Source organism: Prionailurus bengalensis, chromosome C2 (genome assembly GCF_016509475.1).
Source record: "Prionailurus bengalensis isolate Pbe53 chromosome C2, Fcat_Pben_1.1_paternal_pri, whole genome shotgun sequence".
In the NCBI taxonomy this organism is placed as follows: domain Eukaryota; kingdom Metazoa; phylum Chordata; class Mammalia; order Carnivora; family Felidae; genus Prionailurus; species Prionailurus bengalensis.
Window position 1 is genome coordinate 56,935,692 of NC_057350.1, and position 72,089 is coordinate 57,007,780.

Below are 72,089 nucleotides of genomic sequence, written 5' to 3' on the forward strand. Positions count from 1 at the left end.
GAGTCAGGATGGCATAAAGGTTTTGGAGTGATGAACTGGAAGAGTGAAGTAGCTGTTTGCTGAAATGGGGAAGACCAAAAGAGGAGAAAGTTTGGCTTAAAATCAAGAATTTAGTTTGGACACGTCAAGTTAAAATGGCCCTTAGACATATGCATCAGTTCATTGCTTCTCAGCTGCAAAAATGCTTTGTGGTAAACAATAGAATTCCTTTAAGCATTTCTTTTTTAAAGTGAGAACAGTGTTAAGCTTTTTAAATAAAGAGGGAAGGAGGGACATTGAAGGAGGAAGAGTCTTTTTTTCTTGCCATTGCTGGTCGAGACTGGGCATTGGCAATGTGGATGTGAGGATATCCAGTGGAGCTCTTTCAGCACTGGAACCAGGACTGGCCCGTCTATGACATTGCATTTTAAACCTGCTGGTAACTATTTTGCAGCCTTCTTTTCTGTGGAAACCAGAGTCCTCATACCTTGAGGGCCGTCTTCTTCTGCTCATGCCCTGACTCCCTCTGCAGGTCAGTGGCTGCTGATTACCTGTTCCTACTTGCACTCCAAATAGTAGCTAGCCTATTGCTTTTCCAGCAACTCCAGACTAGTTCTGGTCTTCTCTTATTGTTTGGTAGCCTGAACCACGTCTTTTCCAACAAGGTCTGAGCCCCTTCCAAGTTTGCCTTTCACTGGGTACACATCACCCTGGGATGCCAGAGATATCCCAGTGTTAAGATACCATATGTGTTACAGTTGCTCTTTTAAAATAGCTCATGATTCTTTATTTGAAACTTCCCTCTTCTATCACCTGGTTGGACACAGATTGCTATAACGTCCAATTGGAGATGTGTGTAAGCCATTGGTTGTATAAATTTGGAGCTCAGAGGAGAGGTCCAAGATGAGGATACACATTTGGTAACATAAATATATATTTATGGTATAATGGTATATATGGTGTAATTGTGGAAGTCATGAGACTTTCTCAAAGTCATGAGTCACATCTCAAAGGAAATGAACTTAGAGAAGAAAGATACAAGACTGAAACTTAGCCCAAAATTTAGAAGAAGAAATAAAGAGGAAGTAGGAGACCTCAGTGTGTTTTCTTAGTAAAGGAGACTGAGAAAGAGTTCTGAGAGACAGAGTGAGCTTTTCAAGGAGGAGAATGTAATCATCTGTGTTCATTGAAGCCAGTTGGTCAGTTAGAAAAATGGTGGTGAATTGGCCATTGGATCAGGCATTATGAAGGTCTTTGGTGAGAACAGCAGTTTTAGTAGAATGGAAGGACTTAAATTCTGATTGGAGAAGATTCATGGAGAATGGGACAATGAAATCATATAGACAGCGAGTATAGAAGCTCTTTTAAAGAGTTTGTCTATGAAACAAAAAAGAAATATAGATTAATGTAGAGGGGAGACTTATGGGGTCAAGGGAAAGAGGGTCTCATTCTTTTAAGTGATGAAAGAAAAAAAAGCAACATTTTTTATGCTAATGGGAAAGTTCTGTAGGAAGAAAAAAAAATGATGGTGGAAGAGAGAGGGAGAAAAATCCCTGGATTCCTGGAGCAATGTCTGAAACGAGGAGGGAGGTGGAATCTAGGGTTGAAGTGATAGTCCCACCTATAGTCACAGGAGAGAAGACAAAGTACCTGGGCACAAATGCTTTTGCGTAAGTGGTGAGAGCATGCAGAAGTATTCAGTTGATTAAATCTATTTTGTCAGTGAAAAAAGAAATAAGGTCATCAGCCCAGATTAAATATGGGGCAGGGATTGCTATAGGCTTGAGAAGAGAGAATGTAGGACATAATGTATACCTGAGTGGAAAAAATGCATTAACTAAAGAAACATACAACTCTCAGGTAAATTGAAAAATTAGCAGTCATGGAGAAGTTGGAGGGAAGGTGGTAGAATAGGAAGAACCAGGAATCTATCTCCCTGCATAGACTATTGCTCTGGAGAAAAATCTATTTGATGTAATCATTTTGGAACTCTGGAGTCTACTGAAATCTTGCAACTCCCAGGTGATGGCATAGACAGTAAGTTGTGGTTAACTTAAATTCAGCTCTTAATTCAGTAGTGGTTACCCATCCCTCATCTTCAGACCCATGGCAGGCGGCTATGTACACATTCCTGAAGCAACTTGCATGCTGCTTGCAGGAGCCATTGTGGACAATAAGGATTCTGACCACCAAGATATCAAGGATTTGGTCTCTGACTGCTAATTGCTGCTTTTGACTTCAGAGGTGCAGACACAGAGGCAGGTATCCATTGGTGCACACCTCTCCTTCCATTGTTGTCAGTACTACTTCTGACAGCTGACATGACTTCCAGGGGATTTAAGAGACTTCCCTGCTTCACTTTTCTCTTTTTACCCTTTTGGGAGCCATATATTTAAGGACTATGGTATCAGCTCAAAAGCAAGCACATATATATACAGGAATTTTGAAAGTCGCCATGTCTGCCAGGAAAAGCACAGAGTCAGAAAAGACCTGAGAAGATCTCTGGTACAAAGACCATGTAACAATCAAACCAAACCAAACCAGCAAACCCAGGAGAAGAAGGAGAATCTGACCTCCAGAGTTAGTCACATTGTAAGATTCAAATATCCAGTTTTCAACTAAAAAACCACAGGGCATTCAAATAAGTAGGAAAGTACGGCAAATTTAAAAGAGGAAAGTAAATCAGCAGAAAATCCTTGCGGAAGAGTAGATGGAAGACTCACTAGGCAAATAACTGTCGTAAAAATGCTCAAAGAGTTAAAATAATGTTGTGGTGATGGTGTACAACACTGTGAATGTACTTAATGTTACTGACCTATACACTGAAAAATGGTAAATTTCAATTAGTAATAATGATAAATTTTATGTTATATATATTTTAGCACAATTTTAAAAGTCAGCGATTTGAAATACAGATCATAGGCATGAAATTAAGGTGAGAACCTTCATTATGGTTTTGTGTCTTTTCTGTAATCCAGTTTAGTTGTGTGGATGCAGGTGCAGAGCCAGTGAAGATGTGAGTTTCCCAAGGTAATAAGACAATAAGGTGACATGAGGAATGGATCAAGGAGTTAGGAGTATACGAAGGATGATTTTAATGACTGTTTGTGGAATGTAGGCTGATGGCTAAAATTCTAGCCATTAAGATCAAGCTGGTAACGGAAGGAAATAGGAGACAACAAAATAGCTCCTTCCCTTTGGACAGACTTCCTGGAAGAACCAGATGCTTACCATTTAGTGAGCAGACATAGTCATGTGCTATACATAGGTGTTAAGGGATTCTAGAAAATCTGTTCTTTAATTCTGAGGAACAATGTGCCATGCTAAAAACATACTATTTGTTAGGGAAGAAAGGAAGAATGCATGTAGAAAGCAACTACCCTTTTCTATCACCATATGAAATAATGTCCTGTGTAATGAGTCTCTTTGGGAAAAGACTACAGAGGAAGTTGTTGTAGCCTGGGGAAAGGCAATATTCTCCTTTAATCAAAGCTAGGCACAAGGCCATTTTGGCAAAAAAATGTGGGTGAGACAACAGTATTTTTTTTCTCAACCATTCATCTTCTTTCTTGGGGATGCTTTCCTTTCAGGTCATAAGAATTTTCATGTATTTTCCATCCCTTTACTTATAGAAGATTTTTTCAGGAAAGGACTTGATAAGACCAACTTCATTATGGTTTAAATGATTGATAAAGTTTAGAGTTACTCATCTGAACAGTGTAAACATTTTTAAAGGAGATGAAACCTTAAGCTAACAGTTAATGACATCTCATTGGAGATGGTTCCTAGCTTAGGAAGCAGAAATAATTTAAGGGATATGGGGAACTTTCTGTAGCTTCTGTAATAATACCATCTTGGCAATCCCTGTCTGAATGTTCCTGAGGATTTCACTGGCCAGAGCTACATCATTCAGTCTTTCAAACTGTCAATCTGGCAACAGTTATTAAATTCAGTTTGAGACCAAATAAAAAGGAGCATTTTGCAATTGGATTGAATGAAGGTTAATAGCATAAAAGATTCAGAAATCACGATCAGATAGCTGTGGGATTCCGACTTCTCACAACTCAATCAGTGAATGCTAAGAAGTTGAGTTAACCTCATGGCATGCAACAGAATTGGCCCAGGACATGGTTTTGCTTGTGACAGGAGCACATTTCCTTTTATGCTCATTGAATAGCCAAATAGAATTGACTGATGGTTTGCCACATGCCACCAAGAGATATCTTAGCGCATCTGATAGACTACAGAATAGGAATGCTGCTTAACATGAATTTTATTGCATCTCAGCACCTGCTCCAGCCAACAGTCATTACTATCTAGGAGAGGCTGTGCTCAGATGATCATTATTCCTGTATCTTTGCATTTGTATTCTGCTGACTACTGTGCAAGCTAAAATTGACAAATGGAGGGACTTATTGTGAATGGCAGAAACCTGTGGCTGCATGTCCTTTGCAAGCCTGGAATATTAGGAAAGGTTGAGGAGGGGGTTGTTTATGTAATTGGAATCACCATCTAGATATTCCAGCCTTTCTGTCTCTCTCTCATTCAGCCTCCTCCTTTCCCATCCTCCCTACCCCATCTCTATCACTCTTGTCCATTAATTTTTGTGAGGATTTTTATTTTAATATGAGATAGGGAAAATATCATGTAATAACCAGGATGGAAATTTTCAGGCCAAAAATCCAAATATCTGATCAATCAGATAAATGTTAGAAATGTAGAATCCCATGTGTTATAGTTAGGGATAATATTCACTCAGGATGGTCAGACCAGTCATTGACATATTGAAATACCTCCTTACCAAATGTTGTGTATCTATTGACCCATGCTCCCTGAATATATTCTTGCCACAAAGTCCCTTGGCTGGGACCTTTAAGGGTCCTAAAACCCTCAAAATTACCTCAATATCTAGAAAGTAAGAGTTAGATCTTGGAATGGCTGGGGGCCAGAGGAAGCAGCTCCTTATCTAATCTGATTGTTCTAAGCCTCATCCCATCACTTGTTAACTGCTAGAGTTTCTAACTCCTAGAATGTCCTTCAAAGACAAACTGAAAAGGTTGCTGTAGGGTAGGAAAGATAAAATGAGCTGCTCCTATGTAATGTATTGACCGTTTGTTCTTAGGTACAAAACTGGACACTTAGCCCTCTTCGGCCTTTGGTGAGAAGCTAAATCAATATTCTTTTGCTTATCAAACTGTTTTTAGGCAGCGGATAGTGACTCTATTGGAGTAGATGAGAAAAAGCCAAAGGGCATGCTCAATCCACTAGTCAAGGACCCCTGCAGATTCAACTCATCATGTGTGGCCTGTGGTAACCCTTGCAGTCTTTGTTCATTAACCTGTAAAAGGGATTTACTACTGCATGTCATCATTTGTAGGTGTCCTTTTATTGAGAAGGTCCCTGAAGATCCCAGAGGGATTCAAATTTTACCTTTTGGATATTTCTTCCCTCCAGAATCCAATAGGCATAAAAATGTTTCATATCTTTAGCAGGATTCATGTCTTTTCAATCATGGTTAACAATGGTATTCTTGACAGAAACTGCATCCTCTGCCACTTTATTATGTGCATTTCTTTGAACCATTTGTACGCTGTGTGTGATTGGATCTGTACAGATTAAAATAGCACCGAGAGAGCCAATTTAAGGCTTGGGATGAGTGAGCCCAAGCATTAGAGACATTCTGGCACACATACACATCGTAAATCCTATTGTTAAGTTTGCAGTGGGTGTGATGGAATGTGCAGCTCAGGCACTTTACCCTCGTTAGTGCAAAAGTAAATTGTAAGGGCTCTCACAGAGCTCCAAGGGGAATAAAGGAGGAGAGGGAATGGAAAAGATTTTCTGAAATCTGATAGCTATCTCTCTTGGTATCCCCAAGATGCAATACACCAGTAAAAAAGGCTAACGTCTTTGCTGATTATAGCCTTGTATACTAATTAAATACATGGTATTGTGTAGTAAAAGAAAATCCAAATGGCTTTCAGCACATCCAAAATGGAATAAGAACTAGAAACAAACCTTGTCTAAACAGTTCATTGATGAGATATGGTAATTGATTGGAAATTGCTATAAAGATAGGCTCATGATGACATGTTTTGGAATTAAATATCTATTTTCCCTCCAAATTCATATTGTTAAATAATAAACATATTAACCTTATATGCTTATCTGTTAGTGCAATGGTTCTTAACTTTGCAGGGACATTAGAATCTTCTGAGGAGGTTGAAAAAATACTGATATCTTGGTCCTACCCATAGAGATTCTGATTTATTTGGTCTGGGCATCAGAAGTTTGTAAGTCTCTTTGGTGAATTAAAAAAAATCCAGATTTACTGAGGTATATTGGCAAATAAAATTGAAATGTATTTAAACTACAACACAATGATTTGATATATGTATATGTTGTGAAAGGATTCACCCAATCAAAATTAATTAATACATCCATTACCTCATATAGTTACTTTTTTTTTTTTTTTGGAAGGGGGTAACACTTAAGATGTAATTCTCTTAGCAAATTCCAATTCTGCAACACAGTATTATCAACTGTAGTCACCATGATATACATTAGGTTTTCAGAACTAACTCATCTCATGACTGGCAACTTATAACCTTTTACCAGTTTCTCTCTGCTTCACCCAACCCCCAGCCCCTGGCAACCACCATCCTATTCTCTGTTTCTATGAGCTCAAATTTTATTTTTAGATTCCACGTATAAGTGATACCATGTTGTATTTGTCTTTCTCTGTCTGGCTTATTTCACTTAGCATAGTGCCCTCCACATTCATCCATGCTGTGAAGTCCAGATCAAGAACTGTTTTGAAACATTTGGTTTAGAGTAAGGTACCTTACTGAGACAGATGCTTTCAGTGAGACATCGTTCATTTATAGCTGTATATTTTTAATATATATATATTCAAACTATAAGTGACTCAGGAAATAATTTTTAAAACTCTCAAAGCTTAGAAACATTTCAATTAATAGATTGAATTTTTCATGCAATATATCTAGAAATATTGTTTCGTAGCTTAGTTTAAAATTATAGTGCATAAACTTTATAGGAATTCAGAATTGTATTTGGATTTTATACTATCTTTAAGAAAGCAAAACTTCTGAGTACACACAGTTAATAGTTTTAATGGAAAATGTTTTTCTTCAGGCACTTAGCAAGATTAAAGGTATTTCTATATAACAAAGTAGTATTTGTTTCTCATTGGAAGAGAGAGACAATAATCTCTAGATAGAAGATAATAGCAGCTGCATGCTGATGAAGGTTTGACTGATTTGATTGCAGTTAATTAAGAACCTGGGAGTTTCTGAGAATCAAACCTGCTTTATATCAAAGGTGATGGGGATCATTTTGACACTTCAAACAGTCTCTGAGTTGAGTGAAGTCTGTTGGATTTTTGAGGTCAGAGAAAGGCTTTGATGCAATTATTTGTCATTGCTTGGCTACTAGCATGAAGAATAAATTCAATTCATTAGTAACTTAAAACACTATTAGTGAGGCCTATTTAAGGCATCCATTAAAAGCATTATGGGACATTTTTTTTCTTCTTCCAGAAACAAATCACCTTTCTTGCCTATCTTTGTTAAATAAGACTAGGAACAAAAATGTAAATATTTAAACTGATTTTTCATTCTTTAATAAGACAGTAAGGTTCCAAGGTTACACATTCCTAGGTGGCCCTCATCTGCCAGGGATCTACTTCCATTACAGCATTTCTGAGGAAAAAGGTTATTAAGAGAAAACTGTGTACCAGTTTATACTGGGGAATAGCCTGATGGTTGCTGGACAACACTGTCTTCATGTTCCCAGTAGGGTTTTTTAGAACTCAAAATAGCATTTTTTTAAAATTTGTTTGTTTTTGTTTTGTTTTTTATTCATGAGTTTCCCCTATGTTTTTCTTTTTAAAATTGAATTATAATTGACAAACAGTATCATATCAGTTTCAGGCCGACACAGTAGTGATTTGATATTTTTATGCATTTAGAGATGATCACCATAATAGGTCTAGTTACCATATGTCACCATGTAAAGTTGTTACAATATTATTGACTATATTGCCTATGCTGTATATTATATCTCTATGGCTTACTTATTTTATACCTGAAGGTTTGTATCTTGCTTAATCTCCTTTACCTATTTCTCCTGTCCCCTTATTTGCTTACTATCTGGCAACCACCAGTTTGTTCTCTGTGTCTAAGAGTCTGTTTTATTTTGTTTTGTTAATTCATTTTGTGTTTTTAGATTCCACATATAAGTTAAATCATATTTATATTTGTCTTCTTGACTTCTTTCACTTAGCATAATACACTCTAGTTCCCTCCGTGTTGTTGCAAATGGCAAGATTTCATACTTTTTATGGGTTGAGTATTATTCCATGTTATGTATATATGTGTGTAACGATAATAGCAGCTGAATGCTGATGAAAGTTTGACTGATTTGATTGCAGTTAATTAAGAACCTGGGAGTTTCTGAGAATCAAACCTTTACATCAGAGGTGATGTGGATCTCTCTCTCTCTCTCTCTCTCTCTCTCTCTCTCACACACACACACACACACACACACACACATCAATTTACCTTCTTTATACATTCATCTATTGATGGACACTTAGGTTTCCTCAATATTTTGGCTATTGTAAATAGTGCTGCAGTAAACATAGTGGTACATATATCTTTCTGAATTAGTGTTTTTTTCTTCATATGACTACTCAGAAATGGAATTGCTAGAATGTATGGTAGTTCTGTTTTTAACTTGAGGAACCCCCATTCAGTTTTCCATAGTGGCAGCACAAATTTACATTCCACTAACATTGCATGAGGGTTGCCTTTTCCTCACATTCTCACCAACATTTATTTCTTGTCTTTTTGATGCCTCCCATTCTGATAAATGTGAGGTGGTATCTCTTCGTGGTATTGATTTACATTCCCTGATGATGAGTGATGTTGAGCATCTTTCATGTTCCTGTAGGCCACCTGTGTATCTTCTTTGGAAAAATATTTATTCAGTTCCTCTGCCCATTTTTTAATCAGGTTGTTTTTTGATATTAAGTTGTACAAGTTCTTTATATATGTTTGCATATTGACCCCTTATTGGATGTATGATTTGCAGCTATCTTCTCCCATTCAGTAGATTGCTTTTGTTGTTGTTGTTGATGGTTTCCTTCACTGTAGAAAAGCTTTTTAACTTGATGTAGTCCCGTTTGTTTATTTCTGCTTTTGTTGTCCTTGCCTGAGGAGACCTCTCCAGAAAAATTATTGCCAAGACCTATGTCAGAGAGCTTACTGTCTATGTTTTCTTCTAGGAGTTCTATGTTTTCAGGTCTTATATTTCAGTATTTTAATCCATTTTGAGTTTATTTTTGTATATAGTGGAAAAAATTAGACCAGTTTCATTCTTTTGCATGTGGTTTATCCAGTTTTCTCAGCACCGTTTTTGAAGAGACTGTCTTTTCCCTACTGTATATTGTTGCCTCCTTTGACAAAGGTTAATTGACCATGTAAGTGTGGGTTTATTTCTGGGCTCTGTCTTCTGTTCCATTGATCTATGTGTGTGTTTTTGTTTTGGCACCAAACTGTTTTGATTATTATAGCTTAGTAGTATAGTTTGAAATCAGTGAAAACTAGCACAGTTGTTGAATGCAGTTTCCTAATACAAGAGATTTTTGATTTATGAATAGTTGTGAAACAAATCCTCTTCATTTTACATGAATCTCAATAAAAGCTATTGCTAGGCATTGTTTATAGAGCTGGTGTTATTGTCCCCAAAGTAATTCTTTAAGTGCAAAGTGAATCCCTAAGGATTTTTCTTTCTTTCTCATAATAAATTCTATATTTTATTTACTCAGATTATGTGATGCTTTATTTTGTGCATTAACCTGATTGTGCTAATGGATGCCCAGATATCTGGTAAAACATTACTTTTGGTGTGTCTCTCAGCATGTTTTTGGAAGAGATTAGCATTTGGATTGGTAGACTAAGTAAAGAAGATTGCCTGCACCAATGCAAGTAGGCATCATCTAATCCATTGAGGGCCTGAATAGGGAATTAAAAAGATGGAAGAAGGGTGAATTTTCCCTGTTTGCTTGAGATGGAATACCCATCTTCTCCTGCCCACAGATATCAGTGCCCTTGATTCTCAGACTTTTGGACTAGGATTGGGATTTAAAACATTTGTAGTCTTTGGTTCTCAGGTCTTCAAACAGGCTGAATTATACCACTGGTTTCTTGGTTCTCCAATTGCATATGGTAGATTGTGCAACTTCCTGGTCTCCATAATTTGCTTCTTATAATGAATTTCCTTATGCTTATATCTATATATATTCTATTCTCTTTCTCTGGAAAACCCTGACTAATATAGCTTATCCATCAAAGAAATGAGGAACCTTAAAAATCATCCTGTACCAAAACTGAAACAGGAAGAAGTAGAAAATTTGAAAAGATCCATAACCAGTAAGGAAATCAAATTAGTAATCAAAAAACTTCCAAAAAACAAGATTCCAGGGACAGATGACTTTCCAGGGGAGTTCTACTAAACATTTAAGAAAGAGTCAACATTTATTCTCTTGAAGCTGTTCCAAAAAATGGGAATGGAAGGAAAACTTCGAAACTATTTCTCTGAGGCCAGCATTACCTTGATTCCAAAACCAGACACCCCACTAAAAAGGAGAACTATAGACCAATTTCCCTGATAAACATGGGTGCAAAATCCTCAACAAGATATTAGCCAACCAAATCCAAGAATACATTAAAAAAATTATTCACCACGACTAAGTGGGATTTATACCTGGGATGCAGGGCTGGTTCAATATCCACAATTAACATGATTCATCATATCAATAAAAGAAAGGGCAAGCACCATATGATCCTCTCAATAGATGCAGAGAAAGCATTTGACAAAATACAGCATCCATTCTTGATAAAAACCCTCAAGAAAGTAGGGATAGAAGGTGCATACCTCGAGCTCATAAAAGTCATATATGAACGACTCAATGCTAATATCATTCAATGGGGAAAAACTGAGAGCTTTCCCCCTAAGATCAGGAACAAGACAAGGATGTCCACTCTCACCACTGTTATTCAACATAGTATTGCAAGTCTTAGCCTCTGCAGTCAGGCAACACAAGGAAAGAAAAGGCATCCAAATCAGCCAGGAGGTCAAACTTTCACTCTTTGCAGATGACATGATACTCTATATGGAAAACCCAAAATATTCCACCAAAAAACTGCTAGAACTGATTTATGAATTCAGCAAAGTTGCAAGATATGAAATCAATACAAGGAAATCTGTTGCATTCCTACACACCAACAATGAAGCAACAGAAAGAGAAATCAAGGAATCGATCCCATTTACAACTGCACCAAAAACCATAAGATACCTAGGAATAAATCTAACCACAGAGGTGAAAAATCTATACACTGAAAACTATACACAGCTTATGAAAGAAATTGAAGAAGACACCCCCCAAAATGGAAAAAGATTCTATGCTTCTGGATAGGAAGAACAAATATTGTTAAAATGTCGATACTACCCAAAGCAATTTACATATTCAATACAATCCCTATCAAAATCACACCAACATTCTTCACAGAGCTAGACCAAATAATTCTAAAACTTGTGTGGAACTGGAAAAGATCCTGAATAGCCAAAGCAATCTTGAAAAAGAAAACCAAAGTAGGAGGCATCACGATCCCAGACTTCAAGCTATACTACAAAGCTGTAATCATCAAAACAGTATGGTACTGGCACAAGAACACTCAGATCAATGGAACAGAATAGTGAACCCAGAAATGGACCCACAAATGCATGGCCAACTAATCTTTGAGAAGGCAGGAAAGAATACCCAATGGCGCAAACACAGAGTCTTCAGCAAGTGGTGCTGGGAAAACTGGACAGCGACATGCAGAAAAATGAACCTAGACCACTTACTTACACCATACACAAAAATAAACTCAAAATGGATGAAAGACCTAAATGTAAGACAGGAAGCCATCAAAATCCTTAAGGAGAAACCAGGCAAAAACCTCTTTGACCTTGGCCACAACAATTTCTTACTCAACACGTCTCCAGAGGCAAGGGAAACAAAAGCAAAAATGAACTACTGGGACCTTATCAAAATAAAAAGCTTCTGCACAGTGAAGGAAACAATCAGCAAAACTAAAAGGCAACCGACAGAATAGGAGAAGATATTTGCAAACGACATAACAGATAAAGGGTTAGTATCCAAAATCTATAAATAACTTACCAAACTCAACACCCAAAAAACAAATAATCTAGTGAAGAAATGGGCAAAAGTCATGAATAGACACTTCTCCAAAGAAGACATCCAGATGGCCAATCGACCCATGAAAAAATGCTCAACATCACTCATCATCAGGCAAATACAAATCAAAACCACAATGAGATACCACCTCACACCTGTCAGAATGGCTAACATTAACAACTCAGGCAACAACAGATGTTGGTGAGGATGTGGAGAAAGAGGATCTCTTTTGCACTGCTGATGGGAATGCAAACTGGTACAGCCACTCTGGAAAACAGTATGGAGGTTCCTCAAATAATTAAAAATAGAACTACCCTACAAGCCAGCAATTGTGCTACTAGGCATTTATCCAAAGGATACAGGTATGCTTTTTTGAAGGGACACATGCACCCCCATGTTTATAGCAGCACTATCAACAATAGCCAAAGTATGGGAAGAGCTCAAATGTCCATTGACTGATGAATGGATAAAGAAGACGTGGTATATAAACATACAATGGAATGTTACTCAGCAATCAGAAAGAATGAAATCTTGCTATTTGCAACAGTATGGATGGAACTAGAGGGTATTATGCAAAGCGAAATTAGGCTGTCAGAAAGACAGATCTCATATGATTTCATTCATATGAATTTAAGATACAAAACAGATGAATATAAGGGAAGGGAAACAAAAATAATATAAAAACAGGGAGGGGGACAAAACAGAAGAGGTCTTAAATATGGAGACCAAACAGAGGGTTACTGGAGGGGTTGTGGGAGGGGGGGATGGGCTAAATGGGTAATGAACATTAAGGAATCTACTCCTGAAATCGTTGTTGCACTATATGCTAACTAATTTGGATGTAAACTAAAAAAAAATAATAATAATAATTAAAAAAATCATCCTGAATTTTCTCTTGTTTCTAGGCTAATAGCATGTAAAGCTTGTACATTGTAGGTACTCAACAGAGGAATTGTTGAATGGAGAGAAAGAGCAGTAAGCCATGACTTTGAGAAATAGAGGGGAAAATGGTGATTATCCACAAGGGGCCTTCACAAATCTACTACCATTTCTTTTTCTTCTAGTGAGATACTAAGCCTTCACTGTTCTTAATCAGACCATTCCTAAGACACAACATGTGCTACTTCTCTGTTTCCCTGTATTTGTTAAGTAACTGTACTCAACACTGATTTCTTTTGTTCTTTCATGTATTCCGATATGAGGATTTTGAATTCCCTTCCCTCCTTATCATCGTAAAATTTTAAAAGTTGGCTTGGGGAGTCATGAGATAAGGATTTAAAGAATGCAGCACAGGACATATCACCTGGCAAATGCTTAGTAAACAGGTATTATTATTGTTATATATAATATCATAGTGACCACATCTTATCTATTTCTTACTTTAAATCCAAGTAAACTGCAGTCCTGTGAGTTAAGAAATTTGCCTAAGATAAAATTAAGAGCTATACCAGACGTGAAATCCGACACAGGTTCTTCTGAAATTTAATCTAATGCATTTAAAGCATATGGTATGAACTTTTTGCTTAACTACATGCTAACTTATGACAGAGGCAGTGTCATGATTCTTACCAAATCTTGTTTCATTTTCCTCTTCCTGGGAATATAAGACTATATTTTTCAGTCATCCTATGTTGGGAGCATGGATTAACCTCTGGACAGTGGGATATGGTTAGAATTGATTTAAGCTGGTTTCAGGACTTGAGCTTAAAATACCTTGTATGGTCTCATCCCTCAGCTTCCTTTTCTCTCCTGTGGTGACCTTGTGTTCCAGATGCATAGCTACATAATGGCAGGAACACACATTCCCTCAGTCATAACTTGAAGCAGAGCCTTTGAGGAGAACAATCTAGCTTTCACTGGTAATAAGAAAAAATAAAGTTTGTTGTGTTAAGCCACTAAGATTTCAGTATATATATATATATATATATATATATATATATATATATATATTTGTTACCACAGCATAGCCTGTTCTATCTATATAGCTTGTGACAAGCTGTGGACTTTAATCCAAATGTATTTTTATCTACTATGCAAATCTCATTTGTCCCTTCTCTTTTCAATGGTTAAACAACCCATGACTACTTTTAAGGAACACTGATTAATTTTCCCCATTAAAAAAAAAAATTTCTGTCTTCATTTAACTTCATTATAGGTAAATTCTGACCCTTGGCAAATTTCTGATGGGTTCTTTGCCTCAATTTCCTCAATATGAAATAGAAATAATGTTTCTCTATTTATTACTCAAAGCTGTCAAAAAGATGAATGAGTTGATAATTATTAGAAAAGTAGTATGTAAACATAGAGCATTACATTATTATTAGGTTATTCTCATAAGAGCAGCAAAAAGTGTTTCTGTGCTGTAGATCTGGGAAATGTTATGAAGAAAAGATTTATGATTTGTTCGGCGATTTTTTTTTTTTTGGTAGAATTGGAATAATTCCTTTAGGTTACATAGATAATCTACTTATCTTAAAACTTGAAGGCATCTTAACATGTCCACATGAATATTTAAAATATTTAAATGCTTTAGGGCACTGATATTAAGAATGTTATATGAGATAAAGTGATTGATATAAAGAAAAGCATGGGTGGTTTTTCATGCAGTTCATATTGCAGTACAAGAGTGCAGTTGATTCTAGCCTAGACATGAATAAAAAATAGTTACATACCTAGAGGCTTAGTGAACCTTGTAAAAAATATAATATGAATAATGGTTGATCCTGCAAGGAGACCAGACCTTAAAAATTTAATTCTTGATAAGGAATATGTCATATTTTAAAGGAGAGTTACTATTTAACCATAATTAGTCTTTAAACTGAGGTGATTTGGTAAAATATTCTTTGTACTCTTCTTGAACCATAAATTAATTATTCAAGCTATATTTATTTTTAACTTTGAGACAATTGTAATGTGTCCTCATATAGATTTAATCTGTAATACATTTAACCATATCAGACAGGGGTTAAAAATAGAGTCATAGGATTAATCACAAAATAATAGGGCCCTTGCTTCATACACCCACCTGATTTGTAGATAAGTTGACTTCCCTAAAATTCCTTTCAAATGATTTTGATAATCCTTAGATAATGTTCAATATATGCTCCATTGACCCCTGCACTTGGCAACCGATGACATTAGACTTTTCTCCTCTTCATCATTGGCTCACTGGGTGATATGTTCTGTTGTGGTACACAAAGCAGGAGCCAGGCTACTAATGAGCCTCCAGGTGCCACCTGGTTCTGTCACTGATGTCTGTAGACATGCTATAAGGTTGCTGATGTATGATGCTTAGGCCACTGACGTTTGCACAGTGCTCTTTGTATCCAGTGAGACCTTGGCATGAAGAGGCTTCTCCAGCCAATACTGTTGAAACTATCATGGTGGCAAGAGTTCTATTACTGTTGGTGACAGCCAGGATCTCCACTTAGGCTGATGATGGCTAATATTGAGGGTGACACTTTCATAACAGAGATGTGGTGAAATATCTCGTTCAAGTTTTTCCCTTTTTTGCTGTAGCTCCTTTTACTAACAATTTAGGTATGAGTCCTTATAACAAGGCCTGGGCAAAGAGCAGACCAAATCATGGTCTGTGACCATAATCCATCTTTCAGTCTGATTCTTGCCCTTTGTCCCGTGACAGACCTCAATTCTGTCTTCCTTTTGGGAATTCATAATTATCATTCAACCTTCTATATCTTTGGAATCCTGAAAATGATGTGGATATATAATGATGACTGGACAAACAGGAAAATGAATAATGACTAAACCTCATCCTGACCCTCTGTAAAACTATGTGAAAATATATAAATTAGCTAGAATCTCAAGTGGGGCTTCCTGCTTTCTACTCTGTACATGTCTCTTGGATACACTTTCTTATATAATTAGATTGGGGGCTATTAGAAGAATGTGGGAGTCAGGGAACATTTATTTGTGTGTATGTCTTAAAGATGGGTGATATATGAATGTTAATTGGAATTACTCAGTAAACCAGTCAAGGCTGAAGGTACAGGAGGAGACTTGGAGAGCCATTGCAGTAAACTGCCAGATACAGGGGAGGCCTCCACAAGAGCACTAGGCATAACCAGCCTTTGATAGCAGGATGAACTCTTGTACTCTCTTTCTTACATTAGGTGATCACACAGCTAGAGCTTTGCATGTAATTTTTCTATTCCATATTTGCCAAGCTCATTTCTATATCCTCCAGATGCTAGGCAGTAACACCTCTCCCTCCCCCATTTGGTATAGATGCTCCTCATTTGTGTTCACCAGCATTCAAAGGATATTTTTAACATGGAGCTTTCGTATTTTATTATAATCAGTAATGATTTGTGTCCTTCTCAGCTGCTCCTACTAGGTTGTAAACTCCTTAAGGACTTTTTCTAATTTGTTTTGTTTTTTATTGTGGTGAAATATACACAACATAAATTTAACATTTTAACCATTTTTAAGTGTTCATTTATGTGGTGTTAAGTGCATTCACGTTGTTGTGCAACCATCACCACAATCCATCTCCAGAACTTTTTTTTTCTTTGCCAACTGGAAATCTGTGTCCATTAAATCTTAACCCTCCATTTTCCCATTTTCCCGTCCCCTGGCCCCTGGCAAACACCATTTAGTTTGTTTTTATAGTTTCAGGGATGAACAAAGTACCTATCATATAATAGGTGGGCAATAAGTGTTTATTTGATAAATGAGTAAAGGTACCCATTAATGTTTTTTTAGTTTTTCAGTGGATTATGGGCCAGTGCCTTTAAATTTGGAATGAATATCTCATCTGTACATTAGTCAAATGAAATTTAATATATCAAAATTTATTCTAATCACATTATGCCCTTATTTGATGAAAGAATATCATGATTAAAGAAAGGACTGAATAAAAGTGGATGACAGTCAAACTCAAAAGATGGATACGTGCAAAACAAAACATTCAGATCATTAAAAAACATAAACACAAAGGAATTCAATTATTGGTAACCTTTACAAAGTAAGTATAAGAACAAAAATAATCACTAGTTTCAGAAAAATGCCAAATAAATGACAGTGTCAGCTATCATAATTATGGAATTAGGGCAAAAGAAAAAGATTACACAAGTTCAGCTTTTGTTGTTGTTATGGTGACACTGTTATTCCATGATTGGGTTGCAGATGTTGTTTAGAAATGGCGGTTAAAAAAAAAAAAAGAGGTTGAACCCAATCAAATTATTTGGTTTTAATGAACAATTAGATTGTTGTTTGGAAAAGTAAACAGAATTACTTCACAACTCTATAGTGCTTTCTTTAATTCGTAGTTTGACAAACATAACAGAGCTTGAAAGCAACTACCTATGGAATATTTTGAACACAGTGGTGCTCTTGATGGCATCATATTTACTGGAATTAAAAATAAATAAAAAACATGAGCTGAGTGTCATAAGTGTAGTTGTAATAATAATGAATGACCACAGGAAGAACAACACATTCATGTTAGCTTTGGTAGAGGCTGGGTTCCCCTGTTCCCCTATGTTTGAGGTTAATAGATGCAGATTGACATTAAGGATGTAGTGTCAACTCAGCTTTCTTCAGAATACAGGTTAATCTCTCCAGTCATGCAGAGAAAAAATAATCTAAACCAAAGCGTCAGTTTCCAGGTATAAAAGTCAAATCACATGAAACTGACGCATGTTTCCAGTGATAAAATGAGAAGAGCTGGTCGAAGGTTGGAGTGTTAGTGGGGAAAGAGAACATTTACAACAAAGTTATGTAACTATGGTTTCAATTGGATTCCTTCCAGTTTCACAGAAGTGTTTTTATAATGTGAAATAATGCCTTAAAATTTAGAAGCCATGTAGCCTTTAATTTGGGAAATGATTTAGACCATTTAATAGTACTAAAAAATAATGTTGAAGTAACAGGTAGTGTTGAGATGCTGGGTTTTAAATGGCGGGGTGGATTTTAGTTTTGTTGCTTACCAACTGTAATGCTTACTCTAAGATCTTTAACTTTTCTGAATTTTAGTGTCCTTTTCTGTAAAATGAGGAGACTGAGCTCGATAACTGAATTAACCACAAAGGTCTATGGAATTTATAAACAGAGCAGACATTAAATTGTTACTTCTTCCTTACATCAGTTTCATCAAAGTTGGGAAGTGGCATCAGATGTACGATATTGAATCTACTGCATTGCCTCTGAATTTCCGTGTTGTATATGTTACAAATGATTTCAGCTCTGTATATCTGGCTTATAAAGTATTATCAACTTTGATTGACACACTTAGGTTCATTAGAGAGCTCACATACTAGGACACACAGTAGAATTGGGTTCTATTTTTCTTAATTCTGAAAGACAATTTATAGTGCAAAGATTAAACACTTTTCTTCCTGAAGATAATGAGAATTGATTTCTTTACCCCCAATCAAACTTTCAAGTTCCAGGAGAGGAACTTTTAAAAAAAAAATTGGCTTTTAAATCTTGTAGTCTTTCTGAGCCCCCAAGGGTAAAAAGGTATTATGCCATTTAAATGATAGAAGACCGCATACATCTCATTTTACTCTCTTGTACAAGTAAATACTACTTCAGGGACCTTATCTTTAAAGCAAAAGATTCATCTCAATCTTTACCTTAGTGAAGTTTATAAAGATTGAATGTAGGGCTGACTTGGCATCTGAGAAACCCTGAACATTTGTACAGGAGGCCAAAGTTTTTTTTTTTTTTTTAATTAAAATGCACATTTTCTGGTTTTTAAAATTATAGTTTTAACTTGTTTTCATTATGCCACTCAAAATTCCTTAGTTTTTAGATCTCTGGTGGAGTTAAATGATAGGGAAAAAAGTCTGGAGATGAATATGTATGCATGTTGTTTTTAGAAAGTTCTAAAAGATTTCTCTTTTGCCATCCCACTGTTGAAACATGTAAAACCAAATTTAGTGTCCACTTGAATTGATTTGCTCATTTCTGATGATTAGTAGCTTTTTTTTAATGCCAGTTCTTTAGAAGTATCCTCTTCTTAAAGTTAAGCAATGCCTTCCTCTCCCCCATGCATCAGTTGATGGACATTTAGGCTCTTTCCATAATTTGGCTATTGTTGAAAGTGCTGCTATAAACAACAACAACAAAAAAGTTAGAGAGGGAGGGAGCCAAACCATAAGAGACTCTTAAAAACTGAGAATCAACTGAAGGTTGATGGGGGGTGGGAGGGAGGGGAAAGTGAGTGATGCGCATTGAGGAGGGCACCTGTTGGGATGAACACTGGGTGTTGTATGGAAACCAATTTGACAACAAATTTCATATTAAGAAAAAAACAAATGGTACGATAAGAGCTCCACCACTCCAATATATAGGACTATATATATATATATATATATATATATATATATATAAAGGTAAATAGAAAGCTATTGTTTCTTATACAAACCTAAAAAAAAAAGTTAAGCAATGCCTTTCAGTTTTGGTGAACTTTGAAATTATTGCTTAGACACCAGTTTCTTGGATGTTCTGAAATATACCATATTCCTTTAGTGACCTACTTATATAATTTTCTTTCTTTCTTTTTTTTTTTTTTTTTTTTTTTTTTAGTATAAAAGTATAATGAAGGTGGCCAGCTTCACTAAGCCACCAAAACACAATAATGGGTATGTGTAACCCTGGGTGCCTTGGACCTATGCTTCAAGGCCTTCTGATTCTAGGAAGATCTGACTACCCTCATTTATAGAAACATTTAATGCCACAAACCTGTATTCCAATTTTTGGATCATTTCAACATCAACTACAAAGACCAGCCACTGGCTATGAGATCCTATACCATTTACTACAAACCTTTAGGGCTACCTCCCCCTTTTCCCCCTCTTTCAAAGTAATTTTACCAAAAGGGAAAATTAAGGAGATATTTTGGGTGTTTCAGTAAGACTTTCACTGAAAAAAGCCCTTGATGATATCTATTGACAAAACTTAAGTAATTTGCATTTATTGTCCTTTCTTTCTAATGACTTATAACTTAGTTTTTCTAACAACATATATGGATTTTTTGCTATAGAGACATGAGATTTTCTTTCCTTACTTTTGTTTCAAAAACTTAAAAAACTAGTTCCTGCTACTTGAGACTTGTCGAGTTGTCATGACCTGAATGCATCTTCCTCAAATTTGTATGTTGAAACCCTCCTCCCACCCCCGAACCAGTGTGATGGTATTAGGAGGTGGGGCCTTTGGGAAGTAATTAATATTAGCTGAGATCCTGAGCTTGGAACCCTCATGAATGTGATTAGTATACTTAAGAGTCATAAGAGAGCTTGCTTTTACTGCTTATTAGCTCTCTGCTAAGTGAGTTGGCAATCTACAACCTGGAAGAGTGTTGAACAGACTAAGACAACACTTAAGCCATCTGGAATCTGTCCTTTTTCATCCCTTTCTCTTTTGCCCATTCTCTCTCGGACTTGCCTATAAACAGACACACATGGTTGGTACAGGTAAAGCCCTGATGCAGTAGGTCCTGCTCTCAAAGTTCTCATCTGAAAAGGCATAGATGAGTCAAGCCCTTCACCTTTGCATCTCTGTCTTCCACTCAGAAAGGAAAGTCCAGCTGGCTGTTTCAGCCCTGGGCATGCACTGTGCTCTTCAAGTCTACTTCATTGTTAACAAGGCTCTCCTCTGAACTGCACCAGGCTTTTGGGCTCTGATTTTACAATTGGCAGGATCCGCACAAGGGAGATCAGGTAATTGGTTAGCATGCCACAAATTTGGAATCGTGCATATTATTCTATATCAATAAATATTTAGTTTTTGTCTTGGTTTATCCATAGATGTTTTGGGATTGATCACTAATTCAGTATGTTTTGGAGTGTGTGTCTTGATATTGACTTAAGCTCAAAAGATAGAGGAAGTATCAATCTGCTTACTTTGTTCTCTTCTATACCAATGTTTCTAGGACCACCAGAGGTAGACATAGTCACCTGGAAATCATTGTGGAAGAGCTAAGGCATCACTACTTTTCAGGGAACATCAGTGGAGCTTGGCTAGGTATAGCAGGTAGTGGTCAAGACATGATGGACAAGGTTTATCTTGTTTGCCAACCAATCTGTCCATTATCTGTAACAAATAGGAAGCTTCCAATTAACATAAAGCCTACAGGAAAGAAGTTGAAAGCAGCTGGCTATGTTACACTAGGTAAGAGTATGGTCATCACAACAGTTGAGTGTTGTTTTAACTTTGAGGAGGTCTTCTCATCATTGCTTTTCACTTGACCCACAGTACTAAAGACACCTACATAAGGAATCACAGACACATATACAGAAAAATGCACACAGAGACATACAGGTAAATATTCATAGATAAACACAGTCATTCACATACAGAAACACACCGACAGGGTTGATTTTCTGCTGGGGACTATTGCTTATACCATCTCCAAATCACATCACCTGTTACCAACACCCACCACCAGATGCACTGTCTAGGTAAAGCCAAGCTGTCCTTTGAATCTCAGGAAATTCTGTTAACTCTCTGAGGTCTTTAATGCCTTGAGCATTGATCTCTTCTTCCTCTATACCATAAAATCTTCACTTAATGATTTTTAAAACATTTTTTCCAAAGTAATAATTTTCTCTCCACAACTAAATTGTATGCTGTGTGAAAAAAGGAAACTTTGTTTTATAGCTGTATTTCATTGACCATACGGCGCCAAAAGGCTAAGAATAAAAGATTTAATTGAGTGAGGTGACTGTGAGGGCATGGGGGATGACCCAGGAATGCCACAGGGATGCAACAGATATTCATTCACCTCTAAGTAAATTAGCACCTTCTGTGCCCTAGATTCTGTGCAAAGTTCCAGGAATATCATATATAACAGGTAAGACATGTGGGTTTTATACTCTTGGAACTTAGTCTAGTGGGAAATGAGGTAGTTATAAGCATTAAAAAAATAAAGTTGAAACTATTACTATGAAGTTTCACCAATTACTATATAACTTTTTTAGCTAGTTATTTTCCCTTTTATGAATCTCTTCTATTAATCTCTTCTTTTTTTAAAAAAAATATTTGAGTATAGTTCACATACAATGGTATATCAGTTTCAGGTGTAAAACTCTACTAATCGTTTCTTATTACAGAAAAAGTAAAGTTAGGGTGACTGTGTGGCTCAGTTGAGTGTCTGGCTCTTGATTTCGGCTCAGGTTCTGGGTTTGAGTCCCACATTGGACTCAAACTCAGTGTTGAGTCTGCTTAATATTCTTTCTCCCTTTCTCTCTCTTTCTCTTTCTTTCTGAAAAAAAGAAAAAAGAAAAAAAAGTAAAAGTAGCATTAGCATCTGCCTAAATATAACCCTTTTAAATAGCAAAATTGCTGGGTACTATGTAACGTCATATGGAGCAAAATGTCATTTATATTTAACCAAACTTTCATAAACAAGTAAGATAATATGGCTGCACTATAAACTAATCAGGGTAGAGTCTATTGTTTTCTAAATCGAGTGATATTTACATTTAACACAAATTAGCATATTAGCACACAAAACAGTTCTCCAAATGAAAGATTTGCTGCCCAGTTTAATCTGCTAAGTGGTTGTAAAACAAATGTTACCTTTAATGTTATAAATAAAAAAAATACAATCATTTGCATTAATCTACCTTATGTTTATGCAAACTGGAGATAATTGACATCTATTTAAGGGATCATAAGGATTACAGAAGATTACACTGACACTTGTAAACTGTAATTATCACCTTCCATTAATGGTAACATGAGTTTATGCAAGTATATTTCTTTGCTAATTACTTATACTTGAGATAATAATCCACAGGATAAATGGATTTTTTCCTTAAGTCCCATAGAACTCCTCAATACATACATTTTAATTTCATAGTATAAGCTCATTGTCTGGTTTGTGTACGAACCACAGCAAGAACAGATTTTTTTTTTTTTTTAATCGGACGCTGCTTCTGGAGCCAGGCAAACAAGAAGCAGAGCTGGAAATCCCAGCATCCCAGCACTTGGGGAGGTCCATCTGTCGAGTCAAAGAGATAAGATGGCCAGTTACTCTTCAGTAAAAGTCTGTGGATGCGTTAACAAGCTAGGGAGCTAATAAACGTAATGATGGGCGAGCTCATCAGGGTCAATGTTTCTTTTGTGACCCACGGTTTGATTTTAGGCATTTACTTTTCCTTCAGTACTCAAGTCGCCCATGTCTGCAATGTTGTCCATCTGAAGGAATCCATTTTTAAGTCATTTCTTCAGCAGCTGGGGTCTTATTTTTTAAAAACTTGTTTTCCTCAAGAATCTAACCATGCACTGGCCAAGATTAACTAACTAACTAACTAACTAACTATTTACAATGTGTCTTCTTTCAAGACAATTATTGTTGAAACAATGAATTCATATGGTTTCTCAGTAAAGGGAAAATCTGGGATGATCATAATGTATTATACTAAATAAATAGTAAAGAGATGAATAATGATGAATTTCTCAGAATTGGTTAAGAGGAGAAAACTGGCTGAATAAAGTCCAGTCTGCTATTTTCAAAAATTTGAAGAAGCATGCCAGGTTTTTGTAGCTAGAGAATACAATGTCATCAGGATATTAGTTAACAGTGGTTAATGTCAGGGGATGTAGATGTAGCTCTGAGAGCAGATGATGGCAGAGAGGTTCTTGCTATCTGTGTGGAGTGCTGTCATTTTCTGAGTCTGTTGTGTGCTAGGTGGGTTATTGCTAATCGTTAAAACAACCCTCATGTTGAAAGTGTTGTAGATGAAGAAATAGGCTCAGAGAATTTAAGCTTTTTGTATAAAGTCTCATATTTAGGATATAGGGAAATAAAGACTTGGCCCCAGCCAAATTGCTCTAAACCTATGAGTTCTCTTTTTACTATAATACTTAGTACCTTTTGATCAGGTCTGCTTCAGGCTCAACCAACTATTAGCCTTACTTATATGTACTGGGCATTTGTAGGTTTTTGACTTTTGTCCTTATATGTACTAGGCACTGGAGGTTTTTGATTGCATAGTAAATATTCACTCACATATTCTTAATAGCATACTGATCTCATTTTGGGGTATACTTTTATTTGTATATAATCTTAGAGAGAGAGAATCAATTCCTTTAATTCCTTGTCCTTGCATGGATGGAAGAAGAGGCCATATTAGATACCTCCTTGGGCTTAGCAAGTTGAATGCTTCTGGTAAGGACTGAATCTTGGGAGAGTGATATTAGCAATAGTTGGGGGCACATTGCCTACAGTGGGGTTCAGATCTGACTGCTCTTGCTGGTTTGCCTTTGCTGCTCTAGCCTCCAGGGACCCCTTGATTACTGACTACCATCTGAGACAAGTTTCCTAGCCTCCCTTTGATACATTGAGATCCTAGCCTTTCAGTACGGTCTCTTTATGTGTAGGCTAGCCAGAGTCAGTCTAATGTTATGACATGGGGACTTCTTTACTTCTGTGTTCAAAGCAAAAGGCAATGGGCAAATGGAAAAAAAGAAGAGACAAAACCTGAAAAATCAAGGGACCATTTCTTTAAGCAAAAGTCATATCGCTTTATCTACAATTTGTCAGTAATGATAAATGACAGGAAGAAAATAACTGAATTCAGAGACTGTATTAGCATTACTGAGTTCATCTCTAAGAGTCAGAGCCAAAAGCCACCCAAAGGCAACTATATGAATGAATAGAATAAGCACATCAACATCATTTATTTTTTTAAGTTTAAAACTCCACAAAGATTTTTTTCTAAAACTCAATTTGATATTTATTATTTGATATGCATATCCTTCCTCTCTTTTCCTATCTTTTTCTTAGGTCTTCTCCCACCCATTTGAATAGCATTATTCTTTCTTGGTAATACATTTTCTTCCCGGATAGCTTATTTTTAGTAAATAAAAATCTAGACTATTAAAATAAAAGACATATAATTGGAAATGTCTCTCAGGTACATATAATATTCTGATTAAACAGTGGATCAAAATGATGATTTTGGTTTGAGATGAATGTATTTTAACTAGGGTTCCAAAGTGTTGTCCAGGAAAAACCAGGAGACATAGATTCTTTCATGAATTTTTTCATATATTACTTTTGACCTCTGATTTTTATGTGCAAAGTGATTTTAGTACATGACTTCATTTGGGAACAGCTTCATAACTGGCAAAGGAAAGAGTTGTTGGGAATCTTCTAAAATCTCTGGGGGAAAAATTAAAATGTTTTATGCCAGAATACAACTTTGAAAGGGGGTTAAAGCCTGTTTTTTCTGGACATGAGGGGATTGTTGGACTTAACTCTTTTATTAATGAATTTAAAATTTAACTGTTTTCTTGGTGAAATTGTTCTACAGTTGTGGTGACATTTCTCCAGCTTCTTAGGCAGAGTATGCCTGCCTAAGAGTACCTTTTTCAACATTCAGCTCCAGGAATGTCTTTCTGGAAGCTGTGATTTCATGATAGCTCTAGTAGATATTAAAGGACTGGAGGGCCTTAATGAGATTTTACTCTTCTAGGGCTAATTCTCCTTGTATATCCTGTATAGCCTGTTAGTTCTATAAAGAATGACAGTACAGAAGAGGGGATGAGTGTGCAAGCCCTGGGAGTCAAATTGGCTGGGTTAAAAATCAGTTTTATTATTTAATAACCATGTGATCTTGACCATGTTGGTTGATTTATCTGTGTCTCAGTTATCTTACCTGCAAATTGGCGATCACGGTACATCTTACTCATAATGTCATTCATTCACTAGGTATTTATTGAGCACATATTATGAACTATTCAATACTGGGTACTAGGAATATAGAAATGAAAAAAATGAACAAAAATCCATTTTGTCATGGAGCTTACCTTTCCTGGATAGTAGCTAGCACTTATTCAAACCCTTACAGAGTTTCAGGCACTAATCTAAATACAACATATATATTTATTTGGTGTTGACAACCACTTTATGGGACATAGAAAATTGATATTTTTATGACTTTACTCACAGGATTATTAAGTAACTTGCTCAGATCATACAGTATTAAAAGAACAAATATAAAGAGATCAGAGAAGTACCTGTCATAAAGGAAGCACAATGTAGATAGATAGATAGATAGATAGATAGACAGACAGAGAGATGATAGATTAGAGAGGTAGGTAGATAAATAGATTAGATATTAGGTCTTATTTACTATTTATATGTATATAATTATACTTTATATAAAATATATGTATACATATATATATTGTATATGTGTATATATATTTATTCATAACAAATGTAGTAGTATTCAAATAATACAGAAATATGTGAAGTAAAAATAAGAGTCCTTGTAATAGCTTCCCAAACTGTTAATTAAGAATTTGGCTTATAATTTATTTGATGGACTTCTCTTCCTAGGGCATATGTGAAATTAAGTCTCAGAATGTAATAAGCCAAAAATTCTTACAATCAGTATTCACCTCAGATACATCAAGTGATTTCTAATATCAAAGAAAATTACCAGTATGTAAGAAATCGATTGCAGAACAGACAGTATAAGGAATGTCTAAGTAATTCCATAATTTGCATTTTTTCATTCACCTCATAAAGACAATAACATAAACTATCTCTTTTCTCTGTAGTATAAAAAAGAAAAGTCTATTTTTGCCTAATTGGATTGACTGCCAACTAATTACAAACTTTAAATATAAGTAGTTATTGAGTGTAGCAACATAACTTCAGGGCATACGCTCATTTTTATGTATGAGGAGTCACAATCATAGCTCTCCTGGAGCCAAGAGAAGAATTATTTTCTGCATCTTTTTACACATTTTAAACCAAAATTGCTTGAAAACCTAGCTCCAGTCTTTATTTCCTTTCTTTCATTCTGTTTCAGCCTAACTGAAAGGTTCTAAATCTCATTTTATAGAAACTAGTGTTTTGCTATGGTAATTACCAAGGAAATGCTCTTGGTAAAGTGATTAATAAAATTTCTCCCAGTCTTCCAAGCGCTAATGGTGTATCTCTATGTTTTAAGGAAGTAGGAACTTATTGAAGAACCATAAATGAAACGAAAATGTGGCCTTTCAAGGTGAGATAACAGTTAAGAGGTGCAATATGGGCCTACACAGAACTCCACATATACAAATGTGAACTGTTACACTGCAGATGTTACTTAGTCAAAGAAACGGTATAATCTTGAATAAAATAATTTATGTATGAAATAAGGGGTATATAAAGCAATCAGGGCAGAGAAAAAGGTTAAGAACTTCTGATAGCATTTTTCAGTCTAAAAATTGGAAAGTATAAGGCTTTGTTAACATTCATTATGTTAATAAAATTAAAAAAATACCCAAAAAAGATTGTGCAGATTTGCATTGAATGTAAGCACATGCAAAGATAAAATGGAGAAAAAGATGCTTCTTCTCTTCCAATGTCCTCTTCATCAGCCACTTTAAGAGGTAGAACAATGATTACCTAATTATATCTGTCATGAAGCTCTTTAAAAAAATGAAATTATGGTGAAGATTATTTGAAGTGTGGATTCATATCTATATCATTAGTGACAAACCTTCTAGACACACTGCCTTGAGATATTAGCAATATATATGGTGTGTATTTGGTATATAGCATTCATATACACATGGACTAAGAGTACTTGTTCACATTTTTTTCCCTGAACAATAAAGTTTAGAGAACACTGAACTTGTAAATACAATATCCACTCTGTCTCTTTATTGAAGGGTAAATTTATCGGAGGGAAGGTACCGTATACACTAGAGATTGCAAACATGGTTTCTTTGAGCCAGTTCTCATTTGCAGAGATGCTTTATGCTGCATTCACAGTTTTATTTTCTTATTTCTTACTTTTATTTTAAATTAAAAAAAAATTTTAGTTATTTAACATTATTTTAATTAACTTTTTTTATTTGAGTATATTTGACACACAACGTTACATTAGTTTCAGGTGTACAGCATAGTGAATAAGTCTATCCAGTAGTCTATGCTTGCCACAAGTGTAACTACCATTTGTCACCAAAAACTCTATTACAGTATGATTGACTATATTCCCCATGCTGTGCCTTTAATTCCCTGTCTTATTCATTCCATAACTACATTCCTGTCACTCCCACTCCCCTTCACCTGTTTTGCCTATTACCTCACCCCCATCCCTCATTTGGTTACTTTTAAAACTCAAGAGATTACACACCTTAAAAATGCAGATTTTTTTCTTATGAGCAAAGCTCTGCCAATAATGTGCATGCTTTTCTGCAGAGGAGCCATCTTCCCTCTTTAGTCAGAGAATATTCTTTCAGATTCCTTATAGTTTCCTAAGTTCCTATAGTTCCCAAGTTTCTATAGTTTTATATCTAAACCACTTCATTCATTACTTTATTCATTTGCATTTGAGTCTGTGAACTTTGCTATAAATGCTAGCAATGAAAAAGACAGCTAGCCATACCACAAAGATTTGAACTTCCTCCACACTAAAGAGAATATAGTGAGTGCTGGAAAGCAGCTGCTGACCCAGGGCTATTCCTTCATTCCTCTCCCATCTTGTGGGGCATTGTGACTAGTTCTCTTAATGGCATATGAATGAAGTGATATATGTCCCAAAGAGCTTTCTTTTTTTCACCACTGAGTGACTGACTGCAAAGGAGACCCTGGAAGAGGTAAGGAATGTTAATTAGATGGTGGGAGTCAGGTACCTGAAGTACCATGTGGAAGGCTTCTTGCAGACCAGTGACATACTTCTACTGTGATAAGCCAGTAAAATATGTGGACTTATTTGTTGTAGCATTAAGCAACATAATAACTAATACATACTAATATTCATGAAATACTTATGATGTATTCTGATTAATGTAGACAACAATGTCATGTTTAGTGATAAATGTCATAGAAAAATAAACTGAAATTAACGCTGTAGATATAGTTTGTCTATATTTAAAAAAATAGATTTGGATGAAAATGTTTGTTGTTAAATCAGTTAAATCTTTTTATGTTTATTGATTTATTTTGAGAGAGGGAGAGAGATCAAGTGTGCAGCAGAGAGACAGGGGGAGAGAGAATCCCAAGCAGACTCTGCAGGGGGCAAAGCCCAACATGGGGCTCAGTCTCATGAATGATGAGATCATGACCTGAGCCGAAATCAACAGTGAGGACACTTAACTGAATGAGCCACCCATTTGCCCTGAATCAATTACATTTTAATTGTTTTTTTTTTTTTGATAAAAACTAAATGATGTCAATGGGGTGCCCATAAATAATTAACAAAATGATATTCAATTGTAGCCCTACTTCAGAGTTACATCAGAGTAAAACGTTAAAAAACAAAGCAAAACAAGTTTGAGATCTGGTTTAAATTATGAAATTCATAAAAACTTCTAAAATTGAGTTATCAAAATCATTTAATCTCCTTCTATACTTAGATTTTTACCCTCTTTTATTTTTAGCTTCCATATATGCTGTACATTAACATATGGAGGGTAAAGAAAATGATAGTTCTTTCTAGACTAATAATTGCTAGACATGGGGCTTAAGCAGCAGATTATTGTTACATATACTTCATTCGAAAATAAACATGAGGTGATATAAAGCAAGTATCAGCCCCCCCATGTGTTGACCTGAAAGGGGAATAAATAGGTTAGAATGGAGTTGTCCAACACATGTGCTCTGTCTTGGGTTCGGAGAGATAGCCTTGAGCTTATGTAGGGGAGGTTTGTCAATGGATGGTTTTTAATCTGGCAGGACTTGTGTACTTGTGTGTGCGTGTGTGTCTGCGTGCCCTGGGCACAATTAAAGGGCTGGGTATGAGGTCCATTGATAATGACTGTAGAGGCTAGAACTGAGTTGGTCAGTCTTGAAAACTAGACAGACTAAAGAGAAAAGTCAGATGAGAAGGAGAGAAGGATTGGAATGAGCCTTAAGGAGGAATTCTGGAAGGGACTTGCTGCTGATCCACTCATTTCTGGTCTTGCAGTTTTGTTGATTAGGGGAAAGTCATTCAGAGTCTGAGGTGGCACTGTGTCTGCAGGTGGGAGTTAGAGAGCTTCCATCTGCAAGATCAGTTTCATAGAGTAACAATAGCCAAAGAATGCTGCAGCAAATCTGGCACTGCTCTACCTTTAATTTTGCTCACTGTTTATCTGAAGCACTGATTTTAGTCACTTCCTTGAAAGCACGAAGGATTTCCCAACCCCGACTAGAACAGGGTGATTGCCTGGTATAATATGCTCGAAACCTCTCAACAAGGAAAAAACACATAGGAGCTCTGCATTAATAGAAAGCCATGGGTCGACACAAATATCATTTAACCCAGTAACATACAACTTTTTCCTTTTTGTCTGAGTATAAAATTAGGGTTTAAAAAAATCGCAAAATCTGTAGCGCTTGGAGTAGTTCCGCAAATTAGAGTGGGTTTCCTGCTGGTTGAGCTGTACTTCAGCTAATTGCTGATACTCCTTTGTACTCAGAAAATTCTGTATTTCTACATACAAATCTATTTGATTGTGGAAGATGGTTTAAATGACTTTACTATTTTCTTTGCAGCATACAAATTTAATGAATCTTTAAAGTCTTAAACTTTTTTTTCAAATTTTAAAGTTTCCAAAACTTGCCTACTTTTTATTTCTTTCTTTCTTCATTTGTTCATTAATTTAACAGATATTTGTTGAGCACCTATATTACTCTAGGTATTGGAAATTCCAAGATTAGAAGATATAGTATCTAACCCCCAAGGACATACAGGATTAAATCACTTGAAATCTGTGAGTTAGGGTGTACAGTTGAAACAAATGATAACTAATTGACCTAATCAGGGTTTTATTTAGGTTTTAATCTGTAAAATATTTCTTAAAATGTTTACTTTTAAACCAGTATCCTGAATTAATTGCTTTTTGTCTTGTTGGCTAAAATAGTTATTTAAATAGATAGAATCTTGAATGCATATAGGTTGACTTCATTAGCCAGCATTCCAAACATTTGAAAATATTTTCACCGATTATTACTACTAGAGAAGTGATACTCTGTGTCAAGGTTGTCAGGAACATTGGAGTGGGAAAGATTGTTAAAGATATCTCCAAACTATGGTTTAAAAATGCTTGCTTCAGTGGTGCCTGGGTGGCTCAGTTGGTTAGGCGTCTGACTTTGGCTCAGGTTATGATCTCATGGTTTGTGAGTTAGAGCCCCATGTTGGGCTCTGTGCTGACAGCTCAGAGCCTGGATCCTGCTTTGGATTCTCTGTCTCCTTCTCTCTCTGCCTCTACCCCACTTGTTCTCTGTCTCTCTCTGTCTCTCAAAACTAAATAAATGTAAAATAATAAAATAAAATAAAATAAAATAAAATAAAATAAAATAAAATAAAATAAAAATGCTTGTTTCACAAATGTATGGCTAACTAATCTTTGACAAAGCAGGAAAGAATGTCCAATGGAATAAAGACAGTCTCATCAGCAAGTGGTGCTGGGAAAACTGGAGAGTGACAGGCAGAAGAATGACCCTGGACCATTTTCTTACACCATACACAAAATAAACTCAAAATGGATGAAAGACCTAAATGTAAGACAGGAAGCCATCTAAATCCTTGAGGAGAAAGCAGGCAAAAACTTCTTTGACCTTGGCCATAGCAACTTCTTAACATGTCTCTGGAGGCAAGGGAAACAAAAGCAAAAATGAACTACTGGGACCTCATCAAAATAAAAAGCTTCTGCACAGCAAAGGAAACAATCAGCAAAACTAAAAGGCAACCGACAGAATGGGAGAAGATATTTACAAATGACATATCAGATAAAGGGTTAGTATCCACAATCCATAAAGAACTTACCAAACTCAACACCCAAAAAACAAATAATCCAGGGAAGAAATGGGCAAAAGACATGAATAGACACTTCTCCAAAGAAGACATCCAGATGGCCAATCGACCCATGACAAAATGCTCAACATCACTCATCATCAGGCAAGTACAAATCAAAACTACAATGAGATATAACCTCACACCTGTCAGAATGGCTAACATTAACAACTCAGGCAAAAACAGATGTTGGCGAGGATGTGGAGAAAGAGGATCTCTTTTGCACTGTTGGTGGGAATGCAAACTGGTGCAGCCACTCTGGAAAACAGTATGGAGGTTCCCCAAATAATTAAAAGTAGAACTACCATATGACCCAGCAATTGCACTACTAGGTATTTATCCATGGGATACAAGTGTGCTGTTTTGAAGGGGCACATGCACCCCAATGTTTATAGCAGCATAATCAACGATAGACAAAGTATGAAAAGAGCCCAAATGTCCATCCATAGATGAATGGATAAAGAAGATGTGCATATATATATATATATATATGTACACACAATGGAGTATTACTTGGCAATCAAAAAGAATGAAATCTTGCCATTTGCAACAATGTGGATGGAACTGGAGCTTAATATGCTAAGCAAAATTAGTCAGTCAGAGAAAGACAAATATCATATGACTTCAGTCATATGAGGACTTTAAGATACAAAACAGTCATATGGGGACTTTAAGGGAAACAAAAATAATATAAAGGCAGGAAGGGGGACAAAACATAAGAGATTCTTAAAAATTGAGAACAAACAGAGGATTGCTGGAAAGTTGTGGGAAGGGAGATGGGCTAAATGGGTAAGGGGCATTAAGGAATCTACTCCTGAAATCATTGTTGCACTATATGCTAACTAACTTGGATATAAATAAGTTAATAAATAAAAATAAAGTGAGAAAAAATTTAAAAAAGATTAAAAAATGCTTATTCCAACTGGTGATTCCTTGCTAATAAGTGAGGAGTCATTGATAAAGTTAGCATCTCACATTCTATCTTGTGATTATAAAAATCATTAATTCTTTAGTCTTATGATTCCAAAATTGTCTTTAAATGATTTGAGTAACCCTGTTATATGATCACATAGGAATTTTAGTAATTTACTCAATCATGTTATCAGCATTGCCTAAAAAAATATTCTATCCCAAATCTTCTTGCTTGCTTAGAAATTTGAATACAATCTAGGAAAAGTTAATAAATGATAATTATGCCTACTAATGTACATTAGGAGTAAGGGTATAAAAGGAGAAGTTTGTATTTAATATCCATCACAGTAATATGTTTAAGCACTTTGAAGGAGAATGTATTTGTATACCTCTTAATAAATAGGTGATCATAAATTATACTTTAAAAATAGACTATATTTTCAGTAAAATAAAATTAGATTTATGTGTCCATATGAAAGTGTGTCCCATAGTAATTTATATTAAAGGAAACAGCATGTTGTTAAAGATATTAATCATTTCAAACCAAAATTTTACAGATTATTTTTGCCCTTTAATTGTATTTTATTTCTTTAATGTTATAAAAAGAAGATAAGGAAAAATAAATGATTGGCTTTACATATTTGTTCTAGTAATGCAAATTTTCCTTAAGAGAAGCTTTATAAAATTCTTTTCACAATGTGGGCAGAGAGCCAAGAGCTTAAATTAGCATACTTAATAGAAGAAAGGAATCAATAACACATTGTAGTTAAGACATAGGATCTGGAGTCCCACTGCCTAGATTCAAATCCCAGCTCTGCTACTTCCTAACTGTGGAACTTTGGGCAAGAAACTTACCTTCTCTGTGCCTCAGTTTTGTTATCTGTACCCTAGAGGAACCCACAGCTCTATTGCAAAATAAAATGAGTTTACTAGTCTTACTATTACTACTATTACCACTACACTCTTTGCCATTACTGCTCCTGCTACTGCTTTAGGATAAGCAAGAACAAGTTGAAATTTGAAATCAGCCAAGGCAGAAATTGGTCCATGGATGCCCTATTTTTTAAGGCAATAGAGTACAGAGCCGAATGCAGTTAAAGATTCAGGAATAGCAGAGATAAATTAGAGGGCTAACCATACTGAAATTTGGATGTCCTAGATTACATTTTGTCAGCCTATTCTAGACTCAGTGATGTTTTAGTTGTGATTAGAGGGTAAGTGGCTAACTATGGGACAGAGTAGAAGGACTGAGGTCACTAGGTAGCCTGCATCCAATTCTAATCAAATGAAATTCTTTACTAAAAGAATTTAGTTTCTTCATCTTTAAGATTAGGGTGTTGTAGATGAGTTTAAAAAGTGTTTGAGTTTTGATATTTAGATTTCTGCGGAAGTACATGACTTGCCCGAGTCTACTTTGTTTGTGAGTGGTAGAGTTAGAACTCAAATGCAGTGCAGAAAAAACATGTTATAATTGTATTGAAACAATATTAACCTTAATTCAGTTTAAGTTATTTAACATGGTTCATGTAGCATAAAGTTAAAATGACAAAAGTTATAGTCATGAGATGGTCAAGAGTCCAAAAGTTTGGATTCAATCCTTAGACTGCATAGTGGTTCAAAGTTGGGGCTCTGGATCCAGAAGATTTCCTTGACTTGAAAAGAAAAACAAAACAAAGCAAAAAAAAAACCCAAAAAACAAAAAATTGGAACAGTTTCTGCTAGGTTCAGTAAATAACTCTAAACAAGTAAAGAAAGACACCATTTATTGAGGTTTCTACTTCTATCTGCCTAGCCTTCTAGGGTACCAGAGACCAGAGAAAGTTTTAGCAGAACTTCACCATTAAGAATAGGGATTCATGTGGATGGAAATTAGCTTGACACATCCCAAGGGAATTTAGGCATAACAGAGGTAAGTATGGAGTCTTACAGAATTGGAGACTTCATATCAGCCATGCCAGTCTAGCTCAGACCTCAACAACTGAGAAATGATCAGGTGAAAAATACCTTTGGGTAGATTTTATTATTGTTTCCAATTTGTTGCTGCCCCTCCTTGTGATATTATTTTTATCCCTGTCTATTGACATGAACCCTGACTATTTGTCTTGCTTTGGTCAATGAAACGTGAGTTAAGTGATGTTATGTCACGGTAGAGCAGAAGATTTAAAAGCCCTCACATAGTTTCACTGCTGTTTCTTTTTTCTTTTCCAAGAGAATAGCATGTCCTTGATAGAGGTGGCTCCTATAGAATGGGACTCCAAATGGAGCAAAGCCAAAGCTGACTAGCACTATAAATAAACACGAACAAGGTTTAAACCTTTTTGTTTTAAAGTCATTGAGATTTGGGGATTGTCTATTATTACAGTGTAAACTAGTAAAAACTAGTTAGTGAAATCCTTCCTTCAGCAAAGGTACTTTTATCTGGTTACATTTGGATATATTGCTCTTGGTAAAACAGTCTTTCAGTGGGCAATGTCTGTGTCAATTTGAATTGACTCTTAAAATTTGCCTAAAATATCACTGTGTTCTGTTAACAAAAATCATTTGTCTAATAGAATCAGAAATGATACATTTTTTTTTACCATAGCCAAAAGGTTAATTATGAATAGATGTAATAGTTTGCTTGGCACAGTATGGTCTTAGTAATGGAAAAGCCTTTTGCTTTTCCTTTTCCTGAGGAAAAATGAAGCCCTCGTTTTAAAATTAAAATATTTTAAATGCAGTGGAACTCATAATGATGCTTAGGATGAATTGAGATGTCCTATTTGTTTTATTTTCAATGGTTGTTCCATCACATTTTGAGAAGTCAGACTGGCATTCTTCATGACCATTGAACGCAAAGGGAAAACATTTTCAGTATATTGAATGACAGCCGGCAATGGAGTGGCTCAGTGAAAGTATATCTAATTTACTTTCTTTCTTTTTTTAAGTTTTAAGGTTAATTTACTTTCTTTGGAAGTACAAATACTATGAACAACCACAAAGTCTACAATTATGGCTGGCTCATCTGTGACTTTGAATTATGCTTCCAACATAGTTTCTTTGAGGCTAGGGCATTATTCCAGAAAGAAAATTCCAAAGAGTTATGGATTCATTCTAAACAAGAAAAGTTACCAAAGACTTTAGACAAAAAAGAAAAATTCAGAACTGGAAAACACATATGGACAAAAAATTTGCTGTTATAGGTGCTTTTGAAGGTAATCATATACCTTCCTAGTACCCCCTGATGGTATCCATTTATACTGTTTTGGGAGGAAAACAAAAAGAAGCACTTGGCTGTTATGTCTACCGGTTCAACCTTATAGTTTTACCTCTTGGGTTTTTCAGGCCTTTTCATGGAGGCAGATGAAGACTTTTTACTAAGGAAGGAAGAGTAAAGCCAGGAACAATCTAATTTACCACTAATCCCAAGTGGTACCTCTGATCCCAAGACAACAAGGCTATATTGGTCAGGTTAGGTTAGGCTTATGTTGTAGTAAACAATTCACCAATCTCTATTTCTTATTCATACTACTAGCCTGTACAGACAGGGACTTCTGTTCCCCATAGTCACTCGGACTTAGATTGTTGAGAGCTCTACCTTAGTTTCTCAGCACAGCAAGAGAAAAATAATGCTGAAGAGTTTTCACTAAAATTTCTTAAAGCATTTCACTAAAATGCTTTAGTCCAGAATAGATGCATACCACAAACTAATGGCCAGAACTAGCCACGTGGCTTTCCCTTTCAGGGAAGCAAGGAAGTAAGATCACTCTCCCATTTACCTAGCAGGACAAGAGAACTAGTTATGAATGAACTCAACCACAGAAGTGCTTGACCACAAAAGTTAACAGAGACCAATATTAAAAAAAAACAACAAAACAAAACAAACAAACAAACAACCTACTGGGGACCTTGGAATAAAAAGACATAGTTACCAGACAAATATAAAGAAGGATTTTCCCATTATAAATAGAATTTGGGAAAATCTGTGAATTTTTCCTTTGGAGAATTGTGTTTACACCTGTGTCTCAGAAACTTGTCATCCATCCATTGTTTCAAAACTGTTTTAGCCTTGGGGAGTTGCGGCAAGATGGCGGCTTAGGAGGACGCTGGGCTCACCGCACGTCCTGCTGATCACTTAGATTCCATCTACACCTGCCTAAATAACCCAGAAAACCGCCAGAGGATTAGCAGAACAGAGTCGCCGGAGCCAAACGCAGACGAGAGGCCCACGGAAGAGGGTAGGAAGGGCGGCGAGGCGGTGCGCGCTCCACGGACTGGCGGGAGGGAGCCGGGGCGGAGGGGCGGCTCGCCGGCTAAGCAGAGCCCCCGAGTCGGGCTTGCAAAAGCGGAGGGGCCGGGCGGACTGTGTTCCCACAGCAAGCGCGACTTAGCGTCTGGGAGGTCAGAAATTAACAGCTCTGCTCGGAAAGCGGGAAGGCTGGAGGACAAAGGGAGGGAGAGCTGCTGAGCCCCCTGACAACAGAGCTCAGTTTGGTGGGGAACAAAGGCGCTCGCCAGCGCCATTTCCCCCGCCCATCCCCCAGCCGAAATCCCAAAGGGAACCGGTTCCTGCCAGGGAACTTGCTCGCTCCGCGCAAACACCCAACTCTGCGCTTAGGCGGAGCCAAACCTCCGGCAGCGGATCTGACTCCCTCCCGCTGCCACAGGGCCCCTCCTGAAGTGGATCACCTAAGGAGAAGCGATCTAAGCCTGCCCCTCCTGCCCCCGAGCACCTTGCCTACCCACCCCAGCTAATACGCCAGATCCCCAGCATCACAAGCCTGGCAGGGTGCAAGTAGCCCGGACGAGCCACACCACCCCACAGTGAATCCCGCCCCTAGGAGAGGGGAAGAGAAGGCACACACCAGTCTGACTGTGGCCCCAGCGGTGGGCTGGGGGCAGACATCAGGTCGGACTGCGGCCCCGCCCACCAACTCCAGGTATACACCACAGCACAGGGGAAGTGCCCTGCAGGTCCTCACCACGCCAGGGACTATCCAAAATGACCAAGCGGAAGAACTCCCCTCAGAAGAATCTCCAGGAAATAACAACAGCTAATGAGCTGATCAAAAAGGATTTAAATAATATAACAGAAAGTGAATTTAGAATAATAGTCATAAAACTAATCGCTGGGCTTGAAAACAGTATACAGGACAGCAGAGAATCTCTTGCTACAGAGATCAAGGGACTAAGGAACAGTCACGAGGAGCTAAAAAACGCTTTAAACGAAATGCATAACAAAATGGAAACCACCACAGCTCGGCTTGAAGAGGCAGAGGAGAGAATAGGTGAACTAGAAGATAAAGTTATGGAAAAAGAGGAAGCTGAGAAAAAGAGAGATAAAAAAAATCCAGGAGTATGAGGGGAAAATTAGAGAATTAAGTGATACACTAAAAAGAAATAATATACGCATAATTGGTATCCCAGAGGAGGAAGAGAGAGGGAAAGGTGCTGAAGGGGTACTTGAAGAAATCATAGCTGAGAACTTCCCTGAACTGGGGAAGGAAAAAGGCATTGAAATCCAAGAGGCACAGAGAACTCCCTTCAGACGTAACTTGAATCGATCTTCTGCACGACATATCATCGTGAAACTGGCAAAATACAAGGATAAAGAGAAAATTCTGAAAGCAGCAAGGGGTAAACGTGCCCTCACATATAAAGGGAGACCTATAAGACTCGTGACTGATCTCTCTTTTGAAACTTGGCAGGCCAGAAAGAATTGGCACGAGATTTTCAGGGTGCTAGACAGAAAAAATATGCAGCCAAGAATCCTTTATCCAGCAAGTCTGTCATTTAGAATAGAAGGAGAGATAAAGGTCTTCCCAAACAAACAAAAACTGAAGGAATTTGTCACCACTAAACCAGCCCTACAAGAGATCCTAAGGGGGACCCTGTGAGACAAAGTCCCAGAGACATCACTATAAGCATAAAACATACAGACATCACAATGACTCTAAACCCGTATCTTTCTATAATAACACTGAATGTAAATGGATTAAATGCGCCAACCAAAAGACATAGGGTATCAGAATGGATAAAAAAACAAGACCCATCTATTTGCTGTCTACAAGAGACTCATTTTAGACCTGAGGACACCTTTAGATTGAGAGTGAGGGGATGGAGAACTATTTATCATGCGACTGGAAGCCAAAAGAAAGCTGGAGTAGCCATACTTATATCAGACAAACTAGACTTTAAATTAAAGGCTGTAACAAGAGATGAAGAAGGACATTATATAATAGTTACAGGGTCTATCCATCAGGAAGAGCTAACAATTATCAATGTCTATGCACCGAATACCGGAGCCCCCAAATATATAAAACAATTACTCATAAACATAAGCAACCTTATTGATAAGAATGTGGTAATTGCAGGGGACTTTAATACACCACTTACAGAAATGGATAGATCATCTAGACACACGGTCAATAAAGAAACAAGGGCCCTGAATGAGACATTGGATGAGATGGACTTGACAGATATATTTAGAACTCTGCATCCCAAAGCAACAGAATATACTTTCTTCTCGAGTGCACATGGAACATTCTCCAAGATAGATCATATACTGGGTCACAAAACAGCCCTTCATAAGTTTACAAGAATTGAAATTATACCATGCTTACTTTCAGACCACAATGCCATGAAGCTTGAAATCAACCACAGGAAAAAGTCTGGAAAACCTCCAAAAGCATGGAGGTTAAAGAACACCCTACTAACGAATGAGTGGGTCAACCAGGCAATTAGAGAAGAAATTAAAAAATATATGGAAACAAACGAAAATGAAAATACAACAATCCAAACGCTTTGGGACGCAGCGAAGGCAGTCCTGAGAGGAAAATACATTGCAATCCAGGCCTATCTCAAGAAACAAGAAAAATCCCAAATACAAAATCTAACAGCACACCTAAAGGAACTAGAAGCAGAACAGCAAAGGCAGCCTAAGCCCAGCAGAAGAAGAGAAATAATAAAGATCAGAGCAGAAATAAACAATATAGAAACTAAAAAAACTGTAGAGCAGATCAACGAAACCAAGAGTTGGTTTTTTGAAAAAATAAACAAAATTGACAAACCTCTAGCCAGGCTTCTCAAAAAGAAAAGGGAGATGACCCAAATAGATAAAATCATGAATGAAAATGGAATTATTACAACCAATCCCTCAGAGATACAAACAATTATCAGGGAATACTATGAAAACTTATATGCCAACAAATTGGACAACCTGGAAGAAATGGACGAATTCCTGAACACCCACACGCTTCCAAAACTCAATCAGGAGGAAATAGAAAGCTTGAACAGACCCATAACCAGCGAAGAAATTGAATCGGTTATCAAAAATCTCCCAACAAATAAGAGTCCAGGACCAGATGGCTTCCCAGGGGAGTTCTACCAGACGTTTAAAGCAGAGATAATACCTATCCTTCTCAAGCTATTCCAAGAAATAGAAAGGGAAGGAAAACTTCCAGACTCATTCTATGAAGCCAGTATTACTTTGATTCCTAAACCAGACAGAGACCCAGTAAAAAAAGAGAACTACAGGCCAATATCCCTGATGAATATGGATGCAAAAATTCTCAATAAGATACTAGCAAATCGAATTCAACGGCATATAAAAAGAATTATTCACCATGATCAAGTGGGATTCATTCCTGGGATGCAGGGCTGGTTCAACATTCGCAAATCAATCAACGTGATACATCACATTAACAAAAAAAGAGAGAAGAACCATATGATCCTGTCAATCGATGCAGAAAAGGCCTTCGACAAAATCCAGCACCCTTTCTTAATAAAAACCCTTGAGAAAGTCGGGATAGAAGGAACATACTTAAAGATCATAAAAGCCATCTATGAAAAGCCCACAGCTAACATCATCCTCAACGGGGAAAAACTGAAAGCTTTTTCCCTGAGATCAGGAACACGACAAGGATGCCCTCTCTCACCGCTGCTGTTTAACATAGTGCTGGAAGTTCTAGCATCAGCAATCAGACAACAAAAGGAAATCAAAGGCATCAAAATTGGCAAAGATGAAGTCAAGCTTTCGCTTTTTGCAGATGACATGATCTTATACATGGAAAATCCGATAGGCTCCACCAAAAGTCTGCTAGAACTGATACAGGAATTCAGCAAAGTTGCAGGATACAAAATCAATGTACAGAAATCAGTTGCATTCTTATACACTAACAATGAAGCAACAGAAAGACAAATAAAGAAACTGATCCCATTCACAATTGCACCAAGAAGCATAAAATACCTAGGAATAAATCTAACCAAAGATGTAAAGGATCTGTATGCTGAAAACTATAGAAAGCTTCTGAAGGAAATTGAAGAAGACTTAAAGAAATGGAAAGACATTCCCTGCTCATGGATTGGAAAAATAAATATTGTCAAAATGTCAATACTACCCAAAGCTATCTACACATTCAATGCAATCCCAATCAAAATTGCACCAGCATTCTTCTCGAAACTAGAACAAGCCATCCTAAAATTCATATGGAACCACAAAAGGCCCCGAATAGCCAAAGGAATTTTGAAGAAGAAGACCAAAGCAGGAGGCATCACAATCCCAGACTTTAGCCTCTACTACAAAGCTGTCATCATCAAGACAGCATGGTATTGGCACCAAAACAGACACATAGACCAATGGAATAGAATAGAAACCCCAGAACTAGACCCACAAACGTATGGCCAACTCATCTTTGACAAAGCAGGAAAGAACATCCAATGGAAAAAAGACAGTCTCTTTAACAAATGGTGCTGGGAGAACTGGACAGCAACATGCAGAAGGTTGAAACTAGACCACTTTCTCACACCATTCACAAAAATAAACTCAAAATGGATAAAGGACCTAAATGTGAGACAGGAAACCATCAAAACCTTAGAGGAGAAAGCAGCAAAAGACCTCTCTGACCTCAGCCGTAGCAATCTCTTACTCGACACATCCCCAAAGGCAAGGGAATTAAAAGCAAAAGTGAATTACTGGGACCTTATGAAGATAAAAAGCTTCTGCACAGCAAAGGAAACAACCAACAAAACTAAAAGGCAACCAACGGAATGGGAAAAGATATTCGCAAATGACATATCGGACAAAGGGCTAGTATCCAAAATCTATAAAGAGCTCACCAAACTCCACACCCGAAAAACAAATAACCCAGTGAAGAAATGGGCAGAAAACATGAATAGACACTTCTCTAAAGAAGACATCCGGATGGCCAACAGGCACATGAAAAGATGTTCAGCGTCGCTCCTTATCAGGGAAATACAAATCAAAACCACACTCAGGTATCACCTCACGCCAGTCAGAGTGGCCAAAATGAACAAATCAGGAGACTATAGATGCTGGAGAGGATGTGGAGAAACGGGAACCCTCTTGCACTGTTGGTGGGAATGCAAATTGGTGCAGCCGCTCTGGAAAGCAGTGTGGAGGTTCCTCAGAAAATTAAAAATAGACCTACCCTATGACCCAGCAATAGCACTGCTAGGAATTTATCCAAGGGATACAGGAGCACTGATGCATAGGGCCACTTGTACCCCAATGTTCATAGCAGCACTCTCAACAATAGCCAAATTATGGAAAGAGCCTAAATGTCCATCAACTGATGAATGGATAAAGAAATTGTGGTTTATATACACAATGGAATATTACATGGCAATGAGAAAAAATGAAATATGGCCTTTTGTAGCAACGTGGATGGAACTGGAGAGTGTGATGCTAAGTGAAATAAGCCATACAGAGAAAGACAGATACCATATGGTCTCACTCTTATGTGGATCCTGAGAAACTTAACAGGAACCCATGGGGGAGGGGAAGGAAAAAAAAAAAAAAAGAGGTTAGAATGGGAGAGAGCCAAAGCATAAGAGACTGTTAAAAACTGAGAACAAACTGAGGGTTGATGGGGGGTGGGAGGGAGGAGAGGGTGGGTGATGGGTATTGAGGAGGGCACCTTTTGGGATGAGCACTGGGTGTTATATGGAAACCAATTTGTCAATAAATTTCAGAAAAAAAAATGCAAAAAAAAAAAAAAACAAAAAAAAAAAACAAAACTGTTTTGGCCTTAAAGTATTTTAAATGATGTTATTAAACTGGGAAACAATTATGTTATTTTCAAAAATAGAAGTCTGTAATTGTAGTCAAGGTTTTTAAACTGGGAGGAATTGTAATTATGATAATAAAAACAAACCATTTCTCGATATATGGATTTTGGCAGTGGCAGGGAAAGAATAGGGAGGAAGTTGGTGTCAGAGAAATGTTTACTGAAAAAAAGACAGTCACTGAGGTTGAGAGAGACCAGTTGCATCATGCTGAGTAATTTCTTTACCCATTTCTGTTGCAAAACCATACAGGAACAGAGAGAGGGCCTTCTCCTAAAATCTCAGGATCTTCTAGTTGTTCAAGAATACTAGTTGTATATGCTGTTATAAGAAAATAGTAGCAGAATGATTTGATTTAACTCATCCTTGACATTGAAAATTAGATCATGGACTTGGGCATCAGTAAATTTTAAAACCTCCTTCAGGCAAGTCTAAGGTAGAACCTTAATAGTGGAACTATTGCTGTAAGTGAAGCAGGGATCATGTCATGTTTTTTGCACCATTCTACCTGCAGAGTCTGGTATAATCCCTAATTTACTGAGTAGTCACTCAGTAAATATTTGCTGAATACATGAATGTTGATGGAATGAATATATTTGAAAAAAAAATCTGTAAAATGTAAAGCACTATGCATAACGGAGAACCCAGAAATGGACCCACAAATGTATGGCCAACTAATCTTTGACAAAGCAGGAAAGAATATCCAATGGAATAAAGACAGTCTCTTCGGCAAATGGTGTTGGGAAAACTGGGCAGTGACATGCAGAACAATGATACTGGACCACTTTCTTACACCATACACAAAAATAAACTCAAGATGGATGAAAGACCTAAACATAAGATAGGAAGCCATCAAAATCTTAAAGGAGAAAGCAGTCAAAAACCTCTTTGACCTCGGCCACAGCAATTTCTTACATCTCCAGAGGCAAGGGAAACAAAAGCAAAAATGAACTATTAGGACCTCATGAAGATAAAATTCACATGGCAGAGGAAGCAGTCAGCAAAACTAAAAGCAACCAATGGAATGGAAGAAGATATTTGGAAATGACATATCAGATAAAGGGTTAGTCAAAATCTATAAAGAACTTATCAAACTCAACACCCAAAAAGCAAATAATTCAGTGAGGAAATGGGCAAAAGACATGAATAGACACTTCTCCAAAGAAGACATCCAGATGGCTAACAGACACATGAAAAAATGCTCAACATCACTCATCATCAGGGAAATACAAATCAAAACCATAATGAGATACCACATCACACCTGTCAGAATGGCTAAAAGTAACAACTCAGGCAACAACAGATGTTGGTGAGGATGTGGAGAAAGAAGAACCCTCTTGCACTGTTGATGGGAATGCAAACTGGTACAGCCACTCTGGAAAATAGCATGGCAGTTCCTCAAAAAGTTAAAAATAGAACTACCCTATGACTCAGCAATTTCACTGCTAGGTATTTATTGAAAGGATACAAAAATGCTGATTGGAAGGGCACATCCACCCCCATGTTTATAGCAACACTATCAACAATAGCCAAATTATGGAAAGGCCCCAAATGTCCATCAACTGATGAATGGATAAATAAAATGCATAAATAAATGGATAAAGAAAATACACACACACACACACACACACACACACACACACACACACACACTACGGAATATTACTCAGCAAACAAAAAGAATGAAATTTTGCTATTTGCAACAACAAGGATGGAACTAGAAGGTATTATACTAAGTGAAATTAGTCAGAGAAAGACAAATATCATATGATTTCACTCATTTGTGGAATTTAAGATAAAGAACAGATGAACATAAGGGAAAGGAAGTAAAAATAATACAAAAACAGGGAGGGTGACAAAAAATAAGAAAATCTAAAATACTAAGAACAAACTGAGGGTTGCTGGAGGGGTTTGGGGTGGGGGGATGGGATAAATGGGCAAGGAGCATTAAAGAGGATACTTGTTGGGATGAGCACTGGGTGTTATATGCAGGGGATGAATCACTGGATTCTGTTCCTGATATCATTATTGTACCAAATGCTAACTAAATTGTATGTAAATTAAAAAAAAATTAATAAAAAGCACTATGTAGACAGAAGCTAGCAAAGACTTGAAATGAGAAGTGTAGTTTTAAAAATGAAAATTAGTTAAAGTAAAACTTAGTCAACTTCTCTTTGACATTGACTGGATACACAGGGTCTTGAGATATATATATGTATATGTATGTATATACACATATATATATCTCAAATATGTATGTATATAAATTTCTTGGGTAAACACAATTAGGTAATTAAATTAGGTAATTATCCATTTCTTTCTGATAGCCCTGATAGAGCAGGCTAGCACTCAGGTAAAGATGACCGACCATTCATTTAGATGACTGTATCTTCACAGAATGCAGTTACATCTGTCTTGAGAGAGCTATAATTGAGCGACATTTTATAAGAGTGATTAAATATAATGACCACTATGACAACATACTAGGCACTCCTTTCATTTAATTCTCATAATTTCTTGCCACTTGTCAATTTTATCTCTTTTCAAATACTCTAACAGTTTTGCTCCCTTTGTAAGAGAAAAATAGGAAAAAAATGGTGCTGTTTTGGGTGGGTTCTCTCTTCATTCAAGACTCTAAAATATCATTTATCTGATTCACAATTTCCCTCTATACTTATTTTTAAAAGATTTCCTTTTTCTTGTCTTCATTTCCATTTCCACATTCTGTCAATTCTGTTATTTCTTAAATCAGCCTAAGATCTGTGTCTCAGAGGCTTCTTTTTATGCATATATAGTCCAGGATTCCAAAGACCGTAAGACAGAGAATTTCTTAACATTGCAAAGGCCCTTCAGAGTTTAATTTTAACCTGTATTTCTTTTCTCTCACTGCACACCCTTCCAACTTCTCCCCCTCCAAGATATGTCCTTAAAATATGACATTCTGACTGTTTTTCAAATACACCATGCACTTTTATGCTGCATCAATTAGGATGTTTTCAGAAAACATATAAGTGGCTTGGATAAAAGAATATTTATTATTTCCCGTTAAAAAAAGCCTACATATTGAGAGAGTGATTGATTCTACATGTTCGTTGATTCAGTGACATAATGAAGGCATCAGAAATCTAGGTTCATTCCCTTTTCCTTTGTGCCATGTTCTGCATGTTGCTTCTGTCTTCTTCATGGTCGTAAGTTGGCTGAACCAACTCCACAAATAGCATTTTCAAACACGAGGGTCTGCAGGCAATAAAGAGGAGTTTTTCTGTCTTATGTCACTTTTTAGAGTGAGAGGGGGTTCCTGAAGTTTTCAGGCATCAACTCTTGTCCCATTGGCCAGAATTGTATCTCTTGCCCTTGCCAGTCACTTGGTGAGAGGAAAATGGTCTTAACCTAGTTGTAATTCACCCACAGTGGTTGTAGGGAAACCTTACCTCCTTGAAAGGACTCATGGAGAAGGTCAAATGAAACTGGGGTCTTGATAAGTAAGAAATTGGGAAATAGCTGTTGCATGGGAAACTAACTTCTATAAACACAACTTTGCTTTTCTATTTGCAATACTCCCTGCTTGTCCTCCTCCCTTTTTAGGTAAAAATATATCTCACCCACCAAGATTCTCTTCAAATGTCACGTCCTCTGTGAAGCTTTATTTCATCTCCCTTCCTTTACTTGCAAAACTAGTTGTTCATATTTCTATTAAAACAGCAAATTGTTTTGCATATGTTTATATACATATCTATCCCTTCTATTAGATGGAAGATTCTAGAAATTAAGGGTTTATTTGGCACTGAAATCCTAGCACTCGAATGGTTATAATCATAAACTATCAGAATATCTCAGTTAATGTGTTTTTTTATCATTTATATAATCTAACCCGTAAGTACTATTGTTCTAGGGATGACTATTCTCTTGTAATATATAGCTGGACTGGAAATAGTGGTGATATATGGCTTGACTGGAAATAATGATAATATATAGCTGGATTAGAAATAATGATTTTCCTACCTTTTGAAAACTTCTTTGGAATTAGACCATTCAGGTGCCAAGCTTACCTGGACATATGAATTCTAAATGTATGTCTGACGGTATCCTAGGCTTTTGGGATACAAAATAACATAGGAATAGACCCTGCTTTCACAAAGCTCAGAATCTTGTGGAGGAGACAGAGTTTCCAAGTAAGTAATTAAAATCTAGTATGTTATAGATTTTATAACATACTATAATGAAATAGATCGCAACTCCAAAGAGTATATTTTCTTGGATATCCTCTTGGATAATCCTTATCCACTGTAGAAGTGATATCTAACTTTGGTCTGAGAAGATATTAAGGACTGTTCCAGATGAACCAGGGAGAAAAAGAATGCCAGGATGAGGCAGAAGACTATACATAGATACAGAAACATACTAATTTGCATAATTAGAAAGTTCAAGTAGTTCTGTGATCTTGGAAGATATATTTTGAGAAAGACAATAGCAGGGAAAGAGAGTGCTTGATTATGAAGTGTGTTTTGTGTCATAGGAAGGGTCTAGAACTATTCCAAAGGCTTTTATTGGGAGTCAGTTAGCTAACTTTGCATTACTACAAGGGGAACATGCTCTTCAACTAACAAATGCACTATGAGTTCTCAATGGGTGGATGATGGTAAAGTCTTTTATTGGCAAATTAGAGAGCCTCAGCAGACTAAATTGATATAAAATGACCAACTTTCTGTTTCACTTTTAAAATAATAGGGAATCTGAAATGGATCCTCTCCCCATGAGCATTTTTCATCCTCTTATTGTCACCTGGGGGATGTTAATGCTTTTGGACTGCTGCCTGCAGCCTTGGCCTTGCCCCCTAAGTGGATATTCAGTGATGGCAGCACACCCTCATAAAGACAGACTGCTGATTACATTTCCATTAAAGTCCAGAGCCCTATCTGTCTGCTAATTTCCCTGCCAATAAGAGTTAGGTTTTTACAATGGCCAGTTTACTGTGGAAAAAGAACCATATTTCTTGTCAGAGTGCAAAGAGATAGCATAAGAAATGTAAGATTGTAGCCTTCATCACCAAATATCCTCAATAGAGTTTCTATAACAGAATAGCCTTTACATATCATTCTTCTGAAAATTTTTTCTTCATGTGCCTTTCTTTGTAGTAAGTTACATTATTGTCTACCCTTTCAGATTCTGTTTGTCTACTGCAGGCATAAAAATGAAAGAAAGTGGATGTGAAGAGCATAATTTCAATTATTCATTAATCAAACATCTATGAAACATTTATTATTCCCAGCATTGTTTTAGCTGCCATGGCTAAAACAGGATGTGGCACAGCTGTTGCCCTCAAAAAGCTGACAGTCCTGCCTACCTTGAGGGTAAAGTATTTTGATAGTAAATACAAAAATAAAACTTTTATGAAGGAAAGAAAAACTCTTATAGCACTATGATTAGCAAGAAAAACTGTAAGTACAGTTCTAGGATTCATTAGTATTGGGTTTAATTATAATAGAGTCTCTGTAAAAACAATTTTTACAACTTCATTATTTTTTTCTTTTTTTTTTTTTTTTTTGTTTACCCATTATTATGGATTGAATGTCCTCCTCAACATTCATATGTTGAAGCCCTAACTTCCAATGTGATGAATTTGGATATAGGGACTTTGGGAGATAATTAGGGTCAAATGAAGTCATGAGGGTGTGTCATGAGATGTTTTTATAAGAACAGACATCAGAGACATAACCTCTCTTCCCCTTCTGGATTTCTCACTTTCTCATTCTAATTGTACATACAGGGTAAAGGCCGTGTGAGCACATAACAAACAGGCAGCTTGCAAGCCAGGAAGAGAGCTTTGGCCAGATTCGGACCATGCTGGCACCCTGATCCCAGACTTCTACCTTCCAGGACTGTGAGGCAATAAATTTCTGTTCTTTAATTCCTCCAGTCTACAGCGCTTTGTTATGGCAGCCCCAGCTGACTAATATACCCAGTCCATCGTACTTTCCTTTTACATCTTGTTCTTTTCTTTTCTTTTTCTTTTCCTTTCTTTTTTCTTTTCTTTTCTTTTCTTTTCTTTTCTTTTCTTTTCTTTTCTTTTCTTTTCTTTTCTTTTCTTTTCTTTTTTTAATTTGAGAGAGAAAGAGAGTGCTAGTGGAGGAGAGGGTTTGAGGGAGGGAGGGAGGGAGGGAGAGAGACAGAGAGAGAGAGAGAGAGAGAGGAGAGAGAGAGGAGAGAGAGAGAATCTTAAGCAGGCTCCATGCTCAGTGCAGAGCCCAATGCAGGGCTTGATCCCACAACTCTGGGGTCTTGACCTGAGCTGAAGTCAAGAGTCTGGTGCTCAAACGACTGAGCCACTTAGGTGCCCCTCATTTTACATTTCTTATTGTTCATCATTAATCTTCAAGGCAGCTATGATTGTGCTTATTTTATAGGTATGTAAATGAGGCTAGGGGTCTTAAAATAATTTGCCTGAGTTGATAGAGCTAGTAAATGCCAAGTCAGGATTTGAGCACGTATCTGTGTTATGCCCACTACTAAATTACAGTGCCTCATGGCATAGATTCATTAATCTTTCTTCTCATATATGGTGAAGTATGCTACCCAGCTATTTATATTCTAAATTCTCAAATCTCCACTTTTTTCATCTCATAATTTTAGTAATAATAGTCAGACAAACAAATTTGTTCTTCTTTCTAAGCATTTAAAATGTTTGGCAATAGTCTATCGTTTATATAATGATTTCAGGAGACATAGAAGCTGCAGAATATTTTTTTCCCTGAGATCCAAGTATCATTTTCTTTACTAACCATTTAATTTTGCAAGGATAAGGACAAGCAATAGAACAGTTGTCTGACACAATAAGATAGCACATTCATCATATGATTACTGACATTCTTTGGTTTTATCTTTATTTATCATGGAGAGTATGTGATGATGTGAATCAGTGGCAGGTGGGACTATCAGGTACATCATTTAGGAAGTCATATGGGTGTTCTGCTATTTTTGATATGTTTGCTTTTTGTCACTTCTGGCCTAGCTTTTCACATATGGAGTACATATACATTTGGTAATGTTTTCTTTTTTCAGTATGTTTTGAACTTGTGTATTTCTTTGGGTGGTGGGAGTAATGCACATTTATTCTTGGTATCTTTTGAGGGAGGTCTGAATGTATTCATGTTACTGCCTCATTGCTCTCTCTTTTTCTTTAGAGAAAAACTCCTTCAAAGAGTGATCTGTACTCACTGATTCCAATTTCTCTTCTCCCAAACTTTCTAAAGCTAACCTAAGTCAGATTCACCCCAGACTGCTCTGATCAAGGTAACTAGTGACCTTCACATTTGCTAAATCTGTCTTAATTCTCATCATTCTTGACCCATCAGTAGTATTTGACACCATTGATCTTGTCTTGATCCCTTATTTCTTTATTTTTGATGGATTGATTTACATGTGAAATGATCACCACAATAGGTTGAACTAGCATCCATCTTCTCATATAAATACAATGAAAAGAAAAGAAAGAAGAGAAGGATAAAGGAAAAAAAAAGATTTCTCCTTGTGATGAGAATTTTACTTAGGATTTTACTTTCTTAAAAACTTTACTGTGTACCATAAAACAGTGTGAGCTATGGTGTAAATAAGTTCTACCTTATTTTTTTTTCTTATAACTGGAAGTTTGTACCTTTTGACCACCTTCCTCCAATTCCTCCTTCCTCAAACCCTCAAATCCCTGCCTGTAGTAACCACAAATCTGATCTCTTTTTCTATGAGTTTATTTTTTTGGTTGTGATGTTGTTTTGTTTTGTTAAGATTCCACATATAAGTGATATCACACAGTATTTGTCTTTCTCTGCCTGACTTACTTCATTTAGCATAACACCTTGAAAGTCCATCTATATTGTCACAAATGGTAGGATTTCATCATCTTTAATGGCTGAATAATATTCCATTATGTATGTATATATGTATGTATGAATGTATATATGTATATATACCATCACTTTATCCATTCATTCATTGATGGGCACTTAGGTTGTTTCTGTGTCTCTATTGTAAATAATGTTGCTATGAATATGGGGGTGAAGAATCATTTTAAGTTAGTGTTTTTCTTTCCTTTGGATATACTCTCAGAAGTGGAATTGTATCATATTATAATTTCATTTTTAATTTTTTTTTTAATTTTAGAAAGAGAGAGAGAGTGAAATTGGGGGAAAGGGGTGGAGAGGAGAGAGAGAGAGAGAGAGAGAGAATTTTAAGCAGGCTCCATGCTTAGCACAGAGCCTCATGTGGAGCTCAGTCCCACAACCCTGGGATCATGACCTGAGCCAAAATCAAGAGTCAGAGGCTCAACTGACCGAGCTACCCAGGCACTCCTATTTTTAATTTAAGAATCCTTCGTACTGTTTTATGTAGTGCTGTACCAATTTATAATCTCATCAACAGTGTACAAAGGTTCCTTTTTCTCCACATCTACACAAGCATTTATTATCTTGTCTTTTTTGATGATGTTCATTCTAACAGGTATGAGGTGGTATCTCACATGGTTTTAATTTGCATTTGCCTAATGACTAGTGCTTTTGAACATCTTTTTATGTACTGGTTGGCCTTTTACATATCTTCTTTGGAGAAATGTTTATTCAGGTCCTTTGCCCATTTTTATTTTTATTTTATTTTAGAGTGAGAGAGAGAGAGAGAACATGAGTGTGTGTGTTTGTGTGTGTGTGTGTGTGTGTGTGTGTGTGTGTGTGTGAGAGAGAGAGAGAGAGAGAGAGAGAGAGAGAGAGAGAGGGAGAGAGAGAGAGAGAGAGAATCTCAAGAAAGCTCCATGCTCAGTGGGAGCCCAATGCTGAGCTCAATCTTACGACCCTGGGATCATGATCTGAGCCAAAATCAAGAGTCAGATGCTCAACTGACTGAACATCCGGGCACCCCTTTGCCCATTTTTAAATTGGATTATTTGGTTGTTTTTGCAATTGAGTTGTATGAGTTCCTTCTATGTCTTGGGTATTAATTCCTTATGAGATGTAGAGTTTGCAGATTTTTTTTTTCCCATTCCATAGGTTTTCACTTTGTTGATTGTTTCTTTTGCTCCTTTTCTTTTGCTTCTTTTCTAGAAGCTTTATAGTTTGATGTAGTCCCTGTGTTTGTTTGTTTGTTTGTTTGTTTATTATTTTGTTGCCTGTGCTTTAGGTGTTATATCCAAAAATTCATTACCAAGTCCCATATCAAAGCGCTTTGTTTCTCTCTTTTTTTTTTCCTAGGAGTTTCATGGTTTCAGGTCTTACATTTAAGTCTTTATTTCATTTTGAATTAATTTTTGTTAGTTGTGTAAGATATGAGTTCAGTTTCATTCTTTTACATGTGAATATTCAAATATCCCAGAACAAGTAAAGACATTGTCTTCTTTTCACTGAGTATTTTTGGCTCATTAGTTGACTATACCTGCTTGTGTTTATTTCTGGTTGACTATTATGCTGTTGATTCTGTTCTGTTGGTCTATCTGTTTTTATGCCAGTACTATACTATTTTGATGCCTGTAGCTTTATAGTATAGCTTGAAATCAAGAAGTATGATACCTCCTGGTTTGTTCTTCTTTTTCAGGATTTCTTTGGTTGTTTGGCTTCTGGGTCTTTTGTGGTTTCATATAAATTTTAAGAGTGTTTTTTCTATTTCTGTAAAAAATGCCATTGGTATAGTTGTTGAGATTGCATTGAAACTTAGTGGCTTTGGTTGTATTAACATTCCATAATATTCTTCCAGGTCATGAACATGGGATACTTTTCCATTTATTTGTGTCTTTTTCAATTTCTTTCATCAAAGTTTTTATTGATTGATTGATTGATTGATTGATTATTTTGGCAGAGAGCAAGCATGAGCAGGGGAGGGGCAGAGAGAGAGAAAGACAGAGACAGAGAGAGAGAGAGAGGGAGAGAGAGAAGGGAGAGAGAATCCCAAGCAGGCTTCATGCTGTCAGTGTGGAGCCCGACATGGGGCATGATTTCACGGACCATGAGATCATGACTTAAGCTGAAATCAAGAGTTGGATGCTTAAGTGACTGAGTCACCCAGGCACCCCTCATCAATGTTTTTTTGTTTGTTTTCTGCAAAAGACACTTTTACCTCCTTAGTTAATTTTTAAAATATATTTCATTGTTTTTGATACTATTATCAATAAGGATTGATTTTTTTCCATTTTTAATTTTTTGTTAATGTATGCAAACAGTACTGATTTTTGTATATTAATTTGTATCCTGCAACTTTATTGAATCCATTGATTAGATATAACAATTTTTTTGTTTGAATCTTTAGGATTTTCTATGCATAGAATCCTGTTTTCTGAAAATAAAGACAATTTCACTTCTTTCTTTCCAATTCTGGTACCTTTTATTTTTAGTTCTTGCCTAATTGCCTTGGCTAGGACTTCAGTACTGTTGAATTATTGTGGTGAGAGCAGGTACCATTGTCTTATTTATGATTTTAGTGAAATAGCTTTCAACTTTTCACTGTTGAGTATGATGTTGGCTGTAAACTTGTCATATATGAGTTTTATTATGTTTATGTTTCTTCTATGCCTAATTTGTTGAGTTTTATCATGAATGAATGTTGAATTCTGCCATATGCATTTTCTGTATTTATTGAGATGATCATAGGCTTCTTTCTGTTTATTCTATTAATGTGATGTATCACCTTCATTGATTTGTATATGTTGAACTATCCTTGCATCTTAGGGATAAATTCCATTTAATCCTGATGAATGATTCTTTTAAGGCACTAGTAAATTTGGTTTGCTGAATATTTTGTTGAGAATTTTTGCATCTGTATTCATTAGGGTTATTGGCCTGTAGTTTTCTAGTTGTGTCTTTCTGGTTTTGGCATCAGGATAATGCTGGCTTTGTGAAATGATTTTGGGAGTGTTCCTTTTTCTTTGATTTTTTTTAGAAGAGTTTGAGAAGGTTTGGTGTTAATTCTTCTTTAAATATTTGGTAAAATTTCCCAGTGAAGCCATTTGGTCCAAGGCTTTTCGTTGTTGCTGTTGGAAGATTTTTGATTACTGATCCAATCTCCTTATACTTAATTGGTCTATTAATATTTTTTATTTCTTCCTGATTCAGTCTTAGTATGTTGCATGTTTTAAGCATTTTCCATTTCTTCTAGGTTGTTCAGTTGTTCAATATAGTACCCTCTTAAGATCTGGTATTGAATATTTGTCATGTCAGTTGTAAGGTCTCATTTTTCATTGATAATTTTGTTGATTTGGGTCCTTTCTCTCTCTCTCTCTCTCTTTTTTTTCTCCCCATGGTCAGTGTAGTTAAGTGTTTGCCAACTTTGTTTCTTTTCTAAGAACCAATTCTTAGTTTGGTTATTCCTTTCTCTCTTTTTTAAAATCTATTTCCTTTGTTTCTGCTTTAATCTTTATTATTTACTTTCTTCTGCTAAATTTGGGCTCAGTTTGTAGTTTTTCTAGTTTCTTAAGGCATAGAGTTAGATTTTTTTTTATTTGGAGTCTTCATTGCCTCTTACTGTAGGAATTTATTGCTATGAACTTTACTATTAGGACTTCTTTTGCTGTACCCCATAAGTGCTGGTATGTTTTGTTTTCATTTTGTCTCGAGAAACATTTTTTTAATTTTCTCTTTAATGTCTTTTAAAAAATTCTTTATATATATATATATATATATATATATATATATATATATATATATAATTTAAGTCTAACTTAGCATATAGTGTAGTAATGATTTCAGGAATAGAAATTAGTGATTCATCACTTACATATAACACCCAGTGCTCATCCCAACAAGTGTCCTCCTTAATACCCCTCACCCATTTTCTCTTTAATTTCTTTGATCCACTGCTTGTTTAGGAAAGTGTTGTTTAATTTTCATGTGTTTGTGAATTTTCCAGTTTTCCTCTTGTTACTGATTCCTAGTTTCATGCCATGGTGGTTGAAGATACTATGATTTCAGTCTTCTTCAATTTGTTAAGACTTGTTTTGTGAAATAACATATGTCTATCCTAGAAAATATTCCATATGCACTTGAGAAGAAGGTGTAATCTGCTGTTTTGGATAGAATGTTCTGTATATGTATGTTAGGTACATTTGGTCTATAGTGTTGTTCAAATATTCTATTTCCTTATTGATTCTCTGTTTGAATGACATATCCATTGTTGAGAGTGTGATACTAATGTCCACAGCTGTTATTGTACTATACATATTTCTCTTTTTTGCTTCATTTTGCATTATATATTAATGTGTGCCAATACTGGACCTATAAATATTTACATTTGTTATATCTTCTTGATGAATTGACTCCATCAGTATATAATGATCTTCTTTGCCTCTTTTTATCATTTTTAGTTGAAAGGTTATTTTGTCTGCTATAGGTATAGATACCCCTTTTTTTTAATTTAACTTAATTTTTATCTTTTATTACAATTTGTTTGAAATGTCTTTTTCCATTTCTTCACTCTCAGTCTATGTGTGTCTTGAAGGCTAAAGTGAGTCTCTTGAGGGAAGTATATTGTTGGATCTTGTTTATTATCCATTCCACCATTCTTTGGTTTTTGATTGGATAATTTAATCTGTTTGTGTTTAAAGTAATTATTGATGGGTTAAGGATTTACTATTCCCATTTTGTTAATTGTTTTCTGTTTCATAGATTTATTATTCCCTATTTTTCATCCTGCTGTGTGTGTGTGTGTGTGTGTGTGTGTTGATGTCTTTTTGTATCCATATGCTTTGATTTTTTTGTCATGTTCTTTTGTGTAATTACTACCAAATTTTCCTTTGTGGTTTTCATGAGGCTTATTACATAAAATGTTTGATAACACTCTATTTTAAGCTGATTATAATTTAACTTCAATAGAATTTGTATATTTTACACTTGCTTTTTCTCCCCCTCACAGTTCAGGTTATTACTCTTACAATTCACATTTTTTTTATATTGTGCAACTAGTAACAAATTATTGTATTATTAGGTTTTTATTTTTGCTATGTTATTTTTTATATAACTTTTAAACTGGAGATGTGAGTTACGCAGCACTAGTGCCATATCACAGAATCTAACTATGACTATATGTTTACCATTACCAGTGAGATTTGTGCTACCTTTTTGTGTTTTTATGTTAATTATCGTTCTTTTACTTCCATTGGAAGAGCTCCCTTTAGCATTTTTTATAAGGCAGGTGTGCAGGTGATGAACTTTCTCAGCTTTTGTTTGTTTGGTTAAGTCCTCATTCCTCCTTTGCTTCTGATGGACAGCTGGGAGCTACACTCAGCCTGGACAGTGAATTTGTATCTTTGCCTTTTTATATCATGGGAAACTTCCCCAACTGGTACTGGCTTTGCTGTGGGGCAGTCTGCTCTGTCTGCCTATCTCTTGGCTTCAGCACCACTGAGCTGTGCAGCATCTGGGAGTTGTCACCCACCTTTCTGCACAGGTGGGGCTAGAAGGCACTCTCCACATCAGGGGGCTGAGACTCAACACCTTGCCTGAGTGTGGGCAATCCAGGCTCTAGGGCTGGCAAAACTGAGCATTTAAGGTTCCAAATCAGGCAGATCTGCACTCCACCAGGTTCTCTAGTTGGTGTGTACCCTCTAACTTGGTTTTGCAGATGAGCAAACGTGCTAGTTGGGATTATTACTTGGCACTGCAGGTATGAATTTGGTCTCCCAAGATCTGTGTGCTGGTTCTTGCAAACACTTCCCTACTTTTCCATCACAGTGAGATTCCCAGTGACTATGCTCTGAAGATTTCCCTGAAATCCCTGTGGTGTGTGATCAGAGTAAAGGCTCTTGCCATGTGACCCTCAGTGCTGTGGTGGGGAGCTGGTTGTTCCCTCTAGGTTTTCTTTTCCCACTGGAGGTTCCAGAACCTCAGGGGAGACCCCTATGCATGGTGGTGTGCTGTTCTGGGAGAGGGTCAATGGGGTCAACGTGTAGCTGCTTCTCCTACCTTCTAATGCAGTCTGTCTTGATCTCTGAGGTGCAGGAGGTTGCTTTAGACTCACCCCCATGTTCTAGGATTCTTTCAGTGGTATCTTGTTCTTATATACATGTTAGCTTTTTTTGTGAGGGAGAGTGAAGCCAGAATGGACTGTGTCACCATCTTAGTGATATTACTGATCTCTTTAAGTCTTTAGTCAAATAAAATACCTCCTTGTCGTCTTCCCTGGAACTGTATTAAATATTAGAGCCCTTATTCCTCAAAAAATTAAAAATAGAACTACCCTATAATCCAGCAATTGCACTACTTGCTATATACCCCCAAAATATAAAAACACTAAATTGAAAAGATACATGCATCCCTGTGTTTATTGGAACACTATTTACAGTAGTCAGATTATGGAAGCAGCCTCAGTATCCACTGATAGATGAATGGATAAAAGATGTCATGTGTACACACACACACACACACACACACACACACACACACTGGAATATTATTCAGTCATAAAAAAGAATAAAATCTTGCCATTTGCAACAACATGGGTAAAGCTAGAGAGTATAATGCTAAATGAAATAAGTCAGTCAGAGAAAGACAGATACCACATGATTTCACTCATATGTGGAATTAAAAAGCAAAACAAATGAACAAAGGAAAAACAAGAGAGACAAACCAAGAAGCAGATTCTTAACTATTGAGAACAAACAGATGGTTACCAGAGGGGAGGTGGGTGAGGATGGGTGAAATAAATGAAGAGGATTAAGAGTACCCTTACCATGATGAGCACCAGGTCATGTATAGAATTGTTGAATCAATCATTATATTGTACACCTGAAACTAATGTAACACTGTATATTAACTATACTGGAATGAAAATTAAAAAGCTAAATAAAAATTATTAAAGCTCTCACACACTATTATATTTACCATAATACTTATCACTATCTAACTTATATATTTTATTTGTATGTTTTTCTGTATCCCTAATTAAACTGTAAACTCACAAAAGGCAAGGATTTTCTTTATTTACTTTTGCATCTCTAGTACCTGAGAGCAGGACCTGACATATGGCTAAATTAAGATGGCCCGTTTTTTCTCACTATGCGTCAAGTGAGGGAATTTATTTCCCAATCCATTAAATCTGTGCAGACTTTGTAACCGCTTTTAAATTATCGTGGTATTCCAGTCCAGAAGAACTCTTGGATGACTCAACTTACCTAAAGTCAGTGGAGCAGACTTGTCTGGTTGAGTCAGATCAGTCTATGAACCAAGAGAGATGACAAAATGATTGTTGCCTTTTCTACTTTTATTGAGATGAAATTGGCATAAATGATGTTTTAAACCACTGAATTTTGGGGTGCTTTTTATGCCTCATTAGCTAATAGGAACAGAATTTGTTACTAGAAGTAGGGTGATGCTTTAAGGAAAACCTGAAATATGTGATGTTGCCTCTGAATCTGGTAAGGCTGAATCTATAGTGGTCTCAAGGAGGTTGCTAGTGAAAGTTGGAAGGACAGGAAAGAAACTTTTATCAAGGCTAGAGAAAAGATGAACTGAGTTATGTAGTGGAAAAAAGTTTGGCAATAACGTTGGACCATAATTTGTGGTGACGTGGAAAATAGAAAAAATACATGTGAATTTGAGCAGTGAAATTTTCAGAGAGAATTTTCAGAAAGGGCATTGAAAGTACTATCAATGTTATTTAAACTGCAAGTGATAAGTTATCTATCTATCTATATCTATATCTATATATATAGAGAGAGGGAAACTAACGAAGAAATTGTTTAATTTTCAAATAGAATTTGAATTGACAAACATTTGTGAACCAAGTTTTGCAGGGTTCAGAAATGACACTGATTCTTATCACTAGTCTCTCATGGAAAAAGATTTACAAAGAATGAACTAGCCTCAGGGAAAATGTCAAATCCAGGATTTTGCCAGTAAAACATGATTTAAGGGTCAAGATCTCAAGGGTGCTGCTAAAAGATCCTTTGTTAAGATCTCAAAAATATTTGAGGCAGTTCTGTATAGACTCTCAGCCAGGCAAAGAAGATTCTAAGAATCATGACACTATAGCCATCTTTTCATTTAGGATATATCCAAATAAAATGTGAAGAATTCATTCACAAGTTTTATTCCTGAGTCAAGGATGGGATATACCAGACATTCACTTCAAACACCAGAGAGCTATGAGAGACAGAAAAATAGAGATAGAGAGTGGGGTGGGGAGGGGGAAGAGAAAAATCCTTCTCTTTATTGAAATTCCATTGATATATAGTAAATATCTTACTAGTTTCAGATATAGATCATAGTGATTCAGTATTTTTATACATTATGAAACGATTCCCACAAATCTAGTTACCATCTGTCACAATACAAAGTTCTTATATTATTGATTATATTCCCTATGCTGTACATTACTTTCCTGTGACTTATTTATTTTATAACTGGAAGTTTGTACTTCTTAATCCCATTCACCTATTTCACTCACCCATCTAACTGCTTCCCTGTCTAGTAACAAACAGTTTTTTTTCTGTATCTATGGGTCTGTTTCTATTTTTTTTGTTTATTTATTTGCATTGCCTTTTAGATTCCATGTAGAAGTCAAATCAGATGGTGTTTGTCTTTATCTGTCTTATTTCCCATAGCATAATATCCTCTAGGTCCCTCCATGTTGTCACAGATAGCAAGATTTTATTCTTTTTTATGGCTGAATGATATCCCATTGTGCCTGTGTGTGTGTGTGTGTGTGTGTGTGTGTGTGTGTGTGTTTAACACATCTTTGAGAAAGAAATCTTTGAAGTTAAGTACTTCCCAAAATTTAGAATATACTTTTATGCATTGGGATGTTGTTCCCTTTTCTCTCAATTTTATTTTCTACTCTGCCCTTATACTTAACCATAACTGCCTTAACTTCTTGTGGATATTTCTTGAGAATGATACTTCAAAGTAAGTTCATCTCCACATTCTTCAAAAATCAAAATGTATTTAAATAATGAAAGCAGTGGTCATTGTTTGGTTGTATATTTTAGAATAGAGGTGGGTAGGAGCACCTGGGTGGCTCAGTCAGTTAAGTGGCGGACTTTAGCTGAGGTCACGATCTCACAGTCTGTGAGTTCAAGCCTTGGCGTTGGGCTCTGTGCTGACAGCTCAGACCCTGGAGCCTGCTTCCGATTCTGTGTCTCCCTCTCTCTCTGCTCCTCCCCTGCTTGCTCTCTCTCTCTCAAAGGTAATAAACATTAAAGAAAAATTAGAATAGAGGTTGGTAAACTAGAGAAACGAGCCAACTGCCTGCCACTTGTTTTTGCCAAAGTGAAGTTGTACTGAAACACAGGCATGCCCATTGATTTATGTATTATTAATGGCTGCTGTCACACTGCCGTAGCAGAGCTGTGGAGTTTCCACAGTGACTGTATGGTCCACAAACCTAAACTATTTACTCTCTCACCTTTTTAGAAAAATTTTACTGACCCCTGTTCTGGAGCATAAATTCCTTGAGCTTAGGGACCACAGTCTGCTCCATTTTGAATGTTCATCATGGGACCATAGTCAGATTCAGTGCCAAAGACGTCTCTGAAAGATGGGATGAGTGTACAAATTAATTCTTTCTATTCTAAGAGTACACAGAAAAGTTCTGTACAGATAATCTGTATACAGAAAATATCATTCCCTCAACAAATTTTTAAGACGTGCTTCTTAGACTTTTAGAAAAGAAGAGTTTTTAGGAACCTTAATTCTGCTGTTCCAGAACACACTGGCCCTTAGTCCAAGGGAGAGAGGATGTAAGCTTAAAGAAATTTGCAAGTGTAATGATCTCCTAATGAAATGAATTATAACTTAGGCTCACATTTTTTTAATGGAATTATTACAACTTGGACTGAAAGAGACTGAGATACTCAGTATGAAAAGAGGCACAGTGTTGATTGAGAATGAATAAGTATTCACTGGGTATTTACTTTATTACGGGCAAATTGCAAGGATTTTTCACATATTCTCACTGGATTTCAGTCATGTGAAATAAATATTATCTCTAATTTGGAGGTGAGAAAACAGAGACTTAAAAATTAAATAATTTTGCAATTTTTTTTTATCATTAGCAAGTGGCAGAGTTAAGAGTTAAACCCAGGGGTGCCTGGGTGGCTCAGTCAGTTAAGCGTCCAACTTCAGCCTAGGTCACGATCTTGCCAGTCCCGAGTTTGAGTCGCATGTCCAGCTCTGTGCTGACAGCTCAGAGCCTGCAGCCTGTTTCAGATTCTGTGTCTCCCTCTCTCTCTCTGCTCCTCTCCCACTCCCACTCTGTCTCTCTCTCTCTCAAAAATAAATAAACATTAAAAAAATTTTTTAAAAATTAAACCCAAGTGTTCTGAACCAAATTCAATATATTTTTCATGATGTGCCAGCTCTTTTACATATTGAGATGAGTGAATAAAAACAAACACAGTTTTGTCTCATTGATACATAGTTTAACATAAGGTCAAGACACTCCCCAGGCAGTGGACAGTGAAGTACAAATTATATAAGGAAGATGCAGAGAAGTGTCTTGGGAAGTAGAAGAATGATAGGGATAATATGGTATCAGTATAGAAAAATTTATTTGGTGGAATCAGATCTAGAGTTGGTTGGTGGAAGACAAGAGTGCAATATGGGAAGAGAGCAATGTGAGTGAAGGAGCAGAAACAGAGTGACTTTCCGGGCTTTTGTTCTAGCTTGAGGGGAGGGATACAACAGAACTTTCAGGTCTTGATTGAAAGCTGAAGAAAGTAGAACATTGGGAATCAGAAGGGAAGCTTATTTTTTTTTGACACTGAGTAAATTCTTTATATTTTAGCATTTCTAAAAAAATCTATGAAGAAAGTGTGAAATGCAATTAAGACAACTCTTCCACATGCCACATTGAATAGGCAATCATTTTGTCCATTTTGGAAAGAGTATGCAGAATAAAAAAAGGTACACAATATTGAAAGATGATGATCTCATTGTTCAGAAGGTCTGTTTTTTCCAGTAGATTGGCTGTCTTAGTTAAAGGCTCCTCAGAATCTCTTGCAACAAGTCAATCAAATAGTAGAGAAGAGTGCATTTCAGCAACATTAAGAAAAGCTCATATCCTCATTACCCAACATAAACATGAAGAAAAAAAAAAACATAACAGCAAAAAGTTGAAGCCAAGTATAGTTAACTACAGACACTTTTATAGTCTGTAAAAGCTAAGTACAATGTGTAAGGAGGAGAGTTTCCTTGGGGAGCTAGGGAATTGACTGAGTGCTGGTACATTAATCCTACTTAGAAACACTTATTACTGTAAATAATTAAAAACTTTGATTTGGGGAGACAGTCTGTGCTAAAGGAAGTTCCAGGAAGTGAAGCCAAATAAAATAATGGTCTCTATGAAATAATCTGAGGATGGAGAAGTAGAGAAATCATTCTGGTATTATTGCTCTTGGAAAAACAATGTCCCAATCTCTCTAATGTATGCTTTCAAAAAAATGAATGAGGACATATTCTTCCACAGACACTCAATGAATTGAACAGGGTGGAACTGAACGGATACTGAATTACAACAAAGAGGTGGAGGGGAGCAAGAATGTAGTTGCAGATGTGCCTCAAGTAAAAGTGACCTTCTATAAGCACAGAAACTATAAACAACACAGAATAAAAGAAGGCTAGGATGTGTTTAATTGTGCACATCCCTAAGCACATCTACCACATCCCTCAAGCAATAATTGGGAAAAACAGTTTATAAAACTAGATGTCAACATGTATATTATTCAATTCACTGAAAATGTAAAAACAAGTTAAAGTTTATAAATAGCCCAGTTTTTTTATTGGGGGAAATGCTGAATCATGTCTTTTCCTTGAGTTTAGTCTTTTTCCTAGAGCCAAATCACTAGTGGAACAGATTTGTGTTCTGGTTGATGCATCTGGTCAAAAAAGGAATTGAGTTACAATAATAAAGGAATGTAAGAGATAAGAAAAAACTCAATATAGATTTGGGTAGCACATTTTTTTAATGCACTGAGGCCATTGGTAAACTCAGACTCTTTCTATAGGAAACTACCTCTTTTTTTTCCATCTGAAATTTTAATTGAAGTTGACATACAATGTTACATCAGTTTCAGGTACACAGAATAGTGATTCAACATCTCCATATGTTATGCTTTGCTTACTACAAGTGTAACTACCATCTGTCACCATACAACCCTATTACAATACCGTTGACTATATTCTCTATGTTGTACCTTTTATTCTCCTGATTTATTCATGCCATAACTGAATCCTGTATCTCTTCTATGCCCCTTCACCCAGTTGTCCATTCTCCCTCCCCTCTGGCTACCATCAGATTGTTCTTTGTATTTATAGGTCTGATTCTGCTTTTTGTTTATTCATTTGTTTTATATCACATATAACTGAAATCATATGGTATTTGTACTTCTCTGCCTGACTTATTTCACTTAGCATAACATCCTGTAGGTCCAATCATGTTGTTGCAAATGGCAAGATCCCATTCCTTTTTGTGCCTGAATAATAATCTCTTATAACAAAATTACCTCCTAATTGTAAGACCTTTAGCATCTGAAAAATCAAGTGTGAAAGTTAATAGTCATTGGTCCTTTATGTCACTCTGGTGGAAGGAACAATCTAACAGATTCCCTAGTACAAAGTTTTAAAAGAAAATCATATTAAAACAACAACAACAACAACAAACAAAAACATAAGGTCTGTTGTCGCCCAGTAGGCAATTCTTCACTGATTTAGGATGGGCTCAGATGACAAACAAGTTTAGGTGCTTTTTTGTCCTTTATATATGATTCTTAAAAACCTGATCTATGCTGAGTAACTGTTCATAAACCTCTAACTCATATGAGTGGTACTATAGTCTAAAATCTGAATTTAACAATTTCTAATGCTATTTCAAGAAAGGAATTGCTACTATTTGTCTATGCCTTGGATTGTATTTAGGTTTAGTAATGTCAGTGAAAATATTCACATTAATTATTCTTTTTATTTGCTCATTCTAAACTATATAAAGGATTATAGGAGATCCTAGATAAGAACATATTTATTTACAACTCATAACACATCTTGAGCAGTTGCTTTTGTTATCTGCATTTACACATGAAGAAACTGAAGTCAAGAGCTGTGTTATCTTGAACAATTTTCTTAATCGAAATATTCTTAGGTCAATAAGTAAAGTCATAATTCAAACCCAAGGTTGTATGACTTCAAATACCTCTTTCCCCTAAAAAATATCACCTCCTATGAAGACAGGAACATTGACATATTTAATGCCAGCTAGCATGAAGGTTTTTTTTTTTTTTTTTTTTTTTACAGTTGAGACTACTATGAAGTTTACTCCTTGGTTTCTTCCCTTTGCATGACATTCAGTAGGTAAGTGAGGAAGTGTAGTATTTCTTGCATTCTACTTAGTCACTGTGGCTAGGAGAGATTGCTGGTGGCACCTCAAAGTAAACTAGTGGGGTGGGCATTTCTGGGCTGATTCTGGCTCTGTGTTTGGTAAAAGATGAAAGTTTCTGGTTTTACTAAATGCCCCTCCTCTGAACCTGGCCCAGGCGATAATAATAACAATGAAAAGAAAGAATGACAAGATTTATACTTTCAGTAACGTTACTAGTGTTTTTGATCCTTGAATTTTAGATGGTTTTGCTCACTCAAAGCTAGCAGCCAACACATTAATGGTCTTCAGGCATTTTTTAAAAAAAAAAATTTAACGTTTATTTATTCTTGAGACAGAGAGAGACAGGGCATGAACGGGGGAGGGTCAGAGAGAGGGAGACACAGAATCCGAAACAGGCTCTGGGCTCTGAGCTGTCAGCACAGAGTCCGACGCGGAACTTGAACTCACGGACCACGAGATCATGACCTGAGCCAAAGTCGGCCGCTTAACCGACTGAGCCACCCAGGCACCCCCAGGCATTTTAAAGGTTATGGCTTTGTAATGCTTAAGCAAAATTACACTTTATTTTTTAACTACTTGTAATCTTAAGAGATTTCAGAGACTATGCTAATATGTTTCTTATTAAACTTTTAATTATGGAATTGATTCATTTTCTTGGTTAAATCTTTCACAGTATATAGTGGATTAAATAAAACATAAAATGTAGTTGACTTCTTTGCTCCCCAATATCCATTCCTAGCCAACTCACTCTCCAAAGGAAACCACTGTTAACTGATTTTCTTTAAATCCTCCTCAAATTTCAAGTAATATATTCATTTGATATATGATGTACAGATTTGTCAAATTAATATAGTGCCTAATGAATCTCCATCTTAAAAAATCAGAAATTGTGCAGTTTTTCTTTCAACTCTTAATTCTTCCTCAATTTTTGTTAGTTATATTACCATGTTTATGTTGTCAAACTTTATAGCATTTTATTCTGTTTTTCACATTAAGTCTTTCAACCTGTGTCTAGACTGATTCCAAAATATCAAATACTAAGAGGCAGCATTTACAATATAGTTTTCTAAATATTTTGTGCTATGTCAAAATTGTGAATGGACTCATGACCTTTGCAAATGTTGATGTCAAATGACCTCTCTTATTTCCTGTCCAGTTTTCCTGCAAGCCTTCTGGGTCATATATGGTGCATGGATGATAATTTTCTGAATTGTGGCATAGAACTAGAGTCTCAAACTAATTCTATATTATTCTCAAATTTTCTTGACAGTTTGGTGGAGAATAATATTCTAAACATTTTCCCCTAAGAATTTGAAGATGATCTTTCATGCTTTTTTTGTTAAGAAAATCTCTGTCACTCAAGTGGTTTGGACTTATTTAGTGAACACTTCCTCTCATGTAGGTAACTTTAATTTCTTTGTAGAAGTTTTCAGAATGTTCTCTTTACCCTTAGAATTTGCAATGTTGTATCTAGAAGTTGGTCTTTTTCTCACAAATCCACCAGATATTTTCAATCTGAAACTTCTTCAAATTAGGGGAATATTTTGTTGTGTTCTGATTGGTCCCTTCATTGTTTCTACTTTCTTCTTTGAAAATATTTTTAGGTGACTGTCAGACTTTCTGGATCCTTCATAATTTTTTTCCTCAGTTTCTCTGTGTCTGTTTCTAATTTATCATTTTATCATTTATCTTTAAAACCACTTGCACGATTTTTAGCCATGTTCCCTAATTACCATATACTCTGTATTTATAAAATTTCATAAGGATTGCACAATGATTTCCTGACTATTCTTTTTCTTTGTCACTTGTGATAATAATTTATTATTCAAAGTGATTAAAATTTTTCTATTGAGAGCCATTATTTTATATGTCCTCTGACCTACTGATACCCTTAAATATCTTATTAATTTTTATTATTTGTGTATATATTTATATGTATTCATAACTGAAAAAAACATGATGGAGTAAGTAGATGTTTTCTCTGACTTCATGTAAGTCTTTTCTCAACAGATTTTACTTTTCTTTTTTTAATTTTTAGTTTTTTATAATACTTTTTAAAATTTATTTATTTATTTTGAGAGAGAGTGCAAGCATGAGCAGGGGAGGAGAAGAGAGAGAGAGAGAGAGAGAGAGAGAGAGACAGAGAGAGAATCCCAAGCAGTCTCTGGAGCTGTCACCACAGAGCCCGAGGCAGGGCTCAATCTCATGAATTATGAGATCATGACCTGAGCCAAAATCAAGAGTCAGACACTTACCAAACTGAGCCACCCAGGTGCTCCAACAGATTTTTCTTTTAAATAAGAGTTGGGGAAAGGTAACCTGTGCAAGTCAGGGGAGCACATAGGCAAGCCATCTTCCCTATTGGATATATGAAGGAAATTTATTTGGTGACATTACAGATCATTGTAATTTAGGAGAAAAATGACCTATGATAATTATTCATTGGCAACCTCATTGGGACCTCATGGTAAGTGAAATTTGACCTCTGCAGGTTCTTCAACATAATCATTTTCTAGTGACTATTGCTAAACCCTTAAGTCCATGAGTCTTATCTCCAAACTTTTTTTTTTACCATGTGCATTCTTTTTATTATTTATTTATTTACTGCTTTTTTTAAAATATGAAATTTATTGGCAAATTGGTTTCCATACAACACCCAGTGCTCATCTCAACAGGTGCCCTCCTCAATGCCCATCACCCACTTTCCCCTCCCTCCCACCCCCATCAACCCTCAGTTTATTCTCAGTTTTTTTTTTAATTTTTTTTTAAGTTTATTTATTTTTGAGACAGAGAGAGACAGAGCATGAACGGGGGAGGGTGAGAGAGAGAGGGAGACACAGAATCAGAAGCAGGCTCCAGGCTCTGAGCCATCAGCCCAGAGCCCGACGCGGGGCTCGAACTCACGGACCGCGAGATCGTGACCTGAGCTGAAGTCGGACGCTCAACCGACTGAGCCACCCAGGCGCCCCTTATTCTCAGTTTTTAAGAGTCTCTTATGGTTTGCCTCCTTCCCTCTCTGTAACTTTTTTTCCTCTTACCCTCCCCCATGGTCTTCTGTTAAGTTTCTCAGGATCCTGGTAAGAGTAAAAACATATGGTATCTGTCTTTCTCTGTCTGATTTATTTCATTTAGAGTAACACTCTCCAGTTCCATCCACATTGCTACAAAAGGCCATATTTCATTCTTCTTCATTGCCAAGTAGTATACCATTGTATATATAAATCACAACTTCTTTATCCATTCATCAGTTGATAGACATTTAGGCTGTTTCCATAGTTTGGCTATTGTTGAAAGTGCTGCTGTAAACATTGGGGTACAGGTGCCCCTATGCATCAGTACTCCTGTATCCCTTAAATAAATTCCTAGCAGTGCTATTGCTAGGTCATAGGGTAGGTCTATTTTTAATTTTCTGAGGAACCTCCACACTGCTTTCCAGAGCGGCTGCACCAATTTGCATTCCCACCAACAGTGCAAGAGGGTTCCCGTTTCTCCACATCCTCTCCAGCATCTGTAGTCTCCTGATTTGTTCATTTTAGCCACTGTGACTGGTGTGAGGTGATATCTGAGTGTGGTTTTGATTTGTATTTCCCTGATGAGGAGTGACGATGAGCATCTTTTCATATGCCTGTTGGCCATCTGGATGTCCTCTTTAGAGAAGTGTCTATTCATGTCTTCTGCCCATTTCTTCACTGGATTATTTGTTTTTTTGGGTGTGGAATTTGGTGAGTTCTTTATAGATTTTGGATAGTAGCCCTTTGTCTGATATGTCATTTGCAAATGCCTTTTCCCATTCCATCGGTTGCCTTTTAGTTTTGTTGATTGTTTCCTTTGCAATGCAGAAGCTTTTTGAGGTCCCAATAGTTCATTTTTGCTTTTAATTCCCTTGCCTTTGGAGATGTGTCAAGTAAGAAATTGCTGTGGTTGAGGTCAGAGAGGTTTTTTTCCTGCTTTCTCCTCTAGGGTTTTGATGGTTTCCTGTCTCACCTTCAGGTCCTTTATCCATTTTGAGTTTATTCTTGTGAATGGTGTAAGAAAGTGATCTAGTTTCATTCTTCTGAATGTTGTGTAATTTAGGATAAAAATGACCTACAGTAATTATTCATTAGTGATCTTGTTGGGACCTCATAGTAAGTGAAATTTGACCTATGCAGGTTCTTCAACATAATCATTTTCTAGTGACTGTTGCTAAACTCTTAAGTCCATGAGTCTCATCTCCAAATTTTTTTTTTTACCATGTGAATTTTGAATGAAACTCTTAACCTTTATCAAGAAGGCTGTTTGTTTTGCTGCTTTTTCGATAAACGTCTTGTTGTTAATAGAAATTTATTTTATATGCTACATGAAGTTTCTAATGATATTTCCAATAGTCACCATGGGAAAGAAGAGGACCAAGAATAAAACAGAAATGGTAGGGAAATGATACATCCCAGAAGAGGAGCATTATCTCACAGTGAAATGTTTCAGAGCTTGTTGAAAAGCATTTGAGAAAATTAAAGGAAGTTTATAAACATATTAAATATAAATGAGGTAGAATAATGCTTCCTTGATGGATATAGAGAAATTCTTAATGGCAAGTTGAAAAGCATGTTTAAAAATCCTCAACACTTGGTTTTATTCTTTCTAGATCTCTTGTAAGGAATGAGTACTAAACAAATAAATGAGAGAAGGTGATGTTTTTCTTTCACAAGGAAAGTCTGAAGAGAAATCCGGGTGAACTCTGGAAATATACCTCTTGGCAGTCTAGTGCACTAATTTGTAGGCTAATCTTTCTGCCTTAAATACTCTGTTCAATTAAATGTCAGAATTTCAGTGCTTGCTTGAGTAGAAGGGGACTTCCATTTATTTTCATTTTATTCTTCTTTAAAAAAACAAATCATGTACATTCCAAGCTTACATTAATTTATGCTTAGAAAAGTTAATTTTCATGTTGAAAAAACAAAACCTAAGCTCTAATATATGGGAGGGGATTAATATGAACAGTATTTTCTAGCTTTTAAATTAACTCAAATATTATTTTATTATGATTGTATTGTTTTCCCATTTTTATAATTGTGCTTGACTACAAAAGCAATAGTTGGTTTATTTACTAAATTGAAATTATTTCACTATTAGAAAAAACTAGTTGACATATCTAAGAGCTCATGTTTTTATTAACAAATAGAAGGTACAGCCTAAAGTAAAGATGTCAAGACAACTGAGCTAGATTTAATTCACTTTTTCTTCAAAGGCCCAATATGTTGTTTTGATGTTCTGTAGCTCCCATTGCCCAAATACATAGATTTTCATTGGTTTAAGGTCAATGATTTTTTACAGACATGGAGTCAGAAAAAAATAAAGAAAACTACTGACTTAGTGTGTGTGTGTGTGTGTGTGTGTGTATGTGTGTGTGTGTGTGTGTGTGTGTGTGTGTGTGTTTATATGAAATGTTTTGGGGAGAGATCTGCCAACCTTTGCTAGGGTGGTCAACTTTGTCACTGATACTTTATCATGTAAGATTCATGCTGGTGTGCAAGAATCTAAAACTTAGTCAATGGAGGGCTTTGTTCTTCGAGAAGCCCTATTACCACTGTGCTGATTAACTGAGTGAATTGCCACAGAATGAAAAACATGAGACAATGTTTGTTTTTGTTGGGCTGTGCTAAATACACACACAAACCCATGCACATACACACACACACTTTTATATAACTATAAGAAAAACAATATAGAAAATGCTATTGAGGGGCCCCTGGGTGGCGCAGTCGGTTAAGCGTCCGACATCAGCCAGGTCACGATCTCGCTGTCCGTGAGTTCGAGCCCCGCGTCAGGCTCTGGGCTGATGGCTCGGAGCCTGGAGCCTGTTTCTGATTCTGTGTCTCCCTCTCTCTCTGCCCCTCCCCCGTTCATGCTCTGTCTCTCTCTGTCCCAAAAATAAATAAAAAATGTTGAAAAAAATTAAAAAAAAAAAAAGAAAATGCTATTGAGAGGAAAAAATGAAGGAAATTTCATGGTATTTACTTGGCTGATGTCATTTGCAGTTAGATTGAGCCTGAGAAAGATGATTGCTCAAAATACAATATTAGCAACTGAAATGACCCTGAGGATAACATTCACAAATTGTTATTTTATGATTCTATATAAAGCTGATCTTTTCGTTGCCGATCATAAGAGTTTTGAGTCATTTTCTAAAAATTCAGCAAACCTGTTATTCTGAGTGGTCCTGTATACTGGGAATATATCTCATGCACTAACAATAGTTTATTATGTGTGCAATACATAAACACAGAGAGACTGTGGATCCCTGGCCTTTTTCTTGGCCTAAAAATTTATGTGTAGACCTACCTAAAGCTTCCTTCTGATGTCAGGTGAAGCCTCTGAAGCTAATTTTTTGTAAAAGTACAATAATTATTAATAACTTTGGAATTATGTTTTATTTGTCTTATGTAAATTGCTTCCCCTGTCTTTGAAATCCACCACTTTGTTACTGCACTGGCATATTCAATGCATATCATGATTTTAGGTTTAACTTCACATATGAAATTCAATAGATCATTAACTCCACAAGAACTTCGGAAACATGGGTCCTTTTTGCATGATTACTGCAAACTTCCATGAAGGTATGTCACACAACTATGGCTTGTGTCTGAAGGTTATCTGTACAAGTCCAATCAAGATTCTACTCAGGCCTAGTCTTGGATTCTTAAAGTTTCTGCTCAATACTAATGACTATAAACATAATTGGAAGGTCCAACCAACAAATATAAAAGCATTTCTTATATAGTAATAATAATTAGAAATGGCCCCTGCATGCATTTTGAGCCAAGTGTTTATGAAACATGTATATACGTGTGTATAATATGTATGTATAACATTACAACATGAAATTGGTTCATTTCAGCATAGGAATTTAGAGACCTTTGGCTCTCCTTGTATAAATAGGGACATATTCATGACAAAACATCTTGCATCAAAACTATAGTTTTCAAGATGTAGCTAACTGAAAACCTTTTCATAAATTCTATTCACACTGTACTTACTAGTGTCCTTTACTCAGTTGAACTTGAATTTTAGTGCCTTTAAGGAAGTTCATTCAGCTGCCCTGAAATTGAAAAAGACACCCACACATAAATATCATTAATATAGACATTTAAATGAAACTTTTCAAAGAGACTCAGAGAGCAGAATTGCAAAGCATACAGCCTTCTGCTGATTACCTTATTTTCAAGGTGTTTTACCTCCTTGATGTGTATAACTACTGAAGGTGATAAGAAAAGAGTTTTCCTGGTGTGATAAGCACGGCCAGCAACAAGGTTGGCTGTGAAACAAAGAAGATGGTTTTGAAAAGCATATTGTATATGTTGAATACACAATCACATACATTGTGATAAACGTTTTTAAATGTATTTTCAAAACCCACACAATAAATTAAATGGATACCATGACTCTTTTTAACAGAACTCAGCATGTGTCTATGCTATTATTTTTGAAACCTTAAAAAAAAAAAGAAAAATTTTCCAGTTGCATATTGCATAGAGGGGTAGAACACAACCCTTACCTTGAATATCTTTATAAGAAAAAACAATGCATTTCTTAAAAATAATTTTACATTTCAAGTTTAGGAAGTCTTGTTCAATAAAACACTAAAATTTGCTTTCCTTTTAACTGTTAGCACATCAAGAATCCATAGATAAAATAAGAAAAATTAGGATCTCATGAAGGGAGTGAAAAGAAAAAGAAAAAAAAAACAACACTATGTGCTTTGCACCTGAGAGGAATTTTAGGAATTGCTATGACAGGAGATTCTA